The 60,948-nt window shown below is 43.1% G+C and overlaps 1 protein-coding gene across 1 annotated transcript; it reads left to right on the top strand.

Annotated features, from left to right (window-relative positions):
* Positions 1-2,360: 2,360 nt before the first annotated feature.
* On the top strand, positions 2,361-44,868 carry LOC135509363 (multiple C2 and transmembrane domain-containing protein 2-like). The gene is given in 24 exon segments (XM_064929964.1): positions 2,361-2,499; positions 3,241-3,724; positions 3,726-4,349; positions 6,526-6,585; positions 6,689-6,785; positions 9,716-9,858; positions 10,085-10,161; positions 10,242-10,353; positions 10,469-10,489; positions 13,015-13,215; positions 13,924-14,054; positions 14,281-14,467; positions 14,644-14,737; positions 14,850-14,952; positions 15,053-15,155; positions 15,274-15,375; positions 15,539-15,613; positions 15,958-16,077; positions 29,958-30,077; positions 31,134-31,175; positions 38,758-38,867; positions 39,056-39,165; positions 41,627-41,724; positions 43,972-44,868. Coding segments are annotated over 23 exon segments (3,231 nt in total). The 5' UTR covers positions 2,361-2,499; positions 3,241-3,283; the 3' UTR covers positions 44,032-44,868.
* Positions 44,869-60,948: the final 16,080 nt, after the last annotated feature.

The raw sequence follows: 60,948 nt of genomic DNA, 5'->3' as shown, positions 1-60,948 counted from the left end.
CTTCTTGCTGCCCTCGCGTAACAGGTAGTCAGCCTGCCATGCAGGCTCCTTGTGGAGTGCAATGCAAGGCAGGTGGTTAGAGAGTTGGACTAGTAACTGGAAGGTTGCAAAAACGAATCAAGAGCTGACAAGGTAAAAATCTGTCGTTCTGCCCCTGAACAAGGCAGTTAACCCAAGGCCATCATTGAAAATAAGAATGTGTTCTTAACTGACTTGCCTAGTTTAATAAAGGTGTAAAAAATAATAATACATTTAAAAATCGTAAAATCGGTGTTCAAGAATACCGATTTTCCGATTGTTATGAAAACTTGAAATCGGCCCTGATCAATCGGCCATCCCGATTAATCGGTCGACCTCTACCCTAGAGTATATTCATGAACTGGTGTGTCAATCTAAGTAACATAATAAAAAAATCCAATCAAAATCCATCAGTTTAAACTAGAGATATATTTTTTGCCATGGGCTGCATGCGTCTCAATCCACAGCATCAGCCCATGGCAGCCTTCCACATCTGTGGTGGAAGGTGGCCAAGCTACAGCAGTGTTTGTCAGAACATGAGACATCGTGGAAATTGGTCTTGTCAAAGAAAAAGTCTGTACCGTCCAAACGGTATGGCCTACAAACCACTCTGTGGAAAAATGAACACGATGAACATGATGGTGGTCTCCTTTTTTCTCTACGACCCTCACAAGCCCCAGTGGTCTGAAGTTGGTACCATCGATGTGCCAACTTCTGTGTGTAGCGTCCAAACCGTTTGGGCTACACTGTGGAAAGGGGAGATTCTCACGAAGATGATGGTGTTCTCCGTTTTGCTCTAGGACCGCCACAAGGACTCCTCTTAAGGTAACCGTAAAACAATTATGGAAGTATGGAGATAGTTTGGTGCCAACCCAAAAAAGGGGTTATATATGTGTAAAAAAAAATATATATATATTTCTTATTTCTCCTAGATATAGGACAGACACTTCAAAACCTTATTCCTTATGATAGGTTATTTGACTGTCTTTTTCTGCCATTTATGAATGTGTAATTCAATGTGTTTCTATGGGCTATAGTAGTAAAGGCCAAATTCAATATTTTATTATATACATTTTCTATTTACAAAAAATATACCTAAAGGGGTCCTAAAATTCAAAATCAAACAGCTAAATGATCCATTGTATGACCATCTTAAAACAATTTTAGATGTTCGGCCGAATCGAGAACAAACATGTTGGCCAAAGTTTCTCTGTGCTTCGCAAAAAGAAGCTATCCTGTAACGGGTAATGGAAAATTGCATTGGCCCATTACAAATCTGTAGCTAACAGCTTGCATGTGCTTTAAGGACATGTTTTTGGGGTTCAGCATTATGGGCCAGCTGTGCATGGTGCTGGAATTAGTCCAGTGTGCATGTGTAAAGTAACCTTGCAGGGTTTTGGACTGTTTGAGAAGGAGGGCGACAGGCCACCTGCCACAGGGGCTTGCCCTCTCTGGGTCCCCACTCCTCCCTTTTAACTGGTTGCCAAGTTTGGGCTTCTTTCATGTGTGCCTGAGCTCTTTAAGACATTAGCAAACATTGAACAAGGCTTGGTCCAGAATCCCAACGCGTCTGTTGTCACAGAGTCACCTCTGTTTGGCATAGAAAATCAGTGTGTGAACATTGCTAGGCCTGTTGTATTAGCCTCCATGTGTGGACAGAAAGCTATTGTTGATTCTCAGCAAACATAAATGCTCACTTTTGATGAGCTTAGGCTAAACCATGTCGCACTGTAAATAACTAGAGATTAATTAAAGAAACGTAGCCTGGCTATGTTCTCTACAGACAAGTGATGCAGTGATTGGATGTAAGAGCTGGAGATCAGTAATGAGTTAACACAGCCTACATTCTTTACTATGCCTTAGACTCCATGACTCAGAATCCATCATCTGGGATTGTTTGACTAATAAAATAAATATGCACGTTGTTTCTTGTAATACTTATGAACAACAGCACACTTGAAAATATGACTATTCATGCTAAAACAAACACAATGCAAACAAACAAACAGACAAACGAACAAGCAAGGCTTTCCAGTCTGTCAGCAGCTAGTTAGTGTTTTTTGGGAGCAGACACAGTTACCTACTTTGTTCCTTTCTTATGAAGCACTTCCATTACTTGAGGATTTCCCTGACTTTTCAAAATAATATGCTAAGTACAGTAAAGGTATACATTGTGCTATAATCCACGACTTCAACCTGTTATTAGTGGACAAAAAATATCACTATGTCATGAAACTCACCTGGTGGGACTGGTGTGGCCTGTTTGGCCATGCTGTTGATCTCCACCCAATCATCAACCCTATCTAGGAGCAAGAGCATGTATTTATAGGTTCATTTGAAAGGGACTTCCTCATTTTCACCATACTATTGTCTGAGGGCAGTCCACCGACTAGCTCTCTGGAAGTTTCCTGGGACAACGGACTTGGAACATATTTCTATTTCTTCTTTGTAAGGTTGTGGAGCAGCGTTGTAACTGTCTAAGTATGTGGCTGTTTCATCATATTTCATTATCCAAATTCTGAGGCTGTTATATTATGATAGTTTGTTAACCAATCTCTATTGATTTTAGTTTTCTATGTCTGATGTGGGCCTCTCGTAGATTGTGGTGATATAGCCTAGGCCCAGGTAAAGAACATTTGTTTTTGAGAGGGGGAGAGGAGAGGGATGAGGTCAGATTATAAATGGCCTATTTGGATGTCTCTTATTGACATTGAATTTCTTCATCTTAAAGGTCCAATGCAGCTGTTTTAATCTCAATATCAAATTTATGGGTAACAACTTAAATACCTTACTGTGATTGTTTTCGTTGAAAATTGTGAAAAAGAAACAAATAGTTTCTCTCTACCGTAACAAGATGCTACACCTAATATTGTATCTTTGTATAGATGTATCTTTTTGGCTCTGTGGCTTTTTTTAACCGTATGTCATCAGTAGGAGGATACGAACGGATACGAATAAACGGCAGTTCCTACAGTAAATTGAATAACAATGTGATTTCTGTACCAAAAGCTTGGCAAGTGTCATTATATTATTACAGTATCACTCAGGGCATTGTGCCAATATAGATTCAGAGTTTGCGCCCAAAAGCGTCCCTGAATGCCACTCATATGGTGAGAACCAAAACAATTGTGCAATCATGTTTGTCAGGCCTGAAGCTTTTATTTTCAGTAGACAGTACTACTTAAAGAATAATGCTGATACTACTTCATCTTGTTGTTGCAGTCTCTGTGTGAAAAGGTGTGGTCTGCTGCCTGCACCACTCAGCATGGATCCAAAGAAGAAGACTGTGTGGGAGAACCTGCGTGAGAAGACCAAGACCCAGTTCAACAACATAAAGAAGAAGAAGACCCCTGGGAAACTGGAGAAGAAGAAGCCCAAGCCCCTGCAATACAGGCGCAGTATATCAGTGCCGGACCTGAGGTTTGTTCAGGCTGAACCCTCTGCCACAGACAGTGCCTTCTGCACAGCCCCAGACGCCATCTTCTTTGACAGCTCTTCAGGCTCCGGTGATAATACCTCTGTTAACTCAGTCCCTCTTTCCACTGACAGGCTGACTGCAACTGATGCAGGCCCCTCAGGTAGAAAGACTGTGTATGATTTGACTTTCATAGATAACATGAATGTATCTGGATCTAGAATGACTGCACCTGTGGAGACACAAACTCTCTATGAAGAATCTGAAGAGGAGGACATGGCAACCTTTATGAGGTGGAATCCACACGCCATTAGACAAACAGAACACACCTGCAGAGAGATCTACTTCTTATGCTTCTTCTTCTTCAGCAGACATAGTAAAAACAGCAGTGGACAGAGGAAAGCCACCTACCCCGAGATCAAATTCTCCAAATACTCCTGTGCCCACACCAAGATTGGCTGCTTCAGTAGAGAAAATGAATATTTCTACAGAAAGATTGTTCTTCTCTAAAGACAAAGTGGTCACTTTTAGCGACAAAGTGAGTGCATCTGCTGAAAGGTCTGCCTCTTCTGTCTCAGACCAAACAAACCTGGTTACAGAGAGACTGGCTGCTTCCAGGGAGCGAGGGAAACAACCAGCAGAAGTTAGATGGTCTGTTCCTACAAATCCACTTGACAGACTGAACATCTCTCCAGATAGATGGTCTCTGCCAGTGGACAGGGCAGACAGAATGGGCACCCCAGACAGGATGGGCACACCTGCAGACAGTGGGGACGGTTCTGTGTGTGGAACCCCGTTCGAGGAACAAGCCTACTCGTTCTGGCCCACTGACTCTGAGGACCTGGATATGAGGGAGCCCTCCCTCTCGACAAACATCATAGACATCTTCTGCAGGGAGCCCCAGGAAGACATTGAGGTCAGATACCATACTAACCTTGTACTTTACAATACCCTCCACAGATATAGATATAGATGTACAGCATACAGTGTAAAGTCTAAAGGCGGACTGACAGATTTCACACACATTTTGATAGAAAATACATGTTTCTATGTGACAGTAATACAGGAGGATAGTTTAGTGACCAAGACACAGTACAGTGTGTTAAAGCAGTGCATTTTCACTGGGGTCTTATTTAGCATTTGCAAGCTCTCTTTTCATATTCAAATACTGTGGTCTGGATTTCCACAACCTTGAGCTGTTATGCTGACTCTATGCCTAGAAGTTTTCTATGATCAGTCTCCAGATCAGCTACAATAGATATACTTTAAAGCCATGCATTGTGCTTAAAGCTAGAAACCCTAATTGCTACATCCATTTTTGGACTAAATTAATGATATATACCCATTGATTTTTGAAGAATATAACTTAGGAATTACTTATGAGCTTAGTTCAACTATCATACCTCATCAGAACCCAAAATATTAAGGTGTTTTACTCTCAATGTTTGTAAACAATGTAAATGTGAGAGGAATGGGCATTTGAAATGTTTTGATTATCTTAGTACTTGCAGGATTTGTTTTAGAGTACTCGAATGAAAACATATATATAATAATTCGAAAACGGCCCTGGATTTCTGTTGTTGCATTTATCTATATGCCAACAGTGCGGAACAATGCCTAATTGATCATAACCATTACAGATAACACATCCTAATTGCTAAATTGCCTCATATATCTATATCAAAATGAAAAAAATATTTCCATTTAAGATTAATTTATTGAAACCATAATATCAAATCTTTGAACACAATCTTCAAAAAGGCAGCTCCATCAGAAGTGGTGCTTGTAGAAGCCTTATGTTAGGAATCAAAAGGACTATGTTAGGTAATTAAGTTAGGTAATTAAATGTCAACTGAAATCAAATTGCCCCATATTTACTGAACAAAAATATAAACACAACATGCAACATTGTCAAAGATTTTACTGAGTTACAGTTAATATTAAGGAAATCAGTCAATTGAAATACATTCATTAGGCCCTAATATATGGATTTCACATGACTGGGAATACAGATAGGAATCTGTTGGTCACAGATGGGTGTGGATCAGAAAACCAGTCAGTTTCTGGTCACCATTTGCCTCATGCAGCGCGACACATCTCCTTCGCATAGAGTTGATTAGACTGTTGATTGTGGCCTATGGAATGTTGTCCCACTCCTCTTCAATGGCTGTGCGAAGTTGCTGGATATTCAGTTCCAGTTTCTTTGTGTGTGATAAGCATATGATTTCTCATGGATAGGGACATGTGTTTTGGTTAATCATGTCAAACAATCTGGATTTGAACCTTTATTTTTAGCCATTTCCAGAAATGAGAATTCAACCCAAAATGATGATGGCGCTGGACCATCTGACATGAAAAGGAAATCGGACAGTTTGATGAAAAGCTTTAAATAGCGACAAAAATCCAGGTCATGCAACATGATGAACCAAAACACAGGGCCCTACTCAGGGAGTTAGTTGTGCTGTGATAGGAGAGCTTGAGGTGGTCCAACGCTCTTAACCGCTAGGCTACCTGTCGCCCTGTTTTCAATTTTGACCAGAGTTATGAAATAAATCAGACAGTTTTACAGTATTAGAAAAAAATGAATCGAGTTTCGACTTCCGTTTGAGTACTCGATTAAACACTGTATACAGTAGCTTAAAAACATGGTTAAAACGATCATTTTGATTTCATGGACGGTCAGTCCTTGTATCCATAGAGAGTGGTTACAAAACAGAGGCGGGTGGCCGCTTTGTTCCTGTTTAAAATAACATTCTATCTTTAAGACAACGCTTCAGTGGTTCTTTGTCAGAAATCCCATTGCAGATAGCAATCCCTATACTCATATAATGTATATGCTGAGCAGAAGAAACATTATTTTAGTAGCTCTTATGCTGACCTGAAGTCCCTTCCATTGTATTAAATGTAGATCTGTCTTATTACAAGGCCAGACATTGTTGAGGCTACAAACCTGCCTTACTGGTTGCCGGTACAATTATAGTACCTGAGGTTAAAAAGTGGCAAACAACGTGACTGAACATGATAACATCGACATTTGTTCCATACTTTGTAGATGTCTTTTTGATAAGCTTACATTTTTTTCTCTCCCTTAGTTACCCAATGAGCACAATGACTTCTATGCCCAGCCCTTGCAGGGTCAAGCAGGCAACAGCGTGAGTACTGGACTTGGATGTCCTGAACTTGTCAATGATAATGGACAACACTAAGACTTTAGACTATAAAGCATCATATTAATGTGATTCCTTTCCTTGACAGGCTGTGGCAGCAAGGGGCCCACCTGGTCCTATCCAGAAGTACCTCCTCACCGTCAACCTGAAGGAGGGCAGGAACCTGGTCATCAGAGACCGCAATGGTAAGTGGACGAAAAGAACCTGGTACTTTTGGAGGTCTACATATGGATGCATGTAAAGTCTGAGGCATGCTGGGTATATTGATAGACACATACTTTCAACTTAAGAAGGTGTCCCTTATGCCATGAGTAGGATGATGACAAAGCAATTCATCATATTTACTTTGTTGATCTTGATTTTGAACATGTCCTCAAGAAGGTATTTTTTAGTTGAAGCACATACATTACAAAGGGCCCCTAACTGTGTGGAATGTATTTTTGACAGTGATTCCAGTCAGACCAGAATCTGACGCCAAAACACACCCAGGAGCCTTCCCTTAACAACATGTGTGGAGAAACAAATTATGTGGTATGGTTTTCATAACCAATGCAAATTTAGATGCAACATGTTTTTGTCAGTTGGAGAGTTCATGCAATGTTTCACTGTTGCTCTTAAATAACATTTTCCCGCCACAAATGACAAGCTGCCACCTGCTGGAGGTTTGCTAAAATACATCCTAGGAAGTTTGGACCTCTGCTGTAATTCGTAGTGTTCTGAACACATTGAAGGAAATCCCTAGTCTTAAATCGCAATGGTTGTAAATGTTTATGTTAACTTATGTCATACTTATTATTTTGGTCTGTATAGGACAGTAGATGTTGATATGTTGGCATGTCATATGAGTATACTTAAGCAATAATGTACGAGTGAGTGTGATATCTGGCCAAGATACCACGTCTAAGGGCTGTTCTTAGGCACCACGCATCGCGGAGTACCTCGACACAGCCCTTAGCTGTGGTGTATTGGCCAAATACCACAAACCTCTGAGGTGCCTTACTGCTATTATAAACTGGTTACCAACTTACAGTAAAAATTCATGTTTTGTCATACCCATGGTATACGGTCTGATTACATTTTTTTTTTTACCTTTATTTAACTAGGCAAGTCAGTTAAGTACAAATTCTTATTTTCAATGACGGCCTAGGAACAGTGAGTTAACTGCCTTTTTCATCAGTAGAATGACATATTTTTTACCTTGTCAGCTCGGGGATTCAATCTTGCATCCTTTCAGTTACTAGTCCAACACTCTAACCACTAGGCTACCTGCCGGATATACCATGGCTGTCTGCCAATCAGCATTCAGGGCTCGAACCAGACAGTTTATAAAAAACATTAGGATCACCTGCTCTTTCCATGACATAGACTGACCAGGTGAATCCAGGTGAAAGCTATGATCCCTTATTGATGTCACTTGTTAAATCCACTTCAATCAGTGTAGCCAACTTGAGACAACTGTGGGAAGCATTGGAGTCAACATGGGCCAGCATCCCTATGAAACACTTTCAACACCTTGTAGAGTCCAAACCCCAATGAACTGAGGCTGTTCTGAGAGCAAAAGGGGGTGCAACTCAATATTAGGACGGTGTTCCTAATGTTTTGTACACCCAGTGCAAGGCATTCCATTATATACAGCAGATAAGATACCGAAGGCTTGTGGAATACTACTGACTGCTTGGGGTTTGTATCCCAAAATTATTGATTGTTATATTTAATATTTACTGAATATTATGTAGTCTCCCCTTCAAAATATAACTAAAATATTTCTCATATGCATACCTCAATTGTTCATTTCCTCAGTCATCTGCCCACTGTCATTGTGGGCTTGTTGGGATGCAATGCAATTGGTTTGGGGAAGCAGCGACCTCAACTGTCCATAAACTGAATTGCTGTTTGAAAGACACAACATGGACTTGATTCATTTCTCCGCTGCTATTGAAAACCAAACATCTCTGGGACATTTTGTTTATTTTATTTTATGAACATATCGGTTGGAGGTTTTTGGCTGAAATTCAATCAAACATGTTTTTTTTGTCTGCAATCTTAAGTTCCACCTCTTTGCCTGGCTGACCGCTGCTGCCATATGTAGGCTATATTATTTTCTTGATGTAACCCTCAGGTTTCTTATGTAACTGTCGCCGTGGCTTCACTAGCCTTGTCGTCTCGGGCCACAGCTCTCTGCTAGTTGAGACCTTACTTTTCCTGACAGGATGGCACCATGATGATGATGCAATACCCACACGCCCCCTGCCTCTCCACTGTTTGCCCTACAATCAACACGGTGCCTGAGACCCACCAACACCATCCACTGTCATTACATATTCTGAAAGGACCCTCACCACCAGCCCCCTCTTCTCTTTTTTTGTTCTCCCTTTTTTTCGCGGTTAATTTCAATGGTCACCATTCTGTCACGCCAGAGCTTTTCTCCTCACTGGCTGCCACATTCTCCTCCTGTCAAGTTGCCTGGAGGTTTTCCTGTCAGACTGGCAGGGCGGAGCTGCTGTGGGTCCTGCCTGCCTTTGGGAGATGTTCATTTGGTGTGGGGAGCTGACAGGCCTGACAGCCCATCCCCACAGGGCCTTTGTCATGTGATTCAAGCCTCCCTGCAGGTTCTCTCAAGCACCCTTTCATTTCTCCATACAAATGAAGGCATGGGACTGGCTTTCATTTTTCAGGCAATCTTCATACCATGGCTGAGACAAAGACGCCCCGTCCCCCCACCCCACCACCAGGCCGACTTACTTAACAGGCTTGTGAGATTAACACTGGTTGCTCCTGGTTTCAGGACGTTATTTGCTGGTTGCTTCATGCTGGCGAGAGTTTCTTCTCTTTCACAATTAAACAGATACATCCCTCTGTTTTCATGAATACATGTGCGGTGTACCTCATCCCTGCACTTCTCAGTCTCTGTGTGTTCTAATTGGTGCAGATCTGACTGGTTTCCTGTCATATATGTATTACATTTTGTACGTTTGTTTTTTAATATAATTGTTGTATAAATGACACCCCTTTGCAAGTACGAATTTGTCTCATATTATGATTGATTGTGTTGATAATCTGATAATGGTTTTATCTGCTATTTTCTGAACATTCCGTTTTGTTTTTGAATCTCTAGGTACAAGTGATCCTTATGTCAAGTTCAAACTGGAAGGGAAGACGATTTACAAAAGCAAAGTTGTGTATAAGAACCTAAATCCAAAATGGAGCGAGTCCTTCTCCTTCCCCCTGCAAGATCGAGAGCAGGTTGTTGACGTGAGGGTGAGTGTCACGTTGATCTGTTGTTTTGACTTAGGTTGTTTAAGTAACACCTACAAATGAACGGCAATGTACTTATATTGTCATAAAAGTGACAGATTGACACTCTAATCATGTCATAGCTATGGCCTGCAAAGGATACAAAACTGGCATGCGATAACAGTTCATTGTGCCAAACCTGATTGACATACAGTTTTTATATTGAATATGGTGTTTCTAACTGTTGCAGGTCTATGATAAGGACCTAACCACTGATGACTTCATGGGTTCCAGCATGATTGTCATCAAAAACCTTGAATTAGACAAGTGAGTAATACATATGCTCTGCTAATCACTCAGTTTATTATCTCGTAAACTGCAGTACGTTTCTGTCTCTCTTTGTCCAGGACTGGTGAGATGGTGTTGAGTCTGGAGGACCCCAACAGTCTGGAGGAGGACATGGGGGTTATCGTCATGGACACATGCCTCACTTTTAGAGACGCTACTATCAAAAAACGTGTAAGCCTGATTTGATTGGAGTCTAATGTTACATCCCTAATTTTCAATGTCAATATTTTCAATCACTATATTTTCAAATTTTCCTGATTTTTCTCTTTCTTCTTCTCGTTAACAGAAATGGCACCAGAAAAAGAGGGTAGGATCTAGAATGTTCTATTTTCCACTGGTCTCCTTTCTACTTGCATAAATTTAGTTGTGTGCATCTAATTCAAAAATCTGTTCAATGTCAGTATATGCCAATGTCTATTGCTCGAATAGACATACAGTACTAGACTTACTAACAGTACAACCATTACTTTAGTCAGAGAAATTCAAATATGGCTGAGATTGTGCCTGATATCCAGCAGCAGGGGGCAGTAGATCACTGTATTATATATGACTATCACAACAAAGAGCGAAGTATAGTCCCAGGATTTTTGTTTTTTGTGCATTTTCAACCTTAAATAATGTATTTTGTACACATGGTTTCATAATGACAAGTTGTATTTTCAAGTGTCAGATTAAACCATGCATTACAAATGATCTAAACATGATAACAACATATTTACATGTTGACTAAGCACAGTTTGGAGTAGAGCCTTTATTGGGTTTAATATACAGCCCTTAATACAGCTCTCTCATTTGAAGCATTGTGATGAAGGCTGAAATTGGATGCAGTTAGTGTTGATGTGTTTTGGACTGGTGCTCTTCTCATGATGGTGCTTGTGGGTTTATTCTCACACCTATCCAGTCACTTCATCTGCCACTGTTTCATCTCTCTCTGAATCTGAGTTTGATGTTAAACAGGTAAGAAATAAAGCACAATTCACATAGTCACTGTATGCTCTGCAGATGGATAAATGGGCAGATAGAAAGACAATGTGAAAATGTTCATCAAATCGTGGTGCAAATTTACCCTGTCATTTGGCAGAGGCAGATGGTGGTACCAAGACATTTCGGTGGCCGTATGACAATGTTAATGTGATGTTTGAACCCATTTTTTTTTTAGCAAAGATGATATTTCTCTAAATTACTGTTCCATTTGACACCTATCTGATGACAGGGACTGAGCACTAAGCTAGTCATTCTTCATCTCCCACTGCTACTCCCCACTCCTGTTCACTCTCAACACTACCACAGAGACAACTACCACAGAGACAGTGAATGGCACCTGCCCCAGTAAAACTCTGTTTCTGTGCTTTGCTTGATAGTGTTTCTGTCTGGAGGAGGCCGTGTGGGAGGAGGGGTGGGGGGAGCTCTGATGTTCGAGGCACATTGCCAGTGTGGGATGCCGAAGATTCGCGAGGTTAATAATTCCCAGGCATAGCGGGCAATAACCCAGATGTTAGGATGTAATATCACAGCTGTGGATGGACAGAGCCGAGGTACCAGCCAAATGGACCTAGGTTTGAGCTCATCCTGCTCGTCCCCATGCTGTCCCACCATATGGAAGCAATCGCATACCCCTTTTAGGACCAGGAATAGACTCTCTTTAGGGGCCACTTACAGTTAAGTGGAATTGTTTTATTGGCCGCTGAGATAGAACTCTGTCCAAGATAAACACTTGGGATGACTTGGCCAGGCCCTACTTTATGTCGCTCCTCCACTCCTCTGTATTCCTCCTCTGTAGAGAGCAGAGCAGGGGTATTTATAGGGCCGAGCAGCGCTGTGCCGTGGTATTCCATGTTAATGCAGGTCCCTGAGACCGACGTACAGGCTCTGATCCCCAGCAGCCTGGGCCCTGGGCTGCGGTGTGGGCGGTGACCCTGGAGAGAAGGGGAGAGGAGATGGGAGGGACTGGGTGGCAGGGGAGCCGTTTGAAGCTGTGCCGGCCAAGGCAGCAGAGGGAGACAGAGTATCAAAGAGGCCAGAGCAGATTATAGCCCTTCTCTTTAATTAGTCAGCCCACACAACCTCTCTCTCTCTCTGCTGTTTGTTTTGAAAGAGACGGCCTATCACTGCACAGGCTCAAGGGAACTTTAACACAGGGACACATATCAAGGCCTGTTTCTCCTACTCTGTTTCCCGCTGTGCCACGGCAGGACCGTTGGATCATTTGGGAGGGGCTGTCCTTTATGTCTCAGTGTTTTGACATCCTGGACATTTAACACCCTAATAGTTGATTTTAGAAATTTGATTGGACAATTGAGATAAGAGATATCACTGAAGACAGTCAACATTTTGGTTTGGGATTCAGTGAAAAATAGACCAATGTGTACAATGCTGTGTATATCATTCCCAGACTGTATGTACACCCATGCATAATTTGCTGATGAGAGGGTTGTGTGGTTGGATTGCATCATTACTCACTGCTGCCTGCTGTCTCCTGTGCAGTATGCCAAGTGTCCTGCCTACCCCCACTCTGTCTCTGGGTCTGTGATGAGTGGGACTGTCACAGCCAGGGACATCTGGCTGCTGTGCTCTGTTCACTGACATTCCCTCTCTCCAGGAACTGCACCTATCCTCGCTGGTGTGGCTCTGCTGCTGTCACTGGAGATGGGCTAATGTTCTCAAACAGAGAGGGTCTGGAACCTAGCGGAGTCCTACAGTACTTTCATGCAATCCATATATGTAATGAGGTGCCAGATTTGAGGGACAGGTGAATGAAGTGGGGTAGCCTCTCAGTGTTTTGTCATGGAGGGTGTCCTAGTGCAGCTGTGTGTCCATGTTTGTGTCTCTTAGGGAGTCCAGAACCAAAAGGGGAACCAAACCCAGCCCCAAGATAAAGCCCAGATCCAGCGCTCGGCTGAGGCCACCAAGAACAGCCAGCTGTGGAGTGGAGTGTTTGGTATCACCCTGGTAGAGGGACAGGACATGCCTGAAAATGTCCAGGGGGACATCTATGTGCGCTACAGACTGGGAGAGCAGAAGTACAAGAGCAAGGTGAGCTTCTTTCTCAATCTATTTCTCCTTGGGGTTTTTTGCCTCCTCCATTCCTCTTTTCTCTTCCCTTCTGCACATGCTCTCCACCGGCATTTCACCCCCCCACTTTCTCTCATTCTCTGTCTCTCCCTCTCTCTCCTTCTCTCCCTCCCTTTCTCTCAGCAGGGGCCTGTCAGTGGCTCACCTCCACCTTGGCTCACTGGGGCATGGCAGAGCAGCTCATTAGACTGGGCCTCTCTGCCACTCTACAATCTCCCCACTATGCTCTCCTTCAGGTGGAGGGCTTCACTATGCTTTACTTGATTTGCATACCCAGCATGCCCTGCTCATCTACCTCTACTTGTTGGCCTCCCCCCTGATGATTCCGCAGTGCGCCCGTCTTGTGTTTTCATGTCATTTCTCTGTAAACCTCTGCTTTCGTTTCAGCTTGTTTGTTGAACAAAGCTAATTCTAATTGGATGCTGTCAGTGTTTACGATCCCAGAGAGGAGGCTGAGGTTCGCTCACACAAAAAACCCTCCTCTCCTCTCCCCCGCCCCTTCCTGGTAGCACTGAATGAAGACTTAATCCACCTGTCATGTAGTCTCTGCTCACTGTGACACTGCATTAAACCTGACACTGCTCCACACCAGGCTCTGTGTGTGATTGTGCAAGGGCCCACCTACGCTACAGTACTGTATCAGCACTCTGCTCTTTCTCTCTCCCCCAGAACCTGTGCGTTCAAGCCAACCCTCAGTGGAGGGAGAGGTTTGACTTCAACAAGTATGAGGACTGTCTGGAGCCACTGCAGGTGGAGGTGTTTGCAAAGAGAGGCAGGAAGAGCGAGGAATCCTGGGGAATGTGAGTATTGATTCGCTTGATTCTGAGTGTTGTTTTTGTGGTACGACTGCTGTTCTTTCAAATAGACATATGCATTGCTTGCTGTTTGGGGTTTTAGGCTGGGTTTCTGTATAAGCACTTTGTCTCATCTGCTGATCTTAAAAGGGCTTTATAAATACATTAGATTTGATTTTAATTTGATTCTTATTAAGTAGTGATATTGAAGACTGATCCCATCGTTATCTAGGTTTGAGGTGGACCTGTCCAGGCTGCCAGTAGCCACTCAGCAGCTCTACACTTATGTCCTGGATGAAGACAAGGGCAGGCTGGTGTTCCTGGCCACCCTCAACCCCTGCTGTGGGGTGTCCATCAACGAATTCAACAAAACTCCCCTGGAACAGCCAGACGAGAGGGACAAAATCCTAGAGAAATATGTTAGCATGTTTAATGACATATTACTATTTATTCATGCCACTTTTGACATTTTACATGGTTGAATTAATATAAGTGCTACTAGTAGATAAGTAAGTACATTTCAAACGCTCTCTATGAATACTAGCTTGCGTTAATACATTTAAGTAAGACTGTTTGTATTGTTTTATTTTTGCAGAGTTTGAAGAACTCGCACAAAAGTTTGAGGGAGGTTGGCTTCCTTCAAGTCAAGGTGGTCAGTGCCACAGATCTCACATCAACTGATCTCAATGGTGATATATCACTCCACTTTTAACCATTACCCTTTTAACTGGTTAAGTTCCATGGCTAAGTTCATCTACAATTGCACACACATTTTAACACAGCTTTCTTCTTTCTTTGCAGGGAAAAGTGATCCATTCTGTGTACTGGAGCTGGGGAACAGCAGGCTACAGACTCACACCATCTACAAAACACTCAGCCCAGAGTGGAAAAAAGTCTTTACATTGTACATGTGTTTTTACTTGGTCTTTTAGTGTACTTTGCATGCATTGATGCAAGTGAATGTATTCCTTCGGATTCGGGACTAACTGGTTATCTGTTGGCAGCCCAATAAAGGACATCCATGATGTTTTGGAGCTGACGGTCTTTGGTGAAGACGGAGACAAAGTCCCAGACCTTCTGGGCAGAGTGGCCATTCCATTACTCACAGTAAAGTTGGGGAGCCTTGGATTTATAAGGGGCTTATAGTTTATTCATTGACATTGACAAGTCGTAAAACATGTCATGGGTCAGAGAGGTGATTGTAATGCATTTTCCACCACTACAGGTTCAGAATGGACAGCAGGTCACCCGGGGGTTAAAGAAAGCGAACTGGGGGGGTCCGGCCAAAGGGACCATCTCACTGGTGATGGAGGTCCACTATAACCCAGTAAGAACTCCCTGGCTGATTCTAGCCGAGCTAATGCATTTTGACAGATGACCCAGTCATATACCTAACTCAACTGTATACTGAGTTTTCCAATTCCATTGAGTTTCCTTCTCATTCCTTTTGGATTGGATTTGTCTTTGATCATTTGTAATATCTTTCTCAGGTTAGAGCCGGCATAAGAACCTTCAAACCAATAGAGGAAAAATTCCTGGAGGACAACCCAAAATTTGCCAAAAAGGTTTGTTTTAGCAACGAATTTTAGGCCTATATAATCTAAAATTCATGATTTATACACATAAAGCATGGTAGACACAATTTGTTGGATGAAGGAGTGAAGTGTGAGTACTGGAACATGCCCCTCATATAACAGAAACAAAGCTGCCACAGGCAAGCAGCATAGAAGCTTTGATTGGTCATAGTCAAACTAATTGGCTTTATTAACTCCAGACATCAAACTAGTAACGCCACACAGCAGCGAATAAGGCCTTGAGTAAACCTGAATAAACCTGCTTATGAATCATACACATAACGCTTTTAATCAAGTCATGCTAACTGCCATTTGCCATCTGATTCTCCCATTAGGTCCTTGCCCAGAATATCTACAGAGTTCGGAAAATCACCATGGCACTGCTGCATACGTTACAGTACATTAAAAGCTGTTTTCAGTGGGAGAGCACACAGCGGAGTATAATAGCCTTCCTGGTAAGTCATTGCCCCGTGTTAATGAACTAGCGCTAAGCCTTGGGCTGTGCAAGTGGTGTCTCTGTCCTATTTCACTGCAGAACATTTGAACCCTTTCCTTCATCTATGTGAAATAGATCATGGACAGTATGGTTAATTCAGGTACACATATCTAGATTCTTGTTACTGTTTCTCAGTCACGTCCTTCCAATGAATCGAAGCTCCCATCTTCATTTTGCATTTGAAAGTAAAGTAGAAGCTGTGCTCTATCCTTTAATTCAAACCCCACTTGTCTTCCTTCAGTGTTCTTCTGGCACTTGGGCTTTATGTGAAGGGCTTCGGTCTGTCCGTTTGGTCATCTGACTTCCTGGTAAAGCATTCCCCCTGCTCTTCTGTGTGGAGGAGGAGTGACAGTCGGGAGATTTGAACCTTGTATAAATGTCTCTGTTTAGAGGTTTTAATGAGGCGTTGTGATCTATTGCCCTAAGCTGAAATAATCTTTATTTCACCCCGTGAATCCCCCTTAAAGTACATGTAATGTCATGATTAAGAGCATCCTCTTGCCATAAAGCCCTGGCAGCGTCAAGTCAGGGTGAGGAAGCGGTCACAGACAGATCCCTGTCTTCACAGCATTTATTCCTCTCTATGTTCTGTTTCGGGTCGACGTGCATTTCATACCTGGTGTATTCTTTAAACCCTGCTCACTGATCCTCAGGTGGATGTCCCCTCAGGCAATGGCCTGGCTCACCATATCAGAGCCTGTGGTACAGGTATGGACACAGACAGACAGACAGACAGACAGACAGACAGACAGACAGACAGACAGACAGACACACAGACAGACAGACAGACACACAGACAGACAGACAGACACACAGACAGACACACAGACAGACAGACAGACAGACAGACAGACAGACACACAGACAGACAGACAGACAGACACACAGACAGACAGACAGACAGACAGACAGACAGACACACAGACAGACAGACAGACAGGCAGACAGACAGACAGGCAGACAGGCAGACAGGCAGACAGACAGACAGACAGACAGACAGACAGACAGACACACAGACAGACAGACAGACAGGCAGACAGACAGACAGGCAGACAGGCAGACAGGCAGACACACAGACAGACAGACAGACAGACAGACAGACAGACAGACAGACACACAGACAGACAGACAGACAGACACACAGACAGACAGACAGACAGACAGACAGACAGACAGACACACAGACAGACAGACAGACAGGCAGACAGACAGACAGGCAGACAGGCAGACAGGCAGACAGGCAGACAGGCAGACAGACAGACAGACAGACAGACACACAGACACACAGACACACAGACATACTGACTGACGGGAATGTAGAGGATATTGTATGCAAGTGCATAGGTAGATAGGTAGAGACTTTGAGGGAGAAAAGCAGGTAGTCAGCCATGCGGGCGGGCAGGAGAACAGGCAGTCAGGAAAGCAGGAGGGGAGGCCGGCTGACAGGTGACAGGTCAGCGGTATAGGGCCATCTCCTGGCCCCCATCTAAAACGAGATGCTGTGCAGGCCACCAGAGTGTGGTAGTCTTTCTTTTTCACTTCTACTACACCTGCTCTTCAAGACAAGCCCACAAATAGGAGATCTGGGGAGGGAAAAACAGGGATTACTCTCTGGCATACCTCTGCCAGAAATATGTACATTATTTTATTACTGTGGGGTAAATAGATCTAAATATGTATACTGTAAGTAGATAGATTTTTTGTTGATTTATTATGAGCATAGTGCTCCTGTTGAAAGTAAGGAAATGTTTTCTGTGTGTTGTCTTATCTTCATTGGAGGAAGATGGACAGTTTGGTACCCAGGCTGTTCTATTTAGAGACAGACACTGCAATAGAGCAGTCTGGCTATCTGCAGTCCACTGAGCCCTATGGCTTCCTCGGGAATGAGGTGTGCTTCCCAAAGCGCTGGTGTCAAAGGTGCCTGAGACTTGCCTGAGGAGAGAGTGAATCAGCCTGCTGATAAATAAGTAGTGTTTATCACCCACTCACCAGCAGATAGAGTTAGACCGGAGAAAAGTTCTGATTTCTAATCAGGCATCTCATCCACAACACCTCACTGCATGATGAGCAGCAATAATCATAGCTTGAATATGGCCTTCGGATCGACAGTCAGAGAACTCCTGGGTGTGAGTAAAAACACAGACAGACAAAATCCTTGCCATGTGAGACGAGAGGGCAGCCGAGGGGCCTTGACAGCCATTACAAGCCCTGTGACATACCACTACACACGCTAGTGCCCTGGCCCTCTGCGGGGTCAGCGAAAGCACAGCCACACTAGGGCCACTCCTCCTCACAACAAGTCCTCATTTGCAATTAAGTTTGTGTTTGGAGCCATCTGAAGCAGCATGCCACCGTGTGCCTTAATGAAAGCAGCTCCCTCTCCTATATTTATATCTTTAGGCACTGGTAATAAGGTAACTGATTCAGACACTGACAGATGGCCTCTGCTTGCCTCTCAGATGTGCATAATTAGAAGACTGTCTGCTCTTTTCTACAGCAGCACTCTGCCTCTGCTTCTACTGCTTCTCAGAATATGCTGCTAGGAACGGCTGCAGTGTTGGCTCAGCCTTTAATATACATTACAATACATTATTTATCAGCCAGCTAGACCATTCCTGCTGTTTTACTCCATATGCATCCTGTAATGCATTACCGCTGATGTGGTTTCATCCCAGGACTGTGGGATCATTCGCTAGTGCCTTACCAGGAAGCCTTAGCCACCAAGCTGCTGTAAGTCCCATAAGCTAATGCTCTGACCTGCTCACAACATGCAGTATACATTGCTGCTCAGATGAAGCAATAATTTCAGGGAATGTGGATCTTCATGTGTGCGTTATAAAATACCTTTTGGTATGTGTGAAGTATTTTTAGTTTGTATGAGAGATTTGTCTGACAAAAAGTTCACTGCAATCTAATCTCCCATGAGCTGCATTGGCAATGTTTTGCCCTGTAGGTCTGCACCAGGTCTGGTCTATGTTAACAGAGGGATGTATGGAGAATGTTAGAATATTTTATAAACTTCTCAGGCACATAACTTTTCCCTGTGGCAATCAGAGAAGTATGTATTCTGAGTAAATTGGGTATATAATGTACTCTGTTTGGAAATCAAGATTGATGGCACATCAGGCATTCTACTGCCATAGAGTATTATAATGCGAAGAGGAAGCCTAGAAAGAATGCAAACTTCTGCAGCACTGTCATTTTTTGCAAGGCTGGAGGTTACTGATTCTGATTGCGTTGCCTCCTTTGTAAGTGAAGTTATACCTTGGATTTTCCACCCATAGGTTTGTTTTAAAATAGCGACTTTCTAATTAGGTCATGTTAGAATAATCTTTCTCACACATAAAAAAAAATTATCCTGCAAATCCTCAAACCTCATCAGTGAACGGAAATGCAAACAAGAAATGTATATATTTTTCAGTGCTTGTTTACGCTACAGTAATGAGCTTAGGAAGTGCCTTTTTCTAAAGTTTGACAACGGCATGTCCCCTTCTTCTGAGAGCGAGAGCGTGACAGCTAAAATCTTCATCAAATAACTCCCTTTAAATGTGCTTCTCCCCAACACTGAGCTAGATGAATGTGCTATACATCAGCAGCAACTGCAGAGAGAGGGGTCACCCAGAGTTCTTTCCTGCAGACATTTCCAGTGCCTGTAGAGGGAGCTATAGCACTGCTGAACTATGTAGTGGAGAGCCTGATGGGAGATCACTTACTGCTCCCAACTAGAATCCTTCATGGGAAAATACTGTGAAAGTGAAATCCTCCATTCTGTGGATCCGCTGGATCAACAGAACAGAAGTTTCTCAAACATACTAAATGAGCATGTATTAGCTGGCCATATTAATCTGTTTCAGAAGTATAAAGTTGAGAACAATTTTGATTTAGATGAAATGGATGTAAGTATAAAAATGAAAAGGGGTTCATTTACACTTGAAAGCTGATTTTGAGCTTTGCTGTCATTAGAGCGCTTTAAGTATTGAGGTAGAATTAATATTTTAACATATCAGCTAGTCTCGTCTGTCAGGAGTTCTGACTAGGAAGAAACCTGTATACCTTATGAGATTATTTGAACCATTTTCTTTTTGACACTGCCAGGTAGCAACTGTTTTAGACATCATTTGACAGCCTGTGAAATGCTGATTGCCTCTCATCACAGAATGTAAAGATGGTATTTGATAAATGTTTGATCCGGTGCAGCTGTAAACACAGTTGGCAGCTGCCAAGGCTGCTTTTTTGGGGCTGATAGACTCCTTGTCTCCCAGATGAGAGCAGGACAGGGTCAGATCTGGATCCAGTGGTCCCGGGGGACCACCTGTGAGGTGTCGCTGCACCCCCCCCCTCTGGGCTATTACCCAGAATATCAGGACGGCCAGGATCAAAGGCATAATCAGCATTGTTATAATTATTCTATTTAACACCGTCCCCCAAAATAACATGTTTGATGAGCACTGACCTGCCCCGTTTTGGTTTACTGCAGTAATGCAGTATGTATGACCAGAAGAGTGTGAGAGGAGTGTAAAGTCAAACTGCGTAAGTGCCTGAGAAACTTCCTCTCGTTCCTTTCTCTGCATCTGCTTTCTTTCTGATGAAAAAGTTGGAGGACTGTGTGTGGCTCGGCTGGCTGGCCTTAAAGGAGTGGGTTCTTGCAGTCTCAGTGGGGTTACACTCTTAAACTCTATGGCTGTGGGAGTTCTCACAGAGTTTGCAGTGGGAATGTGGCAGGGAGGGAGAGGAAGACAGCCCTTGATGGTGATGTGTGTGTGCATGATTTAGAAGTAGTCTGAGATGCATTAATTATTAAAGAATAGGATATTAGTATCTGGAAACATTAAGCGATGCCTTCTTTAACAAAAAAAAATCAGTATTGTTGTTATTGAGTCGCCATTGTGGATTGCAGTGTGTCAGTTGACAGCTCTTGGGGCTAGCTGGTAACCGTAACCTTGAGATGCTTCCTCTTATAATACAGAGAGCCTTTCTCTGGCAGACAGTTGTCCTCTTTCAATTAGAGCGCTAAAATAACATATTTCCTGCAAAATAATAAATGTTATATGCAAGTTTATTTTAATAATTCATTGGCTTGTATTGTGAAATATATTAATTTTCATAAACTTTTTTTGAAATATGACAAAGTGGCATGAAAGAGGATAAACAAGCCAGATGATGTTGCTGTGATTAACACTGCAGGCCTCTGTGTTGGTGCATCCGCCGTGGTGCTTTGTCTGTGTGTCTGTAGCGATTTTACAGTCAGGTCCAAAATTATTGGCACCCTTAGCAAAAAAAGGATAAAATAAATAATACAAATACTGATGCTCTATGTTCAGGAAACGTAATAATACAAATACTGATGCTCTATGTTCAGGAAACTAAATAATACAAATACTGATGCTCTATGTTCAGGAAACGTAATAATACAAATACTGATGCTCTATGTTCAGGAAACGTAATAATACAAATACTGATGCTCTATGTTCAGGAAACTAAATAATACAAATACTGATGCTCTATGTTCAGGAAACTAAATAATACAAATACTGATGCTCTATGTTCAGGAAACTAAATAATACAAATACTGATGCTCTATGTTCAGGAAACTAAATAATACAAATACTGATGCTCTATGTTCAGGAAACTAAATAATACAAATACTGATGCTCTATGTTCAGGAAACTAAATAATACAAATGCTCTGAGAAATGTATTCTCTCAAAAAGATAGGGGGAACATTATTAGCACCCCTATTTTCAATACCTGACCTCGCGAGGATGACTACCCTGAGCCTTTTTCTAAAATGTTTTATCAGATTGGAGAACACATTGGGAGGGATCTTCCTCCATACAGAATCTTTCCAGATCCTTGATATCCTTAGTCTCTGCTTATGGACAGCGCTGTTTCATTCAAACCACAGGTTTTCAATGGGGTTGAAGTCCGGAGACTGAGATGGCCATTGCAAAATGTTGAATTTTGTGGTCAATTAACATTTTGGGGGGGATTTTGATCTGTGCTTGGGGTTATTGTCTTGCTGAAATATCTACTTGCGGCCAAGTTTCAGCCTCCTGGCAGAGGAAACCATATTTTTGGTACTGGGTAAAGGTCATGATGTCGTTGACCTTAAAAAGGGCCTCAGGACCAGTGGAAGCAAACATCAAAGCTCCACCACCATATTTTACAGTAATTATGGGGCTATTTTCTGCATATACAACTTTATTTCGACGCAAAACGCACCACTGCTGTTCATGGCCAAAGAGCTTTATTTTTCATGTCGTCCTACCAGTTCCAATCCAAGTGCCAACGCCATTTAGCAAAACTCCAGGCGTTTACATTTGTTGAATGACATGAAAATAGAGCTCTTTGGCCCCATGGTGTGTGCTGTATCATAATGACTGCCTCTAACACGCTCACCACCTTCCCAGTCACAGAGGACACACCTCCCCAGGCGGCTGCTGCAGAGCCTGCGACCTGACCGCCCCTGTGTGTTGCTGTGACTGGGCAGGATTCGGCCCCGGCGCGCTAATGTGTCTGTGAGTCGAGCTGACAGGGAGGGAAGGGAAATAGAGTCCACGCCACTCCCTCCCTCCCCACCTCCTCGGGGGGAAAAGGCTCGCATGGCGGATCTGTCACCCAGGAGGTCGCTCAGTGTTAACGCTCCCGACACGGATTAAACACTTGTGGCCAGTGCTGGAGCTTGGGGTCGGAGTGGCCACCACTGACAGGCACCACGGGGCCCCTGCTGACCACCCTGGTCCAACCCTGATCCAGCCTCACTCCACCCTGCCTCCAGATATGCTCCAGCCTTGGCATGTGTCAGACAGGCAGGGAGACAACGGCTAACACCGGGCCTGCAAGCTAATGCTAATACCCTGCCGCTCTTCTCTTGTCTTCCCTTCCCTTTGATAAAGAGCCCACTATTACTACTGTACTGGCACCTAACTAGCCGCAGAATATTCTTAGCTAACATTAATTGATTTGGAAACCTTCAATTTCTTTGTTTATTAATCATTATTCAGATAAACTAAATTAGATTCATAAATATTAAATTAATTTCCAGATTAGAATTTGATTCAAATTGATGGAGTTTAGATATTAATGTATTGTTAGATTTACTGTTGTTCCATGGCATACCCTACTTACAAGCCACTGTAGTAAGTAAAACAAGAGTTCCTTAAAAAAAATGATATGGCCATGGATTATCAGAAACTCTTCTATGTATACCAATGGTTTATTTATGTGAACTGTGTATACATTTGTGGAGCTTTTACAGCTGATATGGTCATGCTCAAGAGGGAGATGAGATTTCCCCTTTATCGCTCTCAGTAGAATGCAGCATCTCTCTCTTTTCTCTCCCTCTTTATCGCTCTCAGTAGAATGCAGCATCTCTCTCTTTTCTCTCCCTCTTTATCGCTCTCAGTAGAATGCAGCATCTCTCTCTTTTCTCTCCCTCTTTATCGCTCTCAGTAGAATGCAGCATCTCTCTTTTCTCTCCCTCTTTATCGCTCTCAGTAGAATGCAGCATCTCTCTTTTTCTCTCCCTCTTTATCGCTCTCAGTAGAATGCAGCATCTCTCTTTTCTCTCCCTCTTTATCGCTCTCAGTAGAATGCAGCATCTCTCTCTTTTCTCTCCCTCTTTATCGCTCTCAGTAGAATGCAGCATCTCTCTCTTTTCTCTCCCTCTTTATCGCTCTCAGTAGAATGCAGCATCTCTCTTTTCTCTCCATCTTTATCGCTCTCAGTAGAATGCAGCATCTCTCTTTTCTCTCCCTCTTTATCGCTCTCAGTAGAATGCAGCATCTCTCTTTTCTCTCCATCTTTCATAGAATGCGCATCTCTCTTTTCTCTCCCTCTTTATCGTAGAATGCAGCATCTCTCTCTTTCTCTCCCTCTTTATCGCTCTCAGTAGAATGCAGCATCTCTCTCTTTTCTCTCCCTCTTTATCGCTCTCAGTAGAATGCAGCATCTCTCTCTTTTCTCTCCCTCTTTATCGCTCTCAGTAGAATGCAGCATCTCTCTCTTTCTCTCCCTCTTTATCGCTCTCAGTAGAATGCAGCATCTCTCTTTTTTCTTTATCTCTCAGTAGAATGCAGCATCTTCGCTCTCAGTAGAATGCAGCATCTCTCTTTTCTCTCCCTCTTTATCGCTCTCAGTAGAATGCAGCATCTCTCTTTTCTCTCCCTTTTATCGCTCTCAGTAGAATGCAGCATCTTTATCGCTCTCAGTAGAATGCAGCATCTCTCTTTTCTCTCCTCTTTATCGCTCTCAGTAGAATGCAGCATCTCTCTCTTTTTCTCTCCTCTTTATCACTCTCAGTAGAATGCAGCATCTCTCTTTTCTCTCCCTCTTTATCACTCTCAGTAGAATGCAGCATCTCTCTTTTCTCTCCCTTTATCTCTCAGTAGAATGCAGCATCTTTTTTCTCCCTCTTTATCGCTCTCAGTAGAATGCAGCATCTCTCTTTTCTTTATCTCCCAGTAGAATGCAGCATCTTTATCGCTCTCAGTAGAATGCAGCATCTCTCTCTTTCTCTCCCTCTTTATCGCTCTCAGTAGAATGCAGCATCTCTTCTTTTCTCTCCTCTTTATCAGTAGAATGCAGCATCTCTCTCTTTTCTCTCCCTCATTATCACTCTCAGTAGAATGCAGCATCTCTCTCTTTTCTCTCCCTCTTTATCGCTCTCGCTCTCCCGAGTCGATAAGACTTGAGCTGAGCACATTTTAAATATTTATTCAGCGTTAGCTCCGAGCACCATGGCTGCCCACACACTCTACCTGCCCTGCAGAGAAATCTTATCTGCTTCCTCTCTGCCTCCGACACCCCCTGAAAGCCTGTCCCCGTATTGGCCCGAGCTCACCACAAATTACATGTCTCATTGCTCGAGGTTTACACATGCTTTAAAGCCTGCCGCCGAGTAGCATCCCCAACATTAGCCCTCAACCAGACTCTCTGTTCCAGCCTGGCCAGTGGGGGCCTTTGATTTATTATAATTTTTTGTATTTTAATTGAGGAAGCAATGCAGATTACTCCTACTGCCCTTGATTTCACCCAGAAAAGTACATCTATATTACGTTTTCCCCCCTTTTACATCTTGGTATTTTGATCTGTCCCACGCACACACACACACACACACACACACACACACACACACACACACACACACACACATACCCCTGGAGCCCTGGAGCCTGTAGTCAGCCTTGTTAAACTTATTCAGCTATGTTCATGTAATCTGGCATCCATCCACATCCCCACTGACTGACCGCCATAATGCTGGTTGGCTTTCTTCTCTCCTCTCTCTCCTCAGTTTTTCTCTTAGCCACAGTAGCTTTCCAAGCGCAACCACGGATAAATATGAGATGAACACAGAAGAGAAAATATTTCCCATTAGAGCTGTTTACAGTAATATTGTATTTGTCCTCTTTAACGCATGCGTAATGTCCGGTTAATGAGTGATACGCTATTGGTAATAATTGCTATAATTGTAAGATTAAATATAATTCTCTATATCATCACATTTCATTAGTTGGCATATGCAGTATATACTGTGGTATATGTTTACATGAAGCTGTGTAGACATGCCGGGTTTGGCAGACCTCCTGTCTAGTGTTAAAGTCTGTCAGTCAGTAGTCTGGGTTGGTAGACTGGGCCTCTCTCCCATTAATCAATTTGCAGGATGGTAGAAACTCTTGGAGAGGGCATCTTTGTCCTTTTGTTCCTGCTGCGGTCCCTTCTCCCCCTCCTGGGAGAGTGTGGGTGGTGTGAGCTGCCATGCTTGCTCAGCTTTAAGAGTTATTTTATTCACACTTTTAATCGCTGAGTGCTTTATTATTAGGTGCTGGATTCTGCTGGCCAGGGGATCTGCATGAGAAGGCGCAGAATGCATTTACTGGAATCATATTAATGGCACTATAAAACAAATCTGTCAGCCTGTTGTTAACCCCACTGGCAGAGTGGCGCTGCCCAGGGTCGGTCCTTCTCCAGGCGCTTACAGGTGGCTAAGGAGAGTACATCTCCATCACCTACTCCACCGCGCGCTAATAGTTTTATTAATTCATTATTTTCCCCCTAGACACCCCATGCAGGCATTTTTCAGCTGAATGGTGTTTGTCAAGGGAGGTTTTCTACATGAAAGACACTCCTCCCAGACATACTAACACTTGTTCAATTACAAGTCGTTCATTATCCATTTCTGCTGTGTGGAAACGTACCTTTCAGGTAGATCATTAATTATTAGCTTCCCTGCTTTCTGTTTGTTGCTTTATGTCCTTTAGGTGAAATAAATGACTGCTTTACCACTCATGTAACATATTAGTGTTGTAGTATTTTGGACATTAAGATTCCTGTTGTCATGTGTAATTTGTAGCGGGATAGAAAATACAGTAGGAAGGCTCTCAAGACTGAAATGAAATATAGCCCAACTTTGAGGCCAATTAAAAGGTGGATTATTTTCAATATAAATTTACACTTAAGCCTGACAGGTTGCACTTTGTCCACACCGTCCTTTAATCACTCACGCTTGGCGCTAATAAAACATAAACCACTTAGCGGGGAATTAGTTCCATCTCCATTTCACAGAAGCAGCAGAGAATGTGAGGAGACAGGAGGAAAAATCTACCTCTGCTCATTAATGAGGGGTATCTGGCGGCTCAGAGGCAGCTCTGTGCGCCTGAGCGAAGGAATCCGAGAGGCTTTCCCAGATGTTCACAGTAACATTTGTATTAGTGTTTAAAAACCGAGAGGGAGGAATTGAGAAGATATTTCTGACAGTTTTGGTTTATACCCTCATTTAGGCACTCAGTTTATACAAAAGGCATTGTATTTCTCTAGGCTTTTATCTTGTCCACCAAGCCAGAGCGCGGTGAGCTGAAATTTGCATTAGTGGGCGATTATGAATACCTGTGACAGATTCTCTCTGCCGGCTCCCTGGGAGGAAATGAATTGGCTCCCTCTGTTGACTCGCACAGGAAGACAGAGACCAGGCAATTAGACTTTAGTGGTTTATGTAGCAGCTTTTGCAGGGAGGGCAAGGGGGTTCAACATTCCTGCTGGGCTCATGTCAGTTTCCAGGCAGATTTTATTCCTTTCTTTTTATTTTAAAGGGAAAACTCTGGATATGACAGGCTACCTGTCTGCCAGCCTGCTGAATTCCTGTGGGTTGAAAACAGTGTCGCTTTAGAATAGCCTCATGCGAATAGAGGTGACAACATATGACGTAGGTTATTCATAACCTAAAGGAGACATTTTGAAGCTACCTCCACACATCATGCATATTCATTTTTTACCTTTAGGTTTTCCCACCAGTGTTAGTTGTCGCTGCATAATTCAACTCATTTGTTTTGGAGAAATTACAGTAACATATTGTTCATATTAGGCCTTCACATCTTGGTTATCCCACCGTGTTACTGCTTGTTCCTACACTTCACATTACTCAGATATTATTGAACAAAGCCTAGGGCTGTGAGGGCCCAGTGTTTACAGCATTACTCATGGTTCACGTTTCCCTGGTGGCAGTTTGAATCCATTGAACCTAGGCCTTGTGTGGCAGTAGGTAGACTGCCCCAGAGCCAGTAGGGCTGGAGACAGGCTGATATGACAAGACCAGTCTGCTGTTTACAGGGCTCAAATGGAGGCCTGAAGGCCCCACCGGTTCACATCCTGTCTCAGGACTAAGTCAAACATATTGTTACTGTAACAAGCCCCCAGCAGTCCACACTCAGACTGCACAGCATGCTATTGTAGTGAGCTATTGGAGTGCAGGCATCCCAATTCTTATTTCATTTTGGTTAAGTTCTTCTTCTCATGAAAACAAAGTTTAAGAAAAGAGGAGTTTTTGAACCTTTCAAAGATTAAATTGTATTTTATACCCAGGTGGTAAGGGTAGGCAACAACACAGCTTCAAGTTCCTTGGAGTCCACATCACCAACAAACTATTATGGTCCAAATACACCAAGACAGTCGTGAAGAGGTCATGACAAAGCCTATTCCCCCTCAGGAGACTGAAACGTTTTGGTATGGTCCCCTGATCCTCAAAATGTTCTACAGCTGCACCATCAAGAGCATCCTGGTTGCACCACCGCCTGCTATGGCAACTGCTCGGCCTCCGATCGCAAGGCACTACAGAGGGTAGTGCGTACAGCCCAGTACATCACTGGGGCCCAGCTTCCTGCCACTCAGGACCTCTATACCAGGTGGTGTCAGAGGAAGGCCCTAAAAATTGTCAAAGATTCCAGGCACACAAGTCATAGACTGTTCTCTCTGCTACCGCACGGCAAGCAGTATGGGAGTACCAAGTCTAGGTCCAAAAGGCTGCTTATTAACAGCTTCTACCCCCAAAACAACTAATCAAATGGCTACCCGGACTATTTGCATAGACCCCCTTTTTTTACGCTGCTGCTACTCACTGTTTATTATCTATGCATAGTCACTTTACCCCTACCTACAGTACTTGTACATATTACTTCAATTACCTCGACTAACCTGTACCCCCGCACATTGACTCGGTATCAATACCCCCTGTATATAGCCACGTTATTTCATTGTGTTACTTTTTGAAACTTTAGTTTATTTCGTATTTTCTTAACTCTTATTTTCTTAACTGCATTGTTGGTTAAAGGCTTGTAAGGAAGCATTTCATGGTAAGGTCTACACGCTCACGTGACAAATAAAATGTGATTTGATTTATAGAATGGCGTATATCCATTACAAAATAAAAAAAATGCCAGAAATTGGTAAAATGAATGTCTACGCCAAGTGTTACCCAGTAATAGATTTAAACTAAATTTGGAGCACTATTTTTTATTTCTTCACGTCAACTGGCTAGTGCGCTCCTCCTCACACATAGTGGAGAATTCCAGCTAGAGCCAGACTCATTAGGCTGTCACTAAATGGGTTTAAATGCAGCCGTCCAATTAGTGCTCTGCTGTGAAGTGCAGTGGGTGTTGTTCGCTGTTCTTAGCGCCGCTCCTTTGCAGAATTATGAGGGATTACTCATTCAGTGTGATCCATCTTATTTCTACCAGGGGTCTTGGCTTTTCTCACTATCATCGCTGTGGAGAGGTAAACGTTGCAAATGCTCCTCCAGTTGCCATATGCGCCTTGTCACAGTCAGACAGCCCAAATGCCTCCCAATCTAAGAGGGTTAGATATGCTGTATAAGAGACAGCCTACCCTTGTCAGACATTCTGTTCTGCAGAAAGAGACACTGCACATGTTATCTCTGTAAATAAATTGGATTTTGGAATATTAAAAATCCTTCCCAAAGGTCTCTTACTTCCCAGCCACTAAGAGGCTGTGATGCTGTATAGCAGTGATCATCAACTACATTCAGCCGCAGGACATTTGCTTTTCTTGTGCGGATGGTCAGGGGACCAGAACATAATTACAAATCATTTGTAGACTGCAAATTGATCACAAGAAGCCAAAACAACAGATATAATATTTGACTAGAACATAATATTTCAAACATTGCTTACATTTGTATATGATCACATATCTCTCTGTTATGCGTGGGAATACCTTGAAGCTGATTTGCTGGTGTTTTTACAGTCTTATGTCCAACAATGAAAAAAACATTGTGCTCAGAAAACTTAGGCCGCCAGTTGGGGTACCTTGCTGTATAGTGTCGTTGCATAGCTTTGCAGTCTGCTGTGTTGTTCATGGGGCTTGGGTGGTGGGTAAACCCATTGTTTGTTTTGAGTGGTGAATGCTGGGATGTGGGAGGAGGACATTGTGTCCGTGATGTCTGGGCTTGGGTTCTGGTCCATGTTGTATGAGGGCAGTGCCACCCGCCGTGCTGTATCCGTGTTGTTCATGAGTCTCCCCCTCTCCCACCCTGTCCTTCCTGTCCTTCCAGATCTTCATAGTGACGGTGTGGGCCTGGGAGCTCTTCATGCTGCCTCTCTTCCTGCTGCTGCTTATTGGCTGGAACTACTTCCAGATCACCACAGAGAGGATCAGCAGCAATCAGGACCTGGTGAGTGTCTCCTATACTGTACTGTACTCCATACAGCTCTGGTCTATACTACAAATGTCACAGCAGCTCTTCATGTTTCTCCTGGCCCACTCACCGGTCAGAGAGACAGGAAACACAGGGATAAATACACTGGGGAAAATAAGCGACACCTGGAGGAGTGGAAACAATCACAGGGACAGGTGAAACAGATCAGGGCGTGACAAGAGTATGCCGTTAGCATCATTTTTGCTAAATGTATTAATAAAAAATATATGTATTTTATTTACCATGTGGATACCAATACAGTATTATTTCAGCATACAACATTGTATTGATGTTGTGTAGATACTGTTGTAGACCAAAGTGCATTGAGTACATTCTCAAGATAACATGGCTATCTCCTCTGTATCAAAGCCTAGGTTATGGAAATCAAGTCTCCCCTAGCCATGTCTGTAAAGGTTAATGCTGTTCACACTTCTCAATGCCCTCCAATTTCACTGTGTTGTAAGCCATCTCGACGGCCGGGGCCTTGGCCTGCAAACATCCCCTCCCTGCAGCATCGTCCCCATCCCCAACCCTAGCTCACTGATTGTTTGAGGCTGCTGGCAAAGATGCAGTCCCCGGGAAATGTTAAAGCCTGGATTCACCCTCATATCCAGTGTGGAGCCTCTTTCACCTCTCTGTGACCCTGTGCCCGGCAGTAACACAACCCTGTTCCCAGGCAATGTCACAGTGTGCACCATGCAGGGGTCAGGGATGACTTGATGTAAAGGGATCTAGGCAACAGCATCCAAATTAAATGTTTTTTTCCTCTTTCTGTTTTTCTGTTGTGTTTATGTTGTGAAGAAATTAGATTGCTTTGCTGTGACAGTGCTCTTGTGAGGAAGGCCCTCTTTCACCTCTCCTTTTGTGTGAGGTCACCCCTGTGATGCCGTCTCTATGGAAACAGGCCTCTCCCAATAGGGGTATATGTACTAGAGCAGAATTTCATTACTAGGTGTTTGTTCAAAATGCTCCAGTGCCCGCATGTGTCCTTGTCCATTTGAAAACACACTACCTCTCTCCATTCTCTTGTAGGTGAACATGAACATGACCGATGATGAGGAGGAAGATGAGAAGGTATTTTATTTCCTTAATTTTGGACTATTCTATAGTATATTCTGTATGCCAGCTGTACAAGTTCTAGTTGGGACTTTTGCATAGTTCCACTGGAAATCCTTTCTCAGAAGCTTGTCTTTACCCAAGAAGAGAACATTTCATGCATTCAAAATTAGGACAGACTGTAGGTAAACAGTAATAGCATGTGAACAAACACATTTCCTTCAGCATCTGCAGTCTATTTCATTGAGTATTCAGTATCACTACAAATGTGCTCTGCCGCAGTGACCCAGCCCTTTTAAACTCCAAATCTACGCTAAACTGCATCATTTATTGACGTTTGTCTGTCGTTGGAGATATTAGCAGCGAGTGAAGATTTTCTCACGAGACTTTGTAAACGGGATAGTTACTATGAGACTAACCTTTTCCCTACAATAACAAATGAGGCTGTCACGGTCGTCCTCCTCTTCATCTGAAGAGGAGAGGCGAGAAGGATCGGAAGACCAATATGCGGCGTGATATGTGTTCATGTTGAATGTTTTAATTAAAGAAAGAACTGAACACCGAAACACTATACAAAAATACAGTAAACAAAATAACAACCGTGAAGCTAATGCGAGCTGCGCTGAAACAAGCCATCAACATAGACAATCACCCACAAACAAACAGTGCAACCCAGGCTACCTAAGTATGATTCTCAATCATAGACAACTAATGACACCTGCCTCTGATTGAGAACCATACTAGGCCAAAACATAGAAATCCCAAATCATAGAAAATCAAACATAGACTGCCCACCCAACTCACGCCCTGACCATACTAAATATATACAAAACGAAGGAAATAAAGGTCAGAACGTGACAGAGGCTAAGAGCATGTACTTACTGTTCTATCAAGATTATCAGTCGCTTAAACAATTGGATCTCTATATTCATAATGAGGCCTTATTTATAATTGTTCATCTGAACTTGATAATACCAAAACAATTATTTGAATACCTGTCCACCAGTGGACGTTCCATTTATTCCATTCCAGCCATTACAATGAGCCCATCCTCCTATAGCTCCTCCCACCAGCCTCCACTGCTGCCCACACCAAAAGAAGAAGACAAAAGTGTCATGTCTTTTCCTCCTTGTTCCTCTTATCTAGACATTTCCCTTCATTTTGGTTAGGAGAGACAAGAGTTAATGGGATGTGTATTATTGCTTTATGGTGGAGAAGTGGGGAAGTGTGGAGCTCATGCAAAGCCTCCAAGCAATGACCCCTCTGCAGTGCGCCAGGGCCCAGGAATCATATCCATAATGTGCTTAATATATTCTGTTGTGATCACCGGGGGCTACCATCATCTACGGAGAGGAACAACCTCTGCTAAAAAACAGGCCTGTCCTCCAAATCCTGTCTGAAAGCACAGGCTAATTCATGGTATGTGTGCATACACATAATACAGCTTACACTTAGTTGCACTGCGTTTGTAATCATAGCTTAGAAAAGACAACCCAGTCCCCAAACAAATAGTAATGATATGACAATTGTGTGTTTGTATGAATAGTGAATGAGGAGGTGCTGCTTTTGTTGCTTTTAATACTTCTACTACTGAATAGGATCATTAGTAGCAGGTCTTTATAATTTCACTCATCCTCAATGATTTGGCTTTTTTATATTTTTATTCTCTGTTTGTTTTCTCCTTTAGATTAAAAAATAAGTACGTTTTTAAAAAGCAGGGAGTAGATTTTTCCAAATACATGTCCATGTGTTGTGGAGCTCAGTGTATCGGCTTAAACCAAATCATTCTTGTTCCTTGAAGTCCTCTCTGAAAGGTTTAACGTGAGCCCACTAAGCCCATTCACACTCTGTGAAAATGAAATATCTGCTTTCATTGACTAATTAAGCAGTTGCCTGTGTTTGTTTTAAGATGTCAGCTTTAATTTAAAGTGGCTTATTTGAAAGTCGTGTTATGGTTTTGCTGTCACTTAAATGTGATATCAGGCAGACAGACCAAGCAATATAGCTTTACACTTCATATCAAAGTGCTCTTTCAAACTATTTGGGGTTAAAGAGTGATCAGTGTTAAATTTCATGACTTCAAACGCACTATTTTTTTATTGTAGTCCTTTCGCTAAGAAGTGAATAAAGGCTATTCCCTCTGAGAAGGTTACCATTGCCACTCAAATGTTTTTTCCCTGTTTTCCCCTGGAGGAAGGAGATATGTAAACTTCCGATAGAGCAGTTGGAATGTGAGAGCATGACGTTAAAGGGACACGAAAGGCCCGGCTACGTTACATCAGGATAATACACAACAGATCTCTCTCTCTGAACAAATCTGTCCTCAGGGAAAAAGACAGCTTACAAATGATGTGTGGCCAAAGTGACTTCCATTTGGCCTTAGGTATCAATTGTGTAGATGGACAATATTTATTAAATAACATTAAAAAAACTAGAAAAGCAAAACAAGCCCATAGATCTCCACCACAATGAACAGAGAAGATAAAACAGGTCTTCTATGGCCCCTGGCTGGTATGGCTGGTCCAGGGTAAATAGGGGGGAGTGTTGCTCCTCAAGCATTGCCCAGGGGAGCAGGGGGTTGGGTAGGTGGGTTGAGGGGGTGACAGACTGAGCTGAAGGGGTGCTGTCCCTTACCCCCACAGACCCTAGTCACCACTGGGTCACCTTCAGCACAACAGCTAGACAGACTGCTGATGTCATAGTCAGTGATGTGCATTATGGGAGGTATGTATCAGATACTGCCTCTGGGAGCTGCTCACTCCTCACACATTTGTTTGTGTATCCATTTGTTTGTTAGCTCGTTTTAATATCATAAAAGAATCCACGTCAAAATCACAGGTGTTTTACATTAAGATTAACGTTTCTCTTCTTTGTGGAATAAGTCACTAGAAAATATTCATTCAAGCTTTGAATGAATATTCAAATTTGGTTCCATTTATTCAAATTAAAGCAATGTTAAATTAACTTTTTTTCAGCAGTTTATTATGCCCCACATGCCTGTGAAACCACATTTTCTATTTACCTTTGTGCAGGAGATCAAATCTGTTCCCTTTAAAAGGTATAGCTTTTACAATTTGATCTGAAATGAGAATATGATTTGACACAGGTTTCCTAATCAGTACACATTTATGATTTATGTGGTCCATCCCCACCAGTATACCCATCCCTTTCACTTCAAAGGAAGCCATTTTATTTATTTTTGTTTACCAGCAGCACAGAACAATTTTGTAGGCGGCTAAAAGGGAAAATGAACGAAGATAAATAATATCATCAAATGAGTGATGTAGTAAAGGACTTCCAATGCTCATCACTGAGGAGATGGAGGACTTCAAGGGAGATGAAAGGTGATAATCATGACAGCTTATTGATGCATACTTTAAAGTACATATCATTTGGATTCTTTTTTTTTCAAAGGAACCTCAATTATTCTTATTCTTATTGTTTATTTTTCTTCACCTAAGTCATCTTTGGCTACATCTACCTTGTGCACACAGTCCTATCTGTTCTAAATAAGAGTTCATATCAGACTTTATCAGATTTGAATCCTAATTCATGTTTAGGGGGCCTTAATCAATTTTAGATAGGCTCAGATTCCCTTTCATATCTCTAACTGATGAGGCTATCCAGTGAGCTCTCATTTCCCCGTGCGCAGCTCTCTGTCCATCAGGAGCACACAGACATGGATCTTAATGGCTTTTTAGCAGGCACAAACAGTTTCCTCTGCTGTGACTCAGAGCTCAGGAGAAAGAGCTAAATTAACACCTAATGTGAAGTAAATGATACGCATTCTGCATTCACATTAGACTGAGGTTGGAGTTTTTTTTTGTCTTGCTGCAGACCGTTTCTCTTCTATAAAACTATGATACATAGGATGATACTCTTCAGTACTATCTCTCTCTCTCTATTGTATGACACTATGGGATAATAATCTATTCTATAGGATGATAGGCTACAGTACTATCTCTCTCTCTCTATTGTATGACACTATGGGATAATAATCTATTCTATAGGATGATACTCTTCAGTACTATCTCTCTCTCTCTATTGTATGACACTATGGGATAATAATCTATTCTATAGGATGATACTCTTCAGTACTATCTCTCTCTCTATTGTATGACACTATGGGATAATAATCTATTCTATAGGATGATACTCTTCAGTACTATCTCTCTCTCTATTGTATGACACTATGGGATAATAATCTATTCTATAGGATGATACTCTTCAGTACTATCTCTCTCTCTCTATTGTATTACACTATGGGATAATAATCTATTCTATTGGATGATAGGCTACAGTACTATCTCTCTCTCTCTATTGTATTACACTATGGGATAGTAATCTATTCTATTGGATGATACTCTTCAGTACTATCTCTCTCTCTCTATTGTATTACACTATGGGATAATAATCTATTCTATAGGATGATAGGCTACAGTACTATCCTTCCCTCTCTATTGTATTACACTATGGGATAATAATCTATTCTATAGGATGATAGGCTACAGTACTATCTCTCTCTCTCTATTGTATTACACTATGGGATAATAATCTATTCTACAGGATGATAGGCTACAGTACTATCTCTCTCTCTCTATTGTATGACACTATGGGATAGTAATCTATTCTATAGGATGATAGGCTACAGTACTATCTCTCTCTCTCTATTGTATTACACTATGGGATAATAATCTATTCTACAGGATGATAGGCTACAGTACTATCTCTCTCTCTCTATTGTATGACACTATGGGATAGTAATCTATTCTATAGGATGATAGGCTACAGTACTATCCCTCTCTATTGTATGACACTATGGGAGAGTAATCTATTCTATAGGATGATAGGCTACAGTACTATCTCTCTCTCTCTATTGTATGACACTATGGGATAGTAATCTATTCTATAGGATGATAGGCTACAGTACTATCCCTCTCTATTGTATGACACTATGGGATAGTAATCTATTCTATAGGATGATAGGCTACAGTACTATCCCTCTCTATTGTATTACACTATGGGATAGTAATCTATTCTATAGGATGATAGGCTACAGTACTATCCCTCTCTCTCTATTGTATGACACTATGGGATAGTAATCTATTCTATAGGATGATAGGCTACAGTACTATCCCTCTCTCTCTATTGTATTACACTATGGGATAGTAATCTATTCTATAGGATGATAGGCTACAGTACTATTCCTCTCTATTGTATTACACTATGGGATAATAATCTATTCTATAGGATGATACTCTTCAGTAATATCTCTCTCTCTCTATTGTATTACACTATGGGATAATAATCTATTCTATAGGATGATAGGCTACAGTACTATCCTTCCCTCTCTATTGTATTACACTATGGGATAATAATCTATTCTATAGGATGATAGGCTACAGTACTATCTCTCTCTCTATTGTATTACACTATGGGATAATAATCTATTCTACAGGATGATAGGCTACAGTACTATCTCTCTCTCTCTATTGTATGACACTATGGGATAGTAATCTATTCTATAGGATGATAGGCTACAGTACTATCCCTCTCTATTGTATGACACTATGGGAGAGTAATCTATTCTATAGGATGATAGGCTACAGTACTATCTCTCTCTCTCTATTGTATGACACTATGGGATAGTAATCTATTCTATAGGATGATAGGCTACAGTACTATCCCTCTCTATTGTATGACACTATGGGATAGTAATCTATTCTATAGGATGATAGGCTACAGTACTATCCCTCTCTATTGTATTACACTATGGGATAGTAATCTATTCTATAGGATGATAGGCTACAGTACTATCCCTCTCTCTCTATTGTATGACACTGGGATAGTAATCTATTCTATAGGATGATAGGCTACAGTACTATCCCTCTCTCTCTATTGTATTACACTATGGGATAGTAATCTATTCTATTGGATGATAGGCTACAGTACTATCTCTCTCTCTATTGTATTACACTATGGGATAGTAATCTATTCTATAGGATGATAGGCTTACTATCCCTCTCTCTATTGTATGACACTATGGGATAGTAATCTATTCTATAGGATGATAGGCTACAGTACTATCCCTCTCTCTCTCACTATGGGATAGTAATCTATTCTATAGGATGATAGGCTACAGTACTATCCCTCTCTCTCTATTGTATTACACTATGGGATAGTAATCTATTCTATTGGATGATAGGCTACAGTACTATCTCTCTCTCTATTGTATTACACTATGGGATAGTAATCTATTCTATTGGATGATAGGCTACAGTACTATCCCTCTCTCTCTATTGTATTACACTATGGGATAATAATCTCTTCAAGGATCTCTGAGAGAGCATATTTGAGATATTTCCAGCGGCCTCGTGGGAACTGCTCTCTTCCTGTGGTTGTTGTGGAGGAGACTGGGGACTGACAGTGGGGAGTCTCGCTGCTCTGTGCTGCCTGGCGGACAGTGTGTTTTCCCAGGGGCTGCCTCATGAGACTGATAAAAGCATTCTGTCTGGACACTGTCACTGAGCCCAGGCTGGGGCTGGAACTGCCTTCTAACACAAACATATAGACATCCTCAAGCCTCCTGTTAGACTCCATCAGATACCTCCCCTCTCTCTCCCTCGCTCTTCTCTGTCATCATTCCTGTCATTATGTCCTCCTTTTGATGTGAGTCTTCTCAGCCCTCTTTAGCTTGCATTACTGGTGTTATCATCTCCAGCCTCTCCTTCTGGAAAGCTTCCCAGCGCTGCTTCTCCTCTGCTGTTAGCAGCACTCATCTGATCATGTCTAATTCAACTCAAGACAAGCCTGAGAATATATCCCCCCCCACACACACACACACACGCACACACACACTGAAATTGACTGACACCTTCCTATACCATGGCCATCTGGTCTATATAAGATGTCTGTATCATATCACAATGTTTGCACTGTGATATTTATATATCAATACAAAATGAACACTATAACACTATATATATACACTTTGTTGGTGATGAAGGTGGACATTGCCGTAGTCCATTCACATGATATGAGAGTTGTATATGAGTGAGAATACATCCAATGATTACAACCCCGCGCTCTGGGGTGGCTGAGCCACTTCTCCCTCACACACATAGAGAGGTGTGAGGACAGACCGACAAACAGACTGAGTATAGAGGTGGGTGGGATAGCACAGGCAGAACAAGTCCAAACCCGCTGTATGGAGACTTGTGGGATTGGACTCCCTTACAAGTTGCACCATACATCCTCTGTCTGCTCTTCCTGTCTAGGTCATCTGGCCTGCTGCCTGATTACTGATGGCCATTTTATGTCTTTCTCATCCTCCAGTTAATCTGTGTTTTAGATGTAGAGTACTTCCATTGTTTGTGGCAGACAAAAGTGGAAATCTCAGTCATCCTCATGACAGCTTTTCAACATTGAATCTGCCTCATTTTCAAAAGCATAGTCTGAAGAGACATCGTTTGCTCATTATAGGCTATTCAATAGATCAATTACTCATGATAGCACAGCAGAGATAAACTGGGCTTTGTCTGCTTCCTCAAACAATTGACATGCAGCACAGTAGACCTCATCAGTGCCTTTGTGTTTTTAGGAATCAGGGAAAAAGGGACTGATGGACAAAATCCATATGGTCCAGGAGATCGTCATCACTGTCCAAAACATTTTGGATGAAATCGCATGCATCGGGGAAAGAGTCAAGAAGTAAGTTTTACATTTAAAGTTTTGGAAATGTTTCATAACACATTACAGTATACTGGAGTTCAATATTCTCTGTTAATGTGGGTGTATACGGCTTTGGCTAGCAACTACATTATTGATTGTGCAGTATCTTGTATCCTCTTAGTCATAATGATATTCTGACTTTATTTGATGTAATATTTCATCCACAGCACATTCAACTGGTCTGTGCCCTTCCTGTCCTGCCTGGCCTGCTTGGTTCTCTTTGTGGCAACAGCAACATTGTACTACATCCCACTGCGCTACGTTATCTTGATATGGGGTAAGTCAAATATACACCATTATTTGAATAGTACATACTGTATTTTGGAATGGATAGCTTCCCCTTCTGCCAAACATTGTTGTAAGAAGACAATTACAGGGAATAGCACTTATATCCATTATCATTATAACGTGTTTTTCATTGAAGTCATTTGAACATACAGCCATCCTCACATCTCTGTAATGCCCAGAGCTCAGGCTGCTAGCTCCAGAGGCCCATTGTGCTCAGAGCTCACTCAGTGGGGGATGTAAGCAGACCAGTCTGAGGCTAGGCTCAGGGTCTGTGAGAAAACAAAGCCGAGCGGCAAGGCAGAGAGCATCATGCTGTATATAAAACAGGATGTCCTTGGGCAGTGTAGGCACCTGATGTAAACCCTCATTATCTGCTCCAGTCCTACAGAGAAAGACAGTCGTCTCAGCGGTCAGAGGGAAACAGACACTCCTCCTCCAGCTGTTAGCCCACAACTAACTGTACTTCCACACGGCCTCCAACACAATCAATACCAAAATCATATCAAACAACAGCACTGATACACTCTCCTGACTCCCCAGTTAACCCCCATCTCTGGTTGTAACGCAAGCCTTTCATGTCGTCTGCACACATTTAGGTCCTTAGGTTCTTTGTGTACACGTCGAGGTAAGCGATGTAGCTAGCAGTGAATATATGGTCTCATTAGAACCTAGAGGTATTTGTTTGCTTTCTAGAAAGAGTGTGGAATGCAACCAAATGGGTGGAAATAACAGTATTGAAAATTAGATAAAGAATAAACTTTATTTGAATGAAAACAGAAGAAATGTTTTGGTTGTTTGACTAATATGAAAAGGTGGTTGGGGTGGAGTGGTGATAGGGGGAAGGCAGATTGGTAATCTCTGCTCCGGGCTTTAGTACTGTATGTGTACTCAGAGGACCTGAGTCGCCCTTGGACACGGACTGAAATGTATGTTCTGCAGTCAGCCACCAGGCTCTGTTCAAAAGCTCTTATGGATGTTTCTGATACTGTGCACCTGCTGCCTGCATTACAGTATTCTCTGTACTGTTGAGCTGCCAACATACAGTACCAGTCAAAAGTTTGGACATGCCTACAGTACTCATTCAAGGGTTTTTCTTTATTTTTACTATTTTCTACATTGTAGAATAATAGTGAAGACATCAAAACTATGGAATAACACAAGGAATAATGTTGTAACCAAAGAATTGTAAAACAAATCTAAATATATTTTAAATTTTAGATTCTTCAAAGTAGCCACCCTTTTCCTTGATGACAGCTTTGCACACTCTTGGTTTTCTCTCAACCAGCTTCACCTGGAATGCTTTTCCAAAATTCTTGAAGGAGTTCCCACATATGCAGAGCACTTGTTGGCTGCTTGTCCTTCACTCTGCGGACCAACACATCCCATACCATATCAATTGGGTTGAGGTCGGGTGATTGTAGAGGCAGGTCTTGTGATGCAGCATTCCATCACTCACCTTCTTGGTCAAATAGCCCTTACACAGCCTGGAGGTGTGTTGGGTCATTGTCCTGTTGAATAACAAATGATAGTCCCACTAAGCGCAAACCAGATGGGATGACATATCGCTGCAGAATGCTGTGGTAGCCATTCTGGTTAAGTGTGCCTTAAATTCTAAATACATCACAGACAGTGTCACCAGCAAAGCACCTCCATACCATCACACCTCTTCCTCCATGCTTCACGGTAAGAACCACACATGCATAGATCATCCATTCACCTACTCTGCGTCTCACAAAGACAGCGGTTGGAACCTAAAATCTCAATTTTGGACTCAGACCAAAGGACAGATTTCCAACGGTCTAATGTCCATTGCTCGTGTTTCTTGGCCCAAACAAGTCTCTCTTCTTATTGGTGTCCTTTAGTAGTGGTTTCTTTGCAGCAATTCAACCATGAAGGCCTGATTCACACAGTCTCCTCTGAACAGTTGATGTTGAGATGTGTCTGTTACTGGAACTCTGAAGCATTTGGGCTGCAATTTCTGAGGTTGGTAACTCTAATGAACTTATCCTCTGCAGCAGAGGTAACTCGGGGTCTTCGAGCCAAGCCTAATCGCCCAACATCAGTGCTTGTTGTTGCAGTCCCAGCAGCAATGTTCCAACATATAGTGGATAGCCTTCCTAAGAAGAGTGGAAGCTGTTATAGCAGCAAAGGGGAAACCAACTCCATATTAATGCCCATGATTTTGGAATGAGATGTTCGATGAGCTGACTTTTGATCATGTAGTGTATTATTATGATGATACATATCAATGCCCTGTCCATACAACCCCACCATCTTATTGATATACAGATTCAATTTAGTCCCAGTGATCAATTTAATACCATCACAAGGTGCAATTTCTCATACAGCGGTGAAAGAGCTGGGATGGGGTCGCAAAATTGTTTTCTCCTTGTAAAAATATGCAGGTCTCGATGACACCTTTATTTATTAATGTGTCCTTGTTTTCACAGGCGTTAACAAATTTACCAAGAAGCTACGCAACCCGTATGCCATTGACAATAATGAAATACTGGATTTCCTCAAGAGGGTGCCTTCTGATGTTCAAAAGGTAAGGGTTCAATTTCACATACACATAGAGGTAGGGAATTCCCTGAAGATATCTGCATTATTTGCTCTAACAGAATTCTCAAGTGTTGGGGAAATATATCCTCTGGCTTTGTTTGATTATTAATGAACTCACGTGTTTAAAGCACCCCTGGCCCAATTATTTCTGGCGGTGGTTTAATTCAGTTGCCCCGTTGCCTGGATGGGGTCTGCTCTGATCTGTCCTCCGCCATATCGCTCCAGCCTCGTCCCTGATTAGCAGTTTTGTCTCTGTGATAAAAGCGCTGTGGTGTCGGGGCCTGTGATTGGCCAGGGGCCGGCGGAGGGCCCCTGACGTCTGTGGTTGTCTGTGGCTAGTGTGACCAGCTCTGTGTCAGCTTAGACACTCTGACGTGGCCCCGCCACATCAGGGTGGGGGAGTCAATTAATGTAGTCGTGAGACCCGGCCATCCTGCTGGCTGCCATATGTGATCATATATTAGCCATGGCTGATATGTCATTTGCCGTTACATCACAGGGCTGGTAGCAGATAGCTGCCAGGGCAGGGTGCTGTCGGGGTACGTGGTATTGGGTGTTCATCCTGTTCTCTCTCTGTTCTCTGACTGAGAGAGGCTGAGTGTGGGCAGGAAACGGAGCAGCAAACAGTGTCTTCCTCTCCCAGGTACAGTGCTCCACAAACAGTAGTCAGCTAGGATACGTGACTGTCTGGATCTAGAAAGACAATGAACCCCTGTCTCTTTCTCCACTGCCCCCTTGATGTTGTCACTCTGAGAGTTATTGCCAAATGTTCAGTGATGTTGGAGAGAAGCCTATGTGATTTTTTTGGGCTGAGTAAAGTTGGCAAAACAACAAGATGAATGCATTTAGTTTTGCCATATTTTATGTCTTACATCTTTTATGTGACACATTGTTAAAGTTTTAAAAATGACTCCATTGGGACAATACTTTTTAGTCTAGTTTACAGATGAACTATGTCATGGATGGTGGGTACATAACAAAACAAAACATTCATAATGACTCATCAGTAGATAAAGTTTTGTGAATAATAATCTGCCGAACAAGACAAAGACAAGAACCATAACAATAGTTATTACCTTAGAACTCCAACCCTTAGATAGGCCGAGGTATGGACACAGTCTAGCCATATTACAAAGGCTGGAAACAGGCTCCTGTCTCACAGCAAAATTACTTGGCAATTAGTGCCTGTGCAAATCTACAAAGCCCCCCCCCCAAACCGGGACTTCTGACAGGAGCTTGTCTGTCCTGAAATAAGAAGCATCTGTTAGTTCTAACAGTTTCATGTTCTGATGCAGACGGCAGTCACTTTGTTCCCTCATTCATTCCATCTCCCATTCTAATAATCAGGGTTTGGTAATTAGTATGGATTCTCTACCTTGATTCAACAGAACCATGTTATTGTTGTAGCAACAACAAAAATGCTTTTGAAAGCAATTTTTCTTCTAACTTCATTTTGTCAAGTTTTTAAATCTTTTTCCAACTATCAATTGGTTTCACATTATGGTTGTTTTGATTAATTTTTGGGGCCTTTTACTTTCAGTAGAGACTACAAAATTGGACAAAGATATTTTAGATACTTAGTTTTTCAACCATTTGCCATAGTAAGTTCCAATTTGGAAGTTTAATTCTAGACTTTTAGCCTTGATTTCTGTTACAAATATGTTAGGACGTGTAGGAATCTGTGTAAACCTGAAATCTTTGATGTTGAGCATAATTCTGCAAACATAACTGAAAGGAAACTGGGGTTTAAAGTTAAAATGTCAAAGTGGCAGGTCTCTTTTCTCGGATGAAATCAAAGTCAAATTTTAGTTCCCATTGAAGCTTCTAAAATTCAACATCCCATTGATGCCAGTTGCTACTCTAGTTAAGAAACCCCTGGCTGAGGCTATTCTTGGCTTCGTACAAAGTTTTCTCCAAAAGGACACAACTTGCAATGAGCGATTATGCAGTTTTACAACTCCCTCACTGGCAGGTCTTCTCAACAGTTGATGTCTGCTTCTAATATTGCGATTGTGGCAGAGGAGGGGGGAGTGCGCTGGTACGGAACCCTTGACTTCTCAAATCCTTCCTCCCTGTGATTAATCCCCTCTGCTCCTGTGTTTAAAAAATGATTCATTACAGGCAAGCCCGCCTCGCTTTCCCCTGCACCAGCTCTCCTCGGGGGAGCCATTACCGTGCGCTCCACTGAGCTCAGATTACCTGCCTCCGACCAAACTCCTGTTTGTTTTTACAGGTGCAGTACAGCGAGCTGAGAGCGCCCAGCGTCCAGAGCCCGCCACGGAGGAGAAGGTAAGCCCCTCGGACATGCTGGATGAAAGGCCCGGGCTCCTTTTGAAAATGGCACGGCCCAGTCCGCTACGATGGCAACGCTCCAGTGCCAGCAGAACCTGCGACCCCTCACCGCCTGCTCCCCCTCTCCCGTGCCCCCTGCTGTGGGGGTGCAGTCAGCCGCTCTCCCGTTTGTGTGTCTGCCACCCTGACAGGGGCTGTGCACTGCACCGGCTAGGGAGGCAGCACATGGAGCTGTCAATCACAGAGCCAGAGACGCCGTCTGCCCGCATCCATTCATGCATTTTAGAAAAAGAATGAGAGCTAGAAAGTTTGGTTTAACTCAGACCTCTGCTGTTTGGCTTTTATTGGTTTGAGTAGTATAACTGAACCGCTGCAATGCTTTGAATCATTTTCATTTTATTTTCATATAAGGGCAAATTGGTATATGTAATACTGTGGGTGTGCTAAATCCATTTAATACTTTGTACTTTGTACATTCCTACCAATTTAAATTGATCTCTCAAATATAGACTTTAGGTAAAGTATTACAGGCATTAATTTTGTATTTTTATGGTTCTCTTTTTATGTCGGCCGATAACTGTTTACTACAAAGCCTTTTATATTCAAGGTGCATATCATTATTTTAATTTGTAAAATCAACTCTGTACAATCCCTTTGATCAAATATTTTGTATTATGAAGAATTGATTTTCTGAACAGATTCAAAGGAAAGTTAGACACATGTAACTTTGATACTCTAGTGCAACTTCTCATGTTTCCTGTTTTGATGTCTTTCTTATTTGTCAATTCTCAAATGAAAATGTGATGAATTGTAAAACCTCGAAAAATCCAATCTCAAACTGTAGTTGCTCCACAATGATTTTCTTCCTAACTGCACTGGGAATGGATCACACCACTTCTCTCCCTGAATACACAGTAAATACATCTGATTACACAACACACTCATTGGAACAGAGCTCATGCATCGGCCACCGCTGTGCCTTGGTTACCGAGCTCACATCAAAGCCCTGTATGTCGGTCCGGCGCAGTGGCTAATGCAGTGCTTTTGTTGTCTTCTCACAATAACAGGGTCCAAATGAGCGGCCGCTCATCTCACAGAGAGTATTCTTCATCTTCAGCACTTAATGCTTCACGTTTCCACTAAAATCACCTCAACTACCAAATGTTGGCTACACACAGGGGATAGTCTTTCTCTCCATGATGGAGTTCCTGGAAGAGTAACATATGCTCCCTACTCCATCAGACATAATCCTCAGAGGGTCTTTCACGGTTTGCTTTGAGGCATCTTCAAATTATTCACAACGATTAGCCTCAAACATTGATGTGATGTTACTTAGAGATGATTATTGGTGTGTTTAGAAGATTGTTTTAGATCTTGTATGCATTAGATTTGAATGTGATGATTTTCAAACAGTTTTATCCTTGATGGGCCTACATTAACTGGCTCTTTCATTGCCTTTGACAAATTACAATCTCTTTTTAATGGGAAATCGATTCCTCATGACATTTCCAGACTATGCACATATTGGATAAAATCCTTATGGCGTATTTCTTGCTCATGTACCAGTGGAACTTTAATCATATAACATGTTATCAGAGTTATTTTTGTCGTTGGATCTCCACACAGTAGGCTTTTGAAGTAACTTATTGTTTAGTTGGTGTGTTCTCAGATCTGCTCATTCAAAGAAAGAGTAAATAAATAATCAAGGAACACTTAAAAATAGCCCTAGTTTGAGCAGAGTTTTGGCTGAGGCGAGCCCTGGACCCCAGCACTGGAAGTTTGTTCTAGCTGATTGGTGTGCTGAGCATCCCAGTCGGGCGGTAGGGCGGGTGATCTCCTTCCTCTGCAGTAGCACGCTGGTGAAAGAGCATCTATCTGTGCTTTGTGAAGAGTTTGATTGGCTCAGGGGGACCTGATGGAGCCCCAGGCTATCTCTTTTGACAGGCTGATAGAGACATCACTGGGCTCTCCCAGGAGCTGCCACCAGGGGTCCATTTCAAAGTGAGGGGGAGTGGAGGTGACCCTGAGCTTCTGACGAGCTAAATCCCACATACAAGCTGAAACCCTGCTGCATTCTGGGCTCCACTGGGGGTGGGGTGGGGGTGGCATGGAGGAGGAGGTGGGGTGCCCACAGAGAAGAACCAATGAGGTGTCCCGACAGGTGAAACCAATTAAGCAACACTCCCGGGGTACTGTTAATCATCATATTTTAACACACTCCAATACTGCTGTATCTCACACCTACAGTGATGTGCTCTGCAATATGTTTGATCCTAGAAACTCGTTAGGATTCAAAACTTCTAAAAATACAAGACAGAACTTTCCAAACAGAAATATAACTGCAGCTTGTTACTGATGCATTGTTTCTGAAAGAGATGACCAAATAACTATTAAGTGACATTTTGTCTTGAAGTTACAACCACTACCTGTTCCATAATGTTTGACATGAGTATCGTTGGCTAATATTGATGAATTGAGCATGGCTCTGGGGACTTCTGGGAATTAAGAGGTTGGAGCTGTCATCAGTGGAGATATTATCAAGGCAAATGACGTTGTTGGTATTAAGAGAGGTCATGGTGAATAGGCTGTCTGCTTCCCGGCTGTCAAGTCACTGGCACTGAGCTTTTGGGCTTGGACGCCCTCTGTTAATGTTGAGTCATTCATTAAATTAGTTAAAGACAGGATATAGACAGGGTTAGGACTGCCATAGAATTCTCACCAAGCATAATATCTCTTTCCTCTTCATAGAGAGGTAATCATATTTAAGAAATCATTTATAACTCTATTCCCTCTAGGGAAAAGCCCAAATCTCAGCAGATAAGTCAGCATGCAATCTGGTCCCTGAATGCATTAGAAACTCCCTGGATGTTTAACAAGCTTGCTAATAAACATTTGAGCCACATAGCAGTTAACATTGCCTGGATCATATTTTTTTCCACTAGTTGTTGTTGTTTTTGTGCGCTGTGTGGCAGTGATGTCTTCATCAGTCTGTCAAAATGGAAGTGCCTGCAGCTGTGGTGGATCCCCCCAGAGCCTGTCACACTCCTTGTTTCCATGGTAGTCCTTCAGGCAGCACCACAGGCAGGCTGTGCGCAAGGACCCCTACAACCTGTTTTTTCAGCAGTCGCTCCTGTGATGTGCAGCCCTGAAGCGGGCGTCAAACTAGCAAGCGCAAACACAGAGAACACTGATGTGATCCCTTCTCTCCTTCGCAGGTGTACCGCCCTGCCTTTCAGATGATGCCAGCAAAGGCTTCATTTTATTATGCCACTACACTCCGCACCTCTTTTTAGTAATTGTTACATGAGTGATTTCGTGATGGTTCTCTGACCTCCCATCATGGAGACATTATTTCACCACAGTGCCGCATAGTGACAGAGGCACTAATCTTGGTTATACTTACAGGTGTCAAATCTCTTTGGTTATAGCTATTTGTTCTAGTGGTACCAATTGAAAAATGGGCCAATGAGATTAACACTAGTGCCCTGAGTCTGGGCTGCCTTGAATTAAAATGGTCAGGGCCGACTCTAAGAGGACCTTGACACCAGTAAAGTGGAAGACTCACCTGGAATCAACTCAGTAACGACATCCAAATGACGGGCCAGATTGTGGTGCTACAGTCCCAGATTGGTCTCCCTCCATAAGCATGTACCTGAGGAGACAGCATGTGGAGCTTTTGAAAAGACATCCAAGCCTATATTCAGGTGCCAGTTTGCTTTGAAGGAGTCGGTTTATCCTCCGTGTCAACTACAAAAAACCATGCAAATAGATTTTATACTGACAGTGTCGTTCATTATTCAAGAACAAACTCGAATGACAGGAATACTAGAAAGTGCAAGAACAGGGACTGATGGTCTCTAGGATAAGGGGTGGATATATATATATACAGTGGCCCACTGTACTCTGTGGTGTAAAGACATGGCAAAAGCCATAATTCTTTGTAACATATCAAAAATAGAGGGTTTAAGAGCTTAAATTAAATCATTGGCCTTTAAAAGCATCTCTCCGAGGGGCAGCCTGCATTAATAAATTCAACTGATTCTGCTTTAATATTATTCAGAGTGCATTAAAATGAAGCGAACAGCTGGGATCACGGCCAGTCTCTGGAGCATTGCCTGGGCCGTGAGTGGTGGTTGAATGCAAAGCATGTCGGAGGCAGTGCTGTGGCCCAGCATGGCCCTACATGCTGAATGCAGGGCCACAAGGTCTCTGTTACAGGTGCAGGCCTGACAGGCACTGCTCTAGGATCAGGAGGTCCTGACATGGGCCTCAGGATAGCTACTGTACTGCCTACCTTGGAACAATGTCACATGAACAGAAACCAGGGCCTTGTCAGACCAAATTGTTACTGATGCTGAGAGAACCTTCAAATGGTCAGTAATTCAAAACGTTATTTGTATTGGAAGTTAGGACATTGTCATCAAGATGCCTCTACACTGGTTTCAACTTTATTTTCTTATTCTTCAAGATAGCTTCCCAAGACTCCCTGAAAAACAGTGCCAATTGCTACTGAGTTTATCCTGGTTAAACAAATAAAATTGAACTAAAGCTCTACATCCTTGACAAAGAACTTTGAACATTTTTGTAGGATAAACAGAGTTCAGGTCTGACTTTAAAAATGTAAAATACATTTAAAAAAAGCAATAGAACTGTAAAGCCTTTAACTTCTTGCGTTCCCTCAATGCTCTGCACTTAGTGTGAGCGTCAGGCAACAATTCACAGGATAATCTAACTGCATATTTCATTTGAATTAACACTGAATGCAATGTGAGTCTGAGCCTCCTGAGGACAGAGAACAATATTTGGTTTGTTAAATCTGCTAAAGACACTGACAGTCTCGCCGTTGCAAACCCTGGATGAGAAAAATACAAATAAAATCAGGTATCAATAGAGTTAAGTACAGATCAACTTTTGTTTCATTGAAAGAGGGAGAGGAAAAACACATTTCCACAGTGGCTGGCACATGGATGACTGCAAAAGTGTTCAATAGGAATAGCCTTTCATCAAGGACTCCGTCAGGACACCTCTGACACATTCTATAGCATCAGAATGAATATGTCCTTAGGAAAGAGACACAGCAGAATTACAAAGTGAAGTCATGGTGGGAAAATCTAGCGTGATAAAGAAGCCCAATCTGGAGCTGATATATTTTGATCGGCTGTGAATTTAAAAGAAGCTAAATATTAATGTAATGAACATGATGGGAGACAGAGAGCTGGTTTCAAGCACATTGGGATCTGGAGAGTGAGTTGCATTCAGGGGATCTATGTGTTTGAGAGTGTGAGTTGGAAAGTGGGCTGGAAAGTGAGCTGCGTTCAGGGGATCTATGTGTTTGAGAGTGTGAGCTGGAAAGAAGAGTTCCATACCCCTTCCAATCCACCAGGTAGTGGATGCGACCACCCAGGTTCTTGGAGTCAAGGAGGGCTTGGGCGGAATAAGCCGGTGCTCTGCCAACATCAAACGGAGGTGCGCCACTGGTGGATGGAGAGGGCTGTACCTCACAGGCTTAAGAAGGGACATAAGGAAGGATGAGGAGATCCCGAAATGGCGGGGCAACTGGAGACGGTAGGTGACAGGATTGATGCGGTATGTTATTTTGAAGGGACCAATGAACAGAGGACTGAACTTTTTGCAGGGGACACAAAGCCAGATGTCCCGGGTAGAGAGCCACACACGTTGCCCAGGGTGGAAGAGTGGAGTAGGTCGGTGACGCCGGTCAGCGAACAATTTCTGGGAGGGAAGCTTGATGTAGGTTCCGATGTGCGGTCTCCCAAACCTGCTCACTCTGTCAAAACCACTCATCGACGTCAGGCACAGTCGATGAGGGGGGGGTTAGTATCTGAAGACACACTGAAAAGGAGTGAGATTTGCACCAGGGAGTTCTGTGCGTATTCGGCCCAGGCTAGATAGCGACTCCACTCGTGTGGTCGGTGGGTGCAGTGTTGACGAAGGTACATCCCTATTTTTGTCTGCCCGTTGGTTTGGGGATGGTATCCGGAGGATAGGCTGATGGAGACCCCCAGTCGGTCGCATAAGGCTCGCCACACCCTAGAGACAAACTGGGGTCCCCGATCCGAAATGATGTCATCCTATCCAGATAAAACACCCGTTGGAACATGCACTCGGCCATTTCCATGGCATTGGGTAGATGAGTGGGCACATCTTGGAGAACCGGTCCACTACAACTAAAATAGTAGTGATGCCCAAAGTGTCAGGCAGTCAGTGAGGAAATCCATGGTGATGTGGGACCATGGTCTGTGTGGTGTAGGTAAAAGGCTTGAGCTTATTGGTAAGTAATTTGCAAGGGCTCTTTGCCCATGCAAAGATGGGACAGAAAATAACGTAATCTCAGACGTCTGCTCTTAGGGATGACCACCAGAACTTGCGTGTCAGCAGCTCCACGGTCCGGGTGATCCCGGGATGGACAGAACTTAGCGAGGTATGGCACCACTGCGTTATTTGGCTTCTGACGGATGCCGGAACGTAGGTCTTGCCCGCAGGGGTTTCGGGAGGTGCTGGGTCGTGGCGTAGGGTCTCTTGGACGGCTGATTGTATTTCCCATGACACAAGATGGAGGCAAGATGGGCTCAGGAGCTGGATTAGAGGAATGGGAGTCAAACAGACTGGATGAGGAATCAACCATAGCATTTTTCTTGCCAGACAGATAGGTGACGGTGAAGTTAAAGCATGTGAAGAAGAGTACCCAGTGAGCCTGTTTGGGGTTGAGCCTCTTAGCAATTCTTAAGTACTCCAAATTGCAGTGGTTGGTAAGGACAAGGAATGGGTGGTGAGCTCCCTCTAACCAGTGGCACCACACTTCGATAGCCAGCTTAATGGCGAAGAGCTCTCGGTTCCCGACATAGTTCCTCTCAGCAGGTGACAGTGTCTTGGAAAAGAAGCCACATGGATGTAATTTGGGAGGTGTCCATACCCGCTGAGAGAGAACCGCTTCTTCGCCTGCCCCAGACGCATCAACCTCCAGAACAAAAAGAAGGGTAGGTTATGGCTGCCTAAGGATGGGTGCAGAGGTGAAGAGGCTTTTCAGTAGGTCGAGTTTGGAGTAGATGGTAGCCTGTCCAACTTGCTCTAGTGCGTCCGGAATCAGAGGGAAGCAATTTTTGATGGTAAGGTCATTGAGTGGTCGGTAATCTATGCAGGGACAGAGACTACCATCCTTTTCTTTCACAAAAAAAGAAACTGGATGCCGCGGGAGACGTGGATGGACGGCTGAATCCCATGTCGAGGGCCTCTTCTATATAGGTGTCCGTAGCCTCATTCTCTGGGATGGACAAGGGGTAGATCCGAACCTTAGGGGGCGATGCCCCAGGAAGGAGGTCGATCGCGCAGTCCTCCAGGCGATGAGGAGGCAGAATGGACGCCTTTTTCTTGCTGAAGACACTCAGAAACTGGGCATATACAGGTGGGATGTGGGTTGGAATGGCAGACTCCGATCCTTCTATAGAGGTGGCTCAACAGGGTAGACTGAAGCAGTTCTTAAAACAAGCAGGAGACTATGACAGCAGTTCCCCTTGCCGCCAGGAGATGTAAGGGTCGTGAAGGCTTAGCCAGGGGTGACCGAGGATGAGGGGTTATTCAGGCGAAGACAACACCATTAACTGAATGACCTCAGAGTGAAGGAGGCCAATCTGAAGGGTGATACTTTCGGTAGTTGCGAGTCACAAGACCAGTTCCGAGAGTTTGTCCGTCCAGCGCATTAATCCTAACAGGAGGGAGGGGATTAGATGCACAGGTTTTCACGTAACCTCCGATGGCCGAGTTGCATGTGTTTGGGGCTATTAGACCGTGGTGGATGAGAGAAGGGCGTGGAAGACTCGCAGGCAATGGACTAATGTATAGGTCTCCGGTCCACCAGTACGTTGCCAATGTATATGGACATCCGGATGTATTGGTTTAGGTTCGTTAAATCTCCTCTGCAGGCCAGTTTGGTCTAACTCCCGATTAAGAACCATCTGGACTAAGGAGAGATGGTTCACTCCATCCACTGCCGGCAGCCATGGTGCTGAACTCGAGGGTATACTCAGTGGTGGAGCGATGGCCCTGTCGCAGCTCACATAACAGGTACCCGGTTTGACGACCTGAAACTTAATGTTCGAACACCTCCTTGAAGAGGGCGTGGAAACGTGATTCAGATGGCAGATCAGAACTTTGAGTGGCCCACAGGGTTGTGACCCAATCCAGAGCTTTGCCTGTGAGTAGGGAGGTGACGAAGTCCACCCGGTCTTTGTCAGAGATTAAGTCAGCGGGGTGATGGTCTATGTACAGGTTACATTGCATGAGAAATCCTTGACATTTCCCTGGGGAGCCGTCATATTTATTAGGCATGGATATGGGGGAGATGAATGAGAGGAGGCTGTGGCACCTGATATCGGTGAAGCAGGAAGGGACTGGCGAAGGGGGTCGCAGAGTTCATTGATTCGTTCCTCGTGTCGGGCCAGACGTAGCTGCAGCTCCGCTGAATCCATCTGTCGTTTTTGGTGAGGTATTCAAGCACAGGGCTCAGCAGGTGTTCATTTGTAAAGGAGGTGGAGGCAGGTAGCTGGGTCCAGGGGCGGGCAGAAGGTCATACACAGGGGGGCCAAGAAGGCAACAGTACAGTCAGGGAAAATGTTAGTAATGTCGTCTGGGAGATCAGGCAATAGGTTGATAACAGGAAATCCGATAGGCTAAAGTACAGGCAGGGAATAGGCAAAAGGTGTCATTAGTGAGGCAGGTCAAAACTATCATACACGGGAGAATTAAATTACGGGAAACCAAGAGCTACAAATAGAAGTGTGTCACAAAACAAACAATACCTCACAATGATGGGGTGCAAAGAACTGAACTAAATAGTGTGTGATAATGACATACAGGTGTGTGAACAGGTGATCAGAATTCAGGTGATTGGGATCTGGAGAGTGAGCTGTGTTCAGGGGATCTATGTGTTTGAGAGTGTGAGCTGGAAAGTGGGCTGGAAAGTGAGCTGCGTTCAGGGGATCTACGTGTTTGAGAGTGTGAGCTAGAAAGTGGGCCGGAAAGTGAGCGGCATTCAGGGGATCTATGTGTTTGAGAGTGTGAGTTGGAAGCAGACATCACAATTAAAAGTTTATTATTTAACCAAAATATTTGAACTATCAACAGCCACACAATAACACACTGACACAAACATAATATCGCCATACTATTTTCATCTATTAAAGTAACCAATGGTATTTCAGGAACTACCTCGCATATCTTCAATCAATGTCTTTATTCAAAGCTACTTGTGTGTTTCATGCCTCTCCGCCTTCCCCAGCACAATGCATACTGAATTTGGCCTTGTATATTTTCAGTTGGTTTATCCTCTTGTCTTGCTCATTAATTTGATGCTTGAATCAAATTTTGGAATCCTAATAAGGATAGTGTTATAAATGATGTAGTGCATCACTTTAAATCTGACCAACAGTGGTCCTTTTAAGTTTCTGAAATGGACACCATGCAGTAATACTGTCAGAGTGAGACCATGTAGTAGTACTGTCAGTGTGACACCATGCAGTAGTACTGTCAGAGTGACACCATGCAGTAGTACTGTCAGAGTGACACCATGTAGTAGTACTGTCAGAGTGACACCATGTAGTAGTACTGTCAGAGTGATACCATGTAGTAGTACTGTCAGAGTGACACCATGTAGTAGTACTGTCAGAGTGACACCATGTAGTAGTACTGTCAGAGTGACACCATGCAGTAGTACTGTCAGAGTGACACCATGCAGTAGTACTGTCAGTGTGACACCATGTAATAGTACTGTCAGAGTGACACCATGCAGTAGTACTGTCAGAGTGACACCATGTAGTAGTACTGTCTGAGTGACACCATGTAGTAGTACTGTCAGAGTGACACCATGCAGTAGTACTGTCAGAGTGACACCATGTAGTAGTACTGTCAGAGTGACACCATGCAGTAGTACTGTCAGAGTGACACCATGCAGTAGTACTGTCAGAGTGACACCATGTAGTAGTACTGTCTGAGTGACACCATGTAGTAGTACTGTCAGAGTGACACCATGCAGTAGTACTGTCAGAGTGACACCATGCAGCAGTACTGTCAGAGTGACACCATGTAGTAGTACTGTCAGAGTGACACCATGTAGTAGTACTGTCAGAGTGACACCATGTAGTAGTACTGTCAGAGTGACACCATGCAGTAGTACTGTCAGAGTGAGACCATGTAGTAGTACTGTCAGAGTGACACCACGCAGTAGTACTGTCAGAGTGACACCATGCAGTAGTACTGTCAGAGTGACACCATGTAGTAGTACTGTCAGAGTGACACCATGCAGTAGTACTGTCAGAGTGACACCACGTAGTAGTACTGTCAGAGTGACACCATACAATAGTACTGTCAGTAACACCATGTAGTAGTACTGTCAGAGTGACACCATGCAGTAGTACTGTCAGAGTGACACCAACGCAGTAGTACTGTCAGAGTGACACCATGCAGTAGTACTGTCAGAGTGACACCATGTAGTAGTACTGTCAGAGTGACACCATGCAGCAGTACTGTCAGAATGACACCATGCAGCAGTACTGTCAGAGTGACACCATGCAGTAGTACTGTCAGAATGACACCATGTAGTAGTACTGTCAGAGTGACACCATGCAGTAGTACTGTCAGAATGACACCATGTAGTAGTACTGTCAGAGTGACACCATGTAGTAGTACTGTCAGAGTGACACCATGCAGTAGTACTGTCAGAATGACACCATGCAGAAGTACTGTCAGAGTGACACCATGTAGTAGTACTGTCAGAGTGACACCATGTAGTAGTACTGTCAGAGTGACACCATGTAGTAGTACTGTCAGAGTGACACCATGCAGTAGTACTGTCAGAGTGACACCATGCAGTAGTACTGTCAGAGTGACACCATGCAGTAGTACTGTCAGAATGACACCATGCAGAAGTACTGTCAGAGTGACACCAGACCAGCTTATTAAACAGCAGCAGATAGTGTCAGGCACAAGCCTGCTAATTATGGTCCCCCACCAGGTCCTCCAGCACTGAGGAAATGTATGCTCTAATTTCTGATTAAAAACATAAATGCATATGGAAAAAAGGATCAATTAAAAAACCAACCTCTGGCAAAGTAATTAGATGTGGTCTTTCATTGGAAGTGCTTTGCTCTGTGATGAAGGTTTAAAGAGTCCAGTGGCAGAGACACTAAAACTGTGCTTTATTTACGACGCTGCCGTGTCACCCACCGGGGCCCAATTAGGCTGCGACTGATCCCTCTGAAAGCTCCTCGCTGCTCCTCTTTGACAGGAAATGAAAGCTCCACTTGCTCACGTCCTTCCACTGACCCGCAGGCTTCAGGCTCTGGCTTCAACCTGTTCACTGCAGTCTGGGCTGGTGGGGAGCAATGACTCTAACACGCCGCCACCAGGACTCCGGCCTTTAGCCAAGCATTTCACATCACTAATCTGGGTCAACAGATCAGAATGTCATGATGATGTGAATGTTTTAAGAATACAATTCTTCAGGGCATAAGACACAAACAGCCTTACTGTATAGATGTAAAATCATGCCTGGCTACCTCCTGTACCATTTCTTAGATAGTGATGTTAAGCTACTGTATAGTGTTGCAGCATACTGTGTGAGCACGGTTTCTTTCCCACATGAGGGAGCTGTGTGGCTGAACCATAAGGGATGGTTCTGATTGCCATGCTGGCTTGCGTTCTTATATCAGCTTCAGACAGTTTGTCAGTGTAATTTTCTTAATTAACTGAGATGTGCTCTGATTAAACTGATATTTACCAATTTACATCCTTCCAGACAGCTTTAAATTGCCTTCCATAGACCTCAGGCTGGTGTGTTATAGCCAGGAGTTACAAATAGAGCATAAAATGATCTATTCATGTTCCTACATCCCATTAAGTTGTGTGTTATTTTGCATGGACATGGAGATGTAGAAGATTGTGTTATATTCACACAATTGCATGTTATTAATAATACCCATCTTTAACACATGCCACTGTGCGCTATGCAACCGACAACAATATATGATAGGTTTATGTAATTCTTGAATTACCATACACACAAGTACATAAGTTGTTTATTAGTTTCAATAGACATAAAACCCCTAGAAATAAACCTATGGATCTTTAAGCAAGCAGCAAGAGACCAATTAGCAAGTATCTCTTTTCTATTCCTCCCTATCTGCAGTAAGTGAGTGTGAGAGGGAGAGGTGTGGGGGGAGGAGTTTGAGCGGCACAGACAGGCAGAGAGAGGCAAAACAAAGCCATCATCTCCTAGTGCTTGCCCTCCTCTCCCCTCTCCTCTGCAGCTCCAATTACTGCCTCCTTTCCCTGCCATCAGTATGCAGCAGGGCTGCTCCTCTCCACCACTCGCCCCAGGCCATTGAATACGTTACCTCCGCTATGGGGCTAGGGGCTCGGGGGCGCCGCGCCCCCTAACCCCTCGGATCATTTGGGATTCCTGCTCCTGCCTTGGAGAGATGATAACAATAAAAGATCCAGATAAATAAAGAAATAAGGTTGGCTCTCAAATATCCAGAGAACTACTGATTTATTGATTTGTTCATTCTTTAGTTTATTGTTATTTGTAAATCATTACTGAGCTGCAACCACCCGGCCCTGCAGCATCACCCCATGAGTATGGGTACACTGGTGTATAATACACTGCAAAAGTTCAGTGAACTCACAAGGACGGGCCAGGAAGTTTGTGGTTGAGGAATTTTGTAGTGGAGCAAAATACTAGCATACAATTTGACATGTTCATAGGACAGGTTTTGGGGAAATTATGCATAATGCTACATAATTCAATATTGTTATGATACTGTATATTTTATATCGATAATGAGCCATCTTTGTGGACTGATTACTGCATACTAAACTAATCCAATAGTATTGCACAGACCATTACATGATAATAGTAATTATTATGTTAAACCACAAGGGTGCACAATGTACTCGAGGAAAGCCTAAAAAGCTGTTTAAACTAAAATGCTGTTGGCTCAGATTCCATCTCTGTGTCTTTGGGCTAGGTTTAGGGTAGCTCAGTGAGCTGTGGAGACAATACCATTCTTATTAAAGCACTTAAGATGACTTACAGGATAACAAAGGCATATTTGTGTTTCAATTCTGTTAGAAAAGTCCTCATGAAGCCACCACATAACTACCTGGTCGAACTATGTTGTGCAACAACAAAAACTAGCATCCTACTATAGTGGAGGGGAATATACTGTAATAGAGTGTACAACAACAATGGAACCATATTTATAATGACCCACATCCTCTCAAAACCTTAAATAACAAAGCTGTGTGTTCCAGTTCCACATTGTAGCCAGTAAAAGTGTGTTATACTGTAGCTGTGTCTTTACCTTTCATCTCCTACTCTGTGGTCCTCACACTGTCTTCTTTGTCCACAGCTGCTCTTCCCACTCCCCCGTGAGAGCAGATGCAAGCTCACTTTCTGGGTAACCTCACCACAGAATTGTTTTGTAGATGTGATAACAATAGTGGGGAATTCGATTAAATGGGATGAAAATGGTAGCGTGAAAAGGAGACCTTCCACTTCACTGTGCTGCTCGGGTAAGTTACCGACTGAGTAGAGGCTCAGAGCGCTCCCAGTCAGATACAGCTCACATTGCAACCAAACCATTTTATTCCTCCAATAGTGACATTAATGCCTATTTTAAAATGCTTCTGTTTTCCCCGAGAAATTGTTTGAGTAATTGATTACTGCATTACTTAATGTAGCGATGAATCAATTCTCCAAAATGTCAGTCCCTGCTATGGTAGCAGGGGGAGAGAAGCCGTGTGAGACATTGAATGTGATAGAGCCATAGGGGGAATTATGAGACGATTAGGAGATGCTGTTGTTACTCTTGGCTTCTCAGAGGATTTTTTTCACTGAATGTATCTCCCTGTTAATAGTTGGCAGTGGGCGGTCAGGGGATGTTAAATCAGCTGGCCAAGGGGTTTTATATTGTGATATCTTAAAATTAGAGGATGAGGTAATGTGAGGTGAGGTAATCCACTTACTATGATTAAATGGGACACAGGACTCTGCTTTTCCCCTACAGTGCACTGGTAAAATTATGGTTCAACATTCACCACAGCCATTGTTGTCTTCAGAGTGATATAGCGCATCTGATAAAATATGTACAATATGAGAAATCTGAACAAGATCTATTACAAGTAAAGTAAAACCTAAAATATCCCCTGCGTAGGTATCCTATGAAAATGCTAGATTAACGACATTCCATACAGTTAAGCAGTGGTGCGTATGAGACAGCATGAGAAGTGGCACCTGCTCCTCAAAGACCCAGCTATAATCACTCTGATCTGCCCCCCGTGACACACTGACCTGGTGTTACTTAGGAAAGGAGATCTGCCTCCGAGATCCTCAAACACTTTTTCAGGGCGCGCCGTATTACCTTCCTAATTCAGTCCAGATGTGACGTCCCTGCTCTTACTCCCTCTTTCCCCCCCTCTCCTCCATCTTATTCCCACCTGCTAGCTGACCTGGGGACCAAGTGTGCCAGACTTTCATTTGGTCTGCCTCTCCTGAAGTAAAGTTCTTTGGCTCACCACAATCCTTCTTTCTCTGGCTTGCCACTGCCTGGAGGGTCTGCTCTGCAAAGTTCATGTAGAAAAGCACTGGCATCTTCCCTCTGTCACAGCCCCCATCTCCTTTGTTACGTCCATCAACGTCTTAATCAGAATCCCCATGTCCATGACCCTGAGTGACCTACCTCACATGTAGATGGCTGAGAACCAAGGCTTCTAATATACAGGCTACATACAGGCTCTTACAGGATCCTTTCTTTACCAGCCACTCACAGCCATACTGAACCTTATGCAGACAACCTTCACGAACACTGTATTCATACTTAACCTTGGATAAACACAATGTAATCGTACGTGTTTTAGTGTATTGTAAGAGATTCTTTATCAATGAAAACTATTGCTGTTCTTGCATAGCTTTGCAACTCACCATGTAGTCTTGGACTGAATAGAACCCTTTTGTCTTGAGAACACATTGGATTTAAATGAAAAACCAAAGGAATGTCATTGTTGGATGATGAACACCGTTGGCTTGTCTCTGACCGGCTGAAAGATCTGAGATTTAATTGGATTGGTTGGCCATCCTATGCTGACGGACATGTCCGTCTCCCAGGAGCGCCCAGCGTCTGTCTCCACTGGACGGGCCCCAGTAAATAATCTCTCTACCCTAAACGCTTTACTGTTAATTGTGTTTATTTTTTTCTGGGGATAATTAAGACAACGCCTTTGCGCCTCGCTTTGGAACGTGGATTCCACAAGGGCTGAGGCAGGTGCCTCTTACTGAGAAAGACTTACTGACAAGAGCTGTCAATCAAACCTAAAGAGCTCTACATTTCCTTCAGCACTCTGAAGCCCTATTCCCTTTAGTCAGTTTATTCCAAACACAATTTTAAAGAGCCAGGGATTAGGCAGGTAGCAAGCAGAGCCAGACTGTCAGAGGGAATCAGTGCTCCCCAGCCTAGAGCCTAGTCTACCCTGCCTCCCTCCATGTATATGGTACTGAGATGGTGGATAGCTTTCCCTCACAGATGATAAGTGCTTGTGCATAAGAGACTTGCAATGGTATCATCATCATTCAAATTATAAAAGTTATTATGGCTACAGACATATTTAGTTTGGCATTTAGAGGTCACTGACTGGACCTTTACATAGGCTTTCAAACACTTGCATGCTTTGTCCCCGCATCATTATGAGGCCGATTTCTATTACATTCTCACGCATACATTCCTTACATCCATCCCCATTTGCTAGTCCATTGTATAAACGATGGTCAAAGGGATGCATTTGATGCACTTCTTTCTGAAAAGAAATCTTAACAGTATAGGCCTATATCTCTGTCTGCGTTCTCGCATAATCCTTATTCATGCCGACTGTTAGCATTGAAAGAATGAAGCATGCTAATGGAACAATACAGTCTTTGAGGAACATAGAAGGAGACGCCTATTGTTATTCTCATACCTGACCTGGAGGGCATTGTCAAGCAGAGCAGAAACAGGCCGACATAAAGAAGCGCATAGTAAAATAACCCAATCAAAGACTATCCACAGTGCGTGGTGCTAGAGCCCATTCTATGTGTTCAGACTGTGTCCTGATCTGGGAGACAGGCCACAGAGAGGCGCCAGCAGCTATTCACGCAGGAGTCGCCACAGCAAAGCGGGAAAGCAGGTCAAGGAGTCACGGCCACTAAGCGCAGCCGTGCTATAGAGTACCACTGACAGGCTGGGCCAAGGCTGGGGCAGCAGCTGGGTGGGTGGGTGTCTGGGTGAGGAGCAGCATTTGGGGATTGCATGGATCTTGTCTGCTCTTAAAAATGGTGAGGATAAATACTACTTGTCTGGATGAGAGAAAAGATATTACATTGCTCTGGGCTAAAATTAATTAGTTATGGTAAAGTGCAATGGTTGATGAAAGTATGGTGTTTATTCTGGAATAGATTTTCAATCACGTTTGGTGCTGCAGTCATTGAAGGTTGAAATATTATATTTTGAGCATTGCAACGACACAAATTGGTCAGTTAAGTTTCAAATATTTTTATTAGAAATATGGGTTGTCACATTTTGCAATGGTGTAAAAAAAAATTGAAAGACAAAGTGAATCTGAGCTTCTCCCAGCAGCCTCGCTGCTCGTCACACACAGACAGGAAATGGACAGGCACTTTGGGGGAATTCAATTCACTTGTCGTCCACTGTGAAAAAGATTGAATCACTAAGACATTTGAGGTGATTTAATGGTGTTAACATACTCACAGTACTGCACAATGACTTAAGCAAAACCGGCTTTATGGATTATTGAGTTCAGTGTAAAATATGTCATTTCTCTTAAATCTCCCAGTCCATTTCACCGAGAACAATAGATG

Source organism: Oncorhynchus masou, chromosome 22 (genome assembly GCF_036934945.1).
Source record: "Oncorhynchus masou masou isolate Uvic2021 chromosome 22, UVic_Omas_1.1, whole genome shotgun sequence".
Classification (NCBI taxonomy): Eukaryota; Metazoa; Chordata; class Actinopteri; order Salmoniformes; family Salmonidae; genus Oncorhynchus; species Oncorhynchus masou.
The sequence above is the reverse complement of the archived record's forward strand: the minus strand, read 5'-3'. Positions and strand labels throughout refer to the sequence as shown.